Source organism: Hevea brasiliensis, chromosome 16, assembly GCF_030052815.1.
Source record: "Hevea brasiliensis isolate MT/VB/25A 57/8 chromosome 16, ASM3005281v1, whole genome shotgun sequence".
In the NCBI taxonomy this organism is placed as follows: Eukaryota; Viridiplantae; Streptophyta; class Magnoliopsida; order Malpighiales; family Euphorbiaceae; genus Hevea; species Hevea brasiliensis.
In genome coordinates this window covers 62,085,893-62,157,566 of record NC_079508.1, presented here as the reverse complement: position 1 = coordinate 62,157,566, position 71,674 = coordinate 62,085,893, and the positions used below count along the sequence as shown (strand labels likewise).

Genomic DNA, 71,674 nt, shown 5'->3' with positions numbered 1-71,674 from the left:
AACTTACATTTGCTCGTTCACACTTATGATTGATTCAGCCATGATCATTTTTCTATGGTAAAAAAAAGGAAGAGGTATATATATTAATTAGAATTTAAATATTAAAGATTTCTTGTATCATAGAGCATTAAAATTATGATATTCGGAGCACTAACTTTTGAAGTGTGATTGGAAGTGAATGGAGGATGAGATAGGATGATTCAATGGAGGGAATGTTCCTCCACTGACATAGCCAAGTGCTGATAGCATGCAGCCAGGAAGCAAAGAAGAGTCAAAAGGAGGAAGATATGGCCATATGGGCATTATTTATCTGCCCAAAAAAAGTAGAATAAAGCAACCCAATCAATGACCAGAAAGATGCTTCTAAACCTCTCTTTGAAAAATTCTCATTTAGTTCTTATCAATTTTCAAGCACACAGCAATATATAATTAATATACAAATTCACCATTAATTGATTTTATTTTCATTGTATATTTTATTAAAAAAATAAATATAATCATTTCAATTTTGAAATGAATCCAACAGATTAATTCTCACTTGGAACTGGAAATATATATAGGTTTGGAAGGAGTTTGTTGTGCAGTGTAGTTTGTTGTTGAGCTTTAATTTGCTTTCCTACCCAAATAGGAGAAGCATAATTCTGTGTGGAAAAAGAAAGGTTCCCCAAGAGGGATAAGTCTAAGGAATTGGCTGCTGTTTCCAATTTCCATTGCGGGCAAATGGAGAATGATGCTACTTTCCTTTCTCTACATAAAATCCCATTTCACCTATTGGAATTTAGCTTTCTTTAATGACCTTGCTCTGCCCCATTGATGATGTGCTGCCTTCCCAAAATGGGCAAACGACAATGTGGTGCCGTTGAAGACCACGTCAGCCTTTTATATATATTTTTTACAATAGGCTCTTATCACGGCCTGGTACTATGAACTAAATTTTATTGATTTTATAAATAATATTTTATTTATTATGTACATTCATATAGATTTTAAAAAAAGCCAAATACTTGAATTAAATTCACAAATTAAGTGTGTATTTTTGCATTGGATAATTTAAAATTTAGTGAAAATAGAATTCTGGTATAATTAATTATCTTCTTCATCTCTCATCAATTCAAAGAGAATTGCCAACATTCTCTTGAATTAAAATTGCTGGAAATCGTTTCTAGTATCCTGTACACATCTGTAATCTCTCAAAAGGCAAAACCTGAATTTATAATTGATTGGAAAGACTTGAGAAGCTGTTCAAGGGGCTATCATTAGTAACCTTGTTATGGACAAGCTAAAGAAACAACATCTGATGTCCTAGACGCATCCCAAAGATGCAAAACACAACTGCAGTGTATCAAAAGGTTAGTGCACTTGTTATTGATTTAATCTAGGGTTCTAATGAATTAATCTATTAATTCTAAAAATCTTAAATGGTAAATGTAGATCTCAAAATATATTAAAAGTGTTTTAATATGCTGTTTATCATTGAAATCAAATAAATAAAAATGAATCTTGCATGATGTATGTGACTCTAAAAGAAAAAAAATTTTGAATTCAATGATCTAAACTGATGTTTTTCATGCTTCCGCTCCTTCAAGCATCTTTGAAAAAGGAAAAAAAGAAAAGAGGAATGATGAAGAGGCTACGGGGCAAAGCCAGGTGGAAGATTAGGCCTCACCGCCCCAAGCTGTTGAGGGGAAAAATGTCCGGAATGGGGTAGAAAATATTAGATAAGGACTTGGGGATTGGGGATTCTCCAGAACTCTGCTTTCTTCTCCATGCTTCTTGGCAACTTGCACGCATAATGCCTAATCCCTGACGGCTGACGCCATATTCTCTCTCTCTCTCTCATTACCCAACATCGCCATAGATAAGGCAGGGATTATTTTTGGATGAAGACTACTACATATATCAATTACATGATTATTCTCACATTTTTACTTCGTTTTCTTCATGATAAATATACTTCTACACATCATATATACACAAGATACATTCCTCCATTATCCGTTTGGTAACTGTTTTGCAGAGAACAGATTTGGGAACTCTTTAGTCCAAGGGCAAATCTAAAGGCCATGCGCATTGATCAGTTGAAAGGAATATACAGTTTTCAAAAAGCACTATTAAATTATTTTATTATATTGTTTAATTAAATACAAAAATGAAATAGAACTCATATCATCTAAACTTAGTTTATTTAGAAGATGAAGCAGATATGGAGAAGTCAAAGTATAATTAATAGCAGTTCCGGAGTTTTTAGGAATATCTTCATCTTTTACAAAGTAAATTTTACTGTCTAAAATTTAGAATATTGCCCTAAAAATTAAGAACACATGGACCAATATTAGGCTATGCAAATGAGCCCATAAAGTTGAAAAAATTATAAAATATGATAAGTAATTACCTCATTTGCTGCTACTGAGATTGGTATATAATTTGAATGTAAGGGACGATGAATTCCATATATCTTGGTAGCTTTTATTCCATCAAGTATATCATGGAAAAGTAAAAAGTATAGGCACAGCCAATATGCCACGGTTTTCCTGCTATAAATAGAGGTGTTTGGGAGTCAATTTTCTCATCAACAAACCTTCAAAACTCTCACACACAACACACAACAATCTCTTCCCACTCTACTCTTCAGTCTTCCCTCAACAAATTTCAAATCTTTGTCCTCCTAATGCAGGTTTTGGAAGTTCCATAGCCAGCCACCCACAGCTCTCTCTCTCTCTCTCTCTCTCTCTCTCTCTCTCTTTTATATATGATGTTCATCATGATTTATATATATATATGAGGAGGCACTGGTGATGTTGTTGACAGAAGATAGAGAGCACAGATGATGATGAAATGCATAAAGTTTGCATCTCACTCCTTTGTGCTCTCTATTCTTCTGTCATCACCTTCAGCCCCTCACTTCATTTTTAATATTCTTTAATGCAGTTTCTTTCCACTACTTATGTAGCATTGATCAGCTAATTATCTTAGCCTTTCTTCTCGCAACACGAATTTAATGTCCATTTTTTTCATGTCCCTCTTAACAATATATGCAGCTTCTGTCGAAAAAAAAAATTGCAGGTCTGGGGCGGTAGGAATACCATAACATAGCAATTAATTGCTGGGGTTCTTAATTAAGAAGAGGAAAACTTTAACATCAGAGATGTGGACTAATAACCAACTGCTCTCGTTTGATGCTTCAAAATTGAAATGGCATTCATTTGCTCCATTTTATCATCAAATCAATGCATAATTAATTTAATTAACTAGGGGTTTGAGGATCCCAATTTCTTGATATAACAAGAGATAATATTGTGTAATGGGGATGCTAATGCAATACAGGAATAGGGATTAAACTTCTGATTTGCTGCACCCTAACCCTAAGGCAGACGCTTGATTATTGAGTTAATTTGCGGCCAGCCGAATGGCTGCGGTGTATGAAGATGAAATCCCAGATCCATTTTTGAGGCCTGTGAGCATGTATATGTAACAAAGTCCCAGTGATTCATTGTATGTCACATAGCTTCTAATGTGCTGAAGAAATGCTTAATTATATATATGGGTTTAATAATATACATCTCCCCGTTCATCCTTTCTCCAAAAATTTCTTCCCATGACCTCGAAGTGATAGATGCTATGAATCACATTTAAAAGAATAGTGTCTCATTATTATAAAATGAAAATTTATTACTAAAACTTTAATTTAGTGCAATGTTGTTATTTATATATATTTGATTCAATAAGTGATTTTTGTCTAATTACATGATTTTCTTAATGCTTTGGTGGAAAGCTGTTTGATATTGTTCTATGAGATATGCCGTAGAAGCGAGGAATAGTGCAGCCATCCTTGCATGTGAGTGAACTTCTGCAAAAGATTTCGATATGCGCACAACCTAATTTCTTGCAGCTGCTATCTTCTTCCCTCTGGCTGGCTTACATTTAATGGTCTCAAAACTTTAGTATCTGTAGTTAATTACCTATTTTGCAGACCTTGTGCTGGTTTTTGCAATCTGGCCGTGTTGTAATTTTCTTCTGATTTAAAACAAAAAATTAATTTCTTAGATCATGTTTATAGAAATATATTTAAGCCAATGAGAAAGACTATTATTTCTCCCTTTTTTTTAGGATTTTCTATCTGATTATAGTTTATACTTTTGTTTTTCTATAGGCATGTCCAAATTTTAAATGATGAGATGAAAACATTATTTATTATTGGCTTATTAAAAAAAAAAAAAAAAAAAGATTACGCTTTCTATTTTATTTTATTTTCTTGAACCCTTCCATACAAGGGAGAACTGTTTCCGCCCTATATAAAGTAAATTTTCTTTCATAACCAAAAAAGAAAAGAAAATTTTAGATCAAGAAACGATTTAATAATTCCCCTCAAAAAGGAATGATTTAATAATAAGTCAAGTGATTTTAGAATAGCTTTTTTTAAAAAAAAATTTACTCTCTTTAATCACCAAATGTTTCTTACAGTTTATAAAAAAAAGAAAGTTATCTACAAATAAAATTTACTGTGCTAAAAATTAGAATTACTTCCCACCATGCAAGATAGGTAACAATTTGCTAATAAATGACATATAGCACATATGAATTAATGTATTATATATGATATTTCGAGGGTTGATGGTTGTATGTTGTGTTGACACATGACTAAGAGATTTGGAGTCGGTGTAAATGGATGAATTTTCTTTAGCTTAGTACGACTACTTTACTATTGCTTAATTCTACTATGACTTTTCCTAGGAGGAATTTTATTGGGACAGAATGAGGGCCAAGTAAAAATCTTAATCTCATATTAGAGGAGGACCTCTATTTATAGCACTAAATAGCCAATGTTTACTTGACATGTACAAAACTTCTGCAAGTGGACTGTCTCTATTACAAACGTTCATTTGAAAATCTAATCAAGCTATCCTGGAGTAGAAATAACCCTAACATTTTGTGTCAGCTGTTGCCGACTCTTGATCAATTCGTTGTAGTGGATTGTCTATTCGACTGGTTTACTTGAGACAATCTAGTACACTGACCTACACGCTAAAGAGGTTACCACTGATCCAGTTGGCGAGGATTAACTCAGCTCAGGCTTAATTAAGAGAGAGCCCACCAGAGGCTTTAACAAAAGCATATCTTCGATCATAAAGTGAGTGATCTACACAATCATTAATCAGGACACAAGCGAGGGAAAGTTAATGGACTTAAAAATTCCGCCCATATTAGGCTGCATAAATAGTTTTTTTTTTAATTCTAATAAAAAACTAATAATTAATACTATTTTTTTATATAATTAATTTTGAATTCATAATTTTAAAAATAATTTTATTGTTATGAAGCTAAAGTTCATCAATACCGATAATTAATTTTAATTTTCATAATAAAATACTTAATTAGAGAAGTAAATTTTTGGATAGAGTGCCACCGGCCAATATAAAAAGTTCCATAGGGCAAGTGACAATGTGATGGTATATTCAAAAGATAAAGAATCAAAATCACATCCAATTTATGGAGGCTTATGGAATTGTAATGGGTAAGTGGAGAATTCATGAAATCATCCATCGAAATGGTGCATCATGTTTCCTTCTTCCATTCTTTAGAATCTAATTAATAATACAGCACGCCACTTGAATTTCAGTTCGTCACCTCTCTCTCTCCCTCTCATCATATATGCCCATATCTTAATATGTTTCGTATTTAATTGGCAATTATTTCACTTAAAAGTATATTCTATAATTTATAATAAAATACAATAAAGCTCATCACTGTCATCTGTTTATTTAATTATTATGCATATATTAATGTATATTCATTCTTGAATTTAATTAAAATTATTTATTATTTTTTAAATTTAAATTCATCTTAAATTTAATATTCAATTAGGATAGATACTCCAACCATTGCCATCCTTAAAAATATGTTGTGCCTTCCATATTGTTGGGAATAATAGAATGGGACGCTTAAAAGAAGCATTTTCAATGGAACAAATATTCCTTTATACGAATGATTAGATGAACATATAAAAGGAATGGTGTATATGTAGAGAACATTAGTCCACTGGTTCTTCATAGTCATCTCATGTATTTGTTCTATCATTCTCTGCCCTATATAGAATTAACATAAGGACTTCTAGAAGCTCTTATAATTTACACCAGTAGTGCTGCGTTAACAATCCATGACCTGTGAAGGATTTTATTTTTCTTCTTTCTAAATAATCAACTCATGAAGGTCCTGCATTTTTTTTTTTTTTTTGTTAACTTTGGAGGACTTATGCATCATATCGTGTAAATATCCACTCAATATAGAATTTTTTTTTATTAGGTTTTGATTTATAATTGAAGATTAAATTTATAATTTAAAGATAATTTTAATATTATTAAGATAAATATTTTAATATTAAAAATTTTATTACTAATGATAATTTGATAATAATAACATATATAATTAATATATATTTTGTCCAATTGACTCTAATTGAAGTTTAAACTCGAGACTTTACAAGTTTAAACTCTAATATTATTAATTAAAAATTTTTAGTATTCTAATAATTGTTTAGCATTGCACTAGGAGATTTTAACATGAATGGGATATTGTGTGTGTATATATATATATATATATATATATATATATATATATATATATATATTTTTTTTTTTAAAAAAGAAGCGAGTCGAGCAATTCCGGGAAGGCGAATTTAGACCAGGCCTATTCCATTGGGCATGGCTTTAAATTTCTGGAATAATGGGCTTGTATCCTTGGATTGGGTTTTCTTGTTATATAATGCAGCTGCAGGACTGGGATTATTTATCCATTTATTTAGCCTTGTTTTTCATTCACTTTATTTATTTTTATTTAATTATTATCCTTATCTCCTTCTATTATTATTATTATTATTATTAATGTTGAAACCTGCAGTTTGATTGTTATCTTTTTCTCCATCTTTATTATTAATTATTTCTCATTAAATTTCAAATCTAACTAGCATTTTCAATGAAATTCATATGAAATTCATCCATAAATAAAATATAAAATCTTTATATATAAGGGCTATTGCTTAAATATTATAAATACTAATAAATTTTTATGTTAATAATATTAAAGTCGTTAAGCATTGGTTGCAATTAAGATCAAATTTACAAAAGAAAATTTCATGTTGAGGGTTATCAAACTCAATGGTCTATGAGGCCTACACATTGTATATGCTTGCTGTTAAATACGTGTGCTTATGGGGAAGATACTAGGGTCCACATAAATTCTCATTATGATGATTTAATATTATTATGGATTTTGTGACAATTAGATCATTTTGTTTTTAAGAAGCGAAGTTGAAATATCATAACGTGTTATGAAAGGATTAAGTTGGATTGGCAGATAATATATTATGTTTGTTGTGAAATGTGACGCCTTTGAACCACCTTTCCACTTCACAACTACTCGTCCAATGAACCTTGTTTTTTTTCTTTTCCTTCCTTTTTAAGGATGTCCAAACTCCTCATTAAATTCCATTTCAGAGCAACACGATTTCATCTCAAGCCCAATGACACATCACAGGCATCCTCCTCCTCCTCCCGGTCCTCCTCCACCAGGGCCTCCAATGCCACCTCCACCTTTTGCACACCCTCCACCTCCACCCGATCCTTTTGCTCCCCCACCACCAGGTTTGTATCATCCACCTCCACCACCACCTGACCCTTCTGCACCACCGCCGCCTGGTCCTCCACCTCCAGACCCTTTTGCACCACCACCACCAGGTCCTCCTCCACCTTATCATTCGCCTCCGCCTCCTTATTAGTACACAATAAAATATATGTATGTGTTTCTTTAGCTTCTTTTTCGAGTTGTAACTATGTCCACTTGTTACGAAGGTATATTAATTTAGACAGACGTATTGTATGTACTTATTTGAAAACAATAATAGACTTCTTGATTATTATGTACATTTGCATGCTTCAAATTTCCCATTGCAATTTCGAGTTGAATAGCTCAATTCAAGCAAAGCCCATGGCTTTCTATTAATTTATCATGTTGAACCCATAGTTTAAGATTTTTCTTTTACTCGACAAATTTTACAGCTTTTTTTTTTTTTTTTTTTAAATAATAATAAAATTATAATAAGATCAGTAAACTGATAGTCATATTGTAAGTATCGGTAATGGCAGCACATAGATCGGTGTAGAACAGTTGGAATTAAATAAAATTAAAATCGAATTGAAATCAAAGAATTATTATTTAATTTATACACTCATTCAATTTACACATGTACATTATAGTGATCTTATTTAAAATTATGATAAGCTTAAAAAGTTAGGTACAAGAATTTTTAATAATTAAATTCAAATTTGAAATAGGAAATGACTGTACGCAAACGTCATGCAAATTCATTACTCAGTTTTCCTGATTCTCCACAGAACATCTCTGAAAAATCCTCTCCCTTGCCCTGTTTACCTGCAAGAGATACCAAAATTTTCATATAAAGTTGGTTAAAACCTAACATTAACATCCAACAAAGTAAATAATATAACTGCAGAAATCAGAAGAAAGAGAATTTGGAACGAGAACCTGTTTTTTCCAATTTGTAGAGCCAGTAATAAGAGAAAGAAGAGTTGATTGCACCATTGATCCAGCTACTATTCCAATCCAAAGTCCTTTTCCCCTTAAGTGAGCAGCAAAGCCAAGCACAGCACCCACTGGAAGTCCACACAGGTAAAATGCGCCAAGATTAATATAAGCTCCTATATGCTGCCATCCGCACCCTCTAGCAACACCTGAGCCAAAACAAGACAAAACATAGTTTTCTTTTTTTGGAAAAAAATTCATATTCCTACATTTTCCCAAATCCTCCTTAATAAGGATTTGACGTCCTTGTCTGTGGATCAGGTTTCTGACAGCAATTTAAAAGGCAATGAAATAAGTACTTGAACTAACCAGAAAGGACAGCTTGCAAACTGTCCATAATAACAGAGAGGCAAATTAGTGGAGCCATGATTGAGACATAATCCACAACCTGCTTGTCGTTGCTGTAAGCATATCCTAAGAAATGGCGGCAAAAAAACAGACTTGTGCTTACAATAACTGCCTCTGCTCCAGCAAGACAAATTGCCACCACCACAGCCAATCGAGCTGAATGAGGATTTCCAGCGCCTAGTTCATTAGAAACTCGAGTACTACAGACAGAATTGTGCTTTGGTTTTAGCAATCAATGGAATTTCCCAGCAAAGATGAACATAATTCAATGTCCTACCTAGTAAATGGTTATGTTCTTCACCCACACTGCACACCTCCTTTGATCAAGTTTCTCTTTTTTACACAAACATTGATTAAGTTTCTTATGGTTTTCTCATTCCAAATTACTAGTCTTTTTTCATCAAAGATTAGAGTTGATACACATTATGGACCTCATTAATTTACTGCAAAATCAATAAATATGTAGCAAAAATCAGGTTAAGAGGAACACCTTGCTGCAGCTCCAAATCCATATGGTATAGTGAAGTGCAATGTGGAAATTGTAAGGCTGTGAAAAAAAGGGAATCAGAATTAGCATGTTGTTTAAAATTCTCCAATCTGTTAACGCAGATATGATGAAATGCACAAATGAAGCAGACCATATAGAAAGAACAGAAGTCTCCAATTTTGCATTTGGTAAAAGACCAGAAAGCAACGTTAGCAGCTCCATGGACCACCATTTAAGACTACAATGACATTAGAACAAAATTTATGTCAGCAGAAGGAAAAAAAGAAAAAAAAGAAAAAAGGTTCTTGATTTATTATTATTTTTTTCAAAAGGAGAATTACCAAACCATTACAGCAGAAGGGACTCCCAAGCGAAAGAACTCTCCAATACCAAGAAATGCATCTCTCGAAAGTGGCGTTCGAGTTTTCTCGCAGTTTGAAGAGCACTTCACATAAAATCCAAGCAGAAAGACGTTTAGCCAAATCGACAAACCGAAGGCTAAAGCTGCACCCTTGTATCCTAGTTCTAGCTTAAATATGAAAGTCCAACAGGCAGTTGTATGGAAAAATAGAATTAAAAGGGAGCTCAAAAGCATTGGAAGAATCACAGTTTGTGTCTGAAGAAATCGAGTTAAAGGCTTAAGGATTGCACTTCCAAACAGTGCAGGGATTAGCCATATTGAGTATTTGCAAGCTTCATGTGAGATTAAAGGGTCTTGCCCTATGAGAGGAAGTAATTTGTCCATGAAAATCCAGGGCAGGCATATTGGAGGGCAAATCATGATCAGAGAGATTATAGCAGAGTAAGTGTAGGTTCCAAGCTTGTGATATTGTTCAGCTCCATAAGCTTGACCACATAGAGTTTCCAATGCACCTGCCATTCCTGACTGCTTAACAGTTACAGCCTCAGTTTTCAATCAACCAAAAGTAATTGTGTAAAAAGAATAGAAGCTCAAATAGGAAAATTTACCAGGATTGAGACCCATCAATCAATTAAGTGTGCTTTTTATAAATGATAGATTATAATTATCTTAATTGCGGGAGGATTCAATGAGTAATTGAGCTTAATTATACAAGTTCATCACAATCATATGTTTGCATCAACATGGTAGAAATCAAAATCCAATTTTTAAAAAAGAAATCGAAGCAAATGAAAAGTAATCAAGTTTATTTTATTTATTATTTTTTTTTTGGGTACTTGAATATAGAATAAATTGTGTTATAATATTGTAAGCATTGTTAGGACCAAAAACTGAGTCGCTCATGGGATCAAGAGTGAATAACATTGTAAACATTATTTGTTCAAATGCAAGAAGAAAGGCGACTTTTTTTGGATGAATGAACAAAGGACAAGAAGTTCAAGATTGAAAGGACAATCATTAGTCTCAATAAAAGAAACCAAAAGGAAAAGAAGAAAAAAAAGACTCACAAGAAGGCTGAATCCAACAACATTGGTGAGGGAAGTAGCAATGGCAACGCCGGAGAGGGCGAGCTGATCATCAAGATGTCCCACCATCACCACCGACACAACTTGCAGCAGATACTGCAACACCGAAACCGCCACCATGGGTGCAGCTATATAGCTTGACGTCTTTACTTCTTCCATAAATCCATCCCTTGTTATTGCCCATTTCCTCTCTTCTCTACTTCTGCCTGCTGCCTCTTCCATCACAGCATCTCTTATTTTGAAACCCCAAATCGCCTTATAATTTATATATACAATTAAGAAATGTCAAGTTTACGTGGTACCGTACAAAAATTTACTCCTCGTATCTTTCAGAAGTCATAATATTAAAAAATAAATACTTGATAAACGGCATCATTATTGAGCTGATGATTCTTTTGTTCAGTTGTGATTAACATATATGAACACTGGACAATTAATTAGTCCAGTTTGCGATGATTAATTTGTATGAATTCTATTAGTCTTTTTGTTGTTACAACATAACATGATAAGTTTTTATTTTTATTTTTTTAGATTACACGCATTAATTAATTAAATTTAATTTAATTTCTAAACGATTTTAAAATTATATTATTTAATATATTCAGAATTTTTAAATATTTTTTAAATATTTTTTAACATAATTAAATCATAATTAATTAAAAAAACATATCATAAATTTACCTTAAACGATCAATTATATTTTTTTTTATTTAATTAAAAAGCAAAGCTGATCTGATTCCAAACAGATAGTTCAATTGTACGTTCTCCTCTCTAGCTTCCCCTCCTTGGGAACTAGACGCCATATCATTCATAAAATTGGTATGGCTTTGTCTCGTTATCCTCAAATTAAAATATTGTTCGTTAGTTGTGGGATGGGTCGCCAATCACCCTCCACTTTTAGCTTCTCTGTTAGTGCAGGATGGTGCTGTCTTGAATTTCTTTCTGAAAAACTAAAAGAAAGAAAAATGGAAGCTGACTCAATCCCAACAAACAAGCAAACCGCATGCGCGTTTGAAAGTTTAAAATTATTTTTTTAATAAAAGTTTTATTTTAAATGTTATTAAAAATAATAATTAAAAAAATATATATTTTATTATTTAATATTTTTATAATTAAAATTTATTATATTTAATTTTAAATTATTTTTTAATATTTTTTAATTAATATATCTAAAAATAATAATTTTTTAAATAATAATTTCAACGGCAATTCTAAGTAGGCCTTGAGTTTACGACGAAGCTGACTCTTAACACAAGGTTGGCAGAATTTTTGTGGAACCCACAAGCCGTTTTATTTTAGTTTTTAAGATTAGCCTAGGTATGACCAATGGCGGAGGGGCGGCCATGGCCTTCCCCTAGTTTTGGCCCTCAACTAGTTTTAAAAATTTTTTAATCGGTATATTAAATTTTATTTTTTAATTAATTGATTTCTCATCTTTTTATATTAATTTTTCTATATATTTATTAAAAAAATCTTAAATATGTATAATAAATTTTATTTCTCATCTATTACCCTCCTAAATTTTCTATTGAATCTTAATAATTTATAATTTACAACATTAAATTTACTTCTTGTCATTAAATAAATATAAAAATTCAATAACTATTCAAATTTTTATATTTATAAATTAAAATTTAATTAAAAATTATTATTAAAAATTAAATTCAATCCAATCTAATAATTTCTTATCATATAATCTAAATTTTTGGGATAAAGGCTTAGTTGAGTTGAGTTGAGTTGTATATAATCTAAAATAAATTTAGATTTTTCAAATTTTTTTTAATTATTGCCGGCTTTGCCCCAAGTATGATAACTATTTGTGCTTGCATTTTAATATATTTGAGGGGAGATTTCTCTGAGTCCCTGATTTTATGCTTGCACATATGTCCCAGTGGCGTGGAGATAAAGCCGATTCATATACGTGTAGATCATAGAATATGTATTGAAACTATCATAGAATCATATACTGAAACCCGTAAGACAAAGGTTATTCTGTCTAACACTGCTTTATGGGTTGATTTCGGGTGTCTTTTTATAGCAATTTATTAGTCTTCCAACCAACAGAGTTTAATTAATTTGGTTAGCCAGCTTCTTCGTGATTTTGCTCAAGATTCCTGACACTTTTATTAATTTGGCTTGCTAGCTTCTTCAAGTTTGAATTTTATTAATACAATTTATGGAAGTGAGATATCTCCATTATTTCTTAATTGATAACAATAAAATAATCTGATGAGAGCATGAGACCAGCATCTGCACCCATCTTTACAGCGAACGAAAATGTCTTGTAGTGTATTAAAGAGATGCTAAATTTGATCCTATCAAATGGGCATCATTGGAAGGAGTAGTGCTTTATGGACCACATTGATTCATGTTAAATGTGAATCAATTGGGAGATTTTTATAATTTTACATTAAAATTTTTTATATTGTTATTTTATTATCTTTTTACAGATTTAAAAAAAATGTACAAAATTTGAAATTTTTGAAATTTGAATTTCAAATTATTTTTCTTGACGCATTTCATAATTTAAACTCTTAATTAAATAGATATTTTAATCCATCAAAATAACAAGTCATAATTACTTATGCTTATATATACACTCTATAAGTTCAAGATCTTAAGATTTAAGACTCAAAACTCAATTTTCTTTCTCACCCATTATCTATTACTATTCTTCTTTTTCTTTTTTTCATTTTATTTCATAATTCAATTTGATAATTTTATTTATAGGCTCTTTATTAATTTTGATATTTATTATAGATAGACGTAAAATTTGGTGAAAATTTTTATTAAATTATAACAACTTGCGTTTTATGTTGATAATTATATTCATGCATAAATTGTGAATTTATAAAGTAATTACTTTATGGTTTGAATAGTGAATTAATTAAAATTGAAGTTAGTAAAATTAAAAAGTTAAAATCATAAGTAAAAATAAATTTATTAATGTGTATTTAAAAAAAAAATCTTAAAATTTATAAGCTATTTTCTTAATTTCAATTGAAAGTGATTGCTATTTTTTTAAGAGAAAGCAAAATTATAAAATCTTCACCCACTCTCCTAATGTCAATTTATGGTTCATCTACTGGTGCCTCTCTCTTTTCCTATGCTTTACATGTCTCATCTCCCTCTCTTATTTTCTTGTTCTTAATTTTTTTACCTTTTTCATTTATATAGCAATGGAAGATTGATTGTGTCACGACCTAACCTATGGGTCGGACCGGCACTAGGACCTGGGCCAGCCTAAAGCCCCCGAGGCCCGTAGTAAGCCTATCTATTCCTCAACCCATAACCAAGCCCACAATTTAGGCCCAATATGCATATAAAAATAATTTAAATTAAACTGTTATAATTTTATTTCGGGCCATCTTAGCCCAGAAATCATCAGAGACTAAAATTAGGGGAGCCCGGCTCAATCCTATTACCTCATTTTACAAACTATTTAAATACCATACAAATCTTCATTTATTAATCTGAAAAATTTAAATTACACGATTCCTAATAAGGTTCACACTATTACTAACACATGCGAAGTTCTAGATTTTTAATTAGAAAAGATATTAAAACAATTAAGTAATCGACGTTAAACCTGCGAGGAAGAAAACAGGTTGCTCTGTAAAATAACTCCTCCTGTGGCCTGGAAAAATATTGAACAGGAGTGAGCGTTCGACTCAGAGAGTAAAATATCAATTTTAACCATAATCTCTATAACTATCTAAAACTAATGCACCCTGTAGAGTGAAATGCAACATCAAAAACATTTTCACATCATAACATCAAAAAGGTAATTTGGAGCACTCACGCACCCTGTAACATCAATCATAATATATGGGAGCTGATCCCCTATACAGCTCTCTTAAATCCAACCTGGTGCCAGCGAAGAACTCAGCTCGGACTTCCACTTAATAACCAAATCGGGTCCCAATGAAGAACTCAAGCCGTGTCTACCCAAGGACCGGTCCCAAATAAGATCTCAAGCCGTGTCTACCCATCCTATCCATAGTCCACACCACATCACACGCACGCCAATGCACGCACACTGCTCCAAATTACCACAACAACATCCATGGCACGCTAACAGTTATGAATGCAACATAAATCGTGCCTAGAGTTTAACTACATAAATATATGCATATAAGTGATGCATGGGCATACTTGAACATATAATAATATCGAAATTACAATTAAAATTAATATTTTACTCACAGTACACCGATGACTATTGTGGCTGCTGGATGCAGAAAAATAGCTGACATCGATCACCTAATAATTAAATTATAAATTTATTAGTACTAAGTTAAGATAAAACTCTAAAGAAGCAATAGACAGCCTAATTCATGCCGAAAATCCGGCAGAATTTTTCCTATACCTGGGACCTACCCAACCTGCAAAAAGACTCAAATAACACTTCTAAATTCTCAATTTCCATAATCACATCTCATCAACATCACATGGCCCCTCCTGGGCCCTCCAAATCAGATAATACTCAAAATCTTAAAAATTACGTTTTAGTCCCTATAATTGACATTTTGCCAAAATCCACTCAAACAAGCTCTAAAAATTCTAAAATTTCACCTCACGGTCCTTAATAATATTATATGACTATTGCAAAAGGAATTATAATTTTTCGATAATCCACGAATATTTTATGAATTTTATTCTAAATCGATATTAGCCGAAAATGAGCAACTTGGAGTTCGGGTTTACCTATGCCAATTCTGACACCTGGAACGCGTCCAGAACGTCTGAAAATGCTAGGATTGACTGTAATATTGACCACGTTCTGAGATTGGCCGTCGGGCAGCCGAATTTGTTTGAAAATGCAGTCCCGACGCCGATGAGCTATCCTCGATCCAATCGCACCTAAATTAAGTTCAAATTTTGTTAATAATTATCATAAAATTATTTTTAAATTTTAGAAATCGAAAAAGTTCGAAAATCTCACCAAGCGATCTGGACCGTCCGATTATCGCCTTTTTCAAACGGTGTTCGATCGGAGCGGGACCAGTCCTATCCCGAAGATCTCGTCGTCTTGAGTCCATCGGTGGCCTCGGATTTCCAATCCGACGGTCGGATCGCCGGAAAAGTGGTCGGAAATTTGCTGCCATACCCATTTTCCCTCTCTACCTTGATTTGCGTGATTCCAGCTACCACCGGAGCTGCTACTGGTTGAGAAGTGGAGCTGGGATTGTGGGGAACTCAACTCCGAAGGTCTCACGGCTAAAGGCTACTGGACGTGGCTAGTGGTAGTCGGAGAAGGTTCATTCTTCCTTGCGCGTGTCAACCCGAAATCAAGAGCTACCCATCCTCTCTTGCCTCTGTCATCATCAAACTGCAGGTTTTGTTTTGGGGCTGCCGGTGTTCACTGGTCTTGCTGGAGTGCTTCACCATTGATGGGCCTTGAAGTTTGGCCGGCGTTCATGGAGAAATGGGAGGAAGAATGCTCGGGAAAGAAGGGACGTGAGGGATGGGAGTTTCATGTAACCTGATTGGTTGTTTTCAAAACAACTTTATTTGTTAAAATTTATATTATTATTATTATTATTATTATTATTATTATTATTATTATTAATTCGGGTTATTACAGATTGTGCATTTCCATTTTCTTTTGTCTCTTTATTCTTCTTTTCATTATTTTTTCCTCATTCTTTGTTTTTAATATATTTTTCATATCCACTTATTATTCCACCTTGCTTTTATTGACATCCACTTATTTTCGTAGTTTGTAGGGAATCTTCATCTTCATCTAGGGAATCTTCATCTTCATCTTCATACATTGTCATTGCCCCATCTCTTTCCTCGTAATTCAATGTCATTTGTCTTGCCATAGTAATGAGATATATTCTTTCTTTCTTTCTTTCTTCTTGAAGCAATTAAATATCTGAAAATTTGGAGAAGATTTCCTTCAATTGTTCTTTTTCATTGTACTTGACTATCTATCATATTCAAGCCTACGGGAAAGGAAAAAAGTTCAAAAGTATTATGTTATTTTTAAAGGTACTCATCCTAGAATTTACACTTCATGACATGAATGTATAACTAATGTTATTGGAGTGAGCAAGAGCTTGTATAAATCTTATGAAATTGAGACAAATGCTATTAAAGTTTACAATTGTTTTTTTAAGATGAAAAGTAATTTAAGTTTAACTTCAAATGGAGAGGTCACATCATCTTCAAATGGAGAAGCTTCATTATGTAATAACACATCAACATCAAATGTAGAAGTTAGAGTTGAATAGAATGTATTTGATAATTCAAATGTTAATAAATTATTAACTGCTCTCGTTTGGAGATGTATATTGGTTTGTCTTTATCAAAGAAATATTAAATGTTAAATGAAAATGATTATTTTTTACCAAAGCTATTGCTTATTAATTGTTTAAAACTTAATTTTTTACTATCTTTTTGTTACATGGACAAAATTTTGCCTACTAGTGGATAATCCCATTTTGCAAACACGAACTTAAACCATCAATTCTCAATTCTTGCTTTCTTTATAACGTTGTTACCATTTTCTCTAGCCACATACTCACACTTCCAAACCCTTTCCACCAAATTGCAATAAAAATAGAGTGTTTTCCTCATAGCCCTAATATGATTCCTTGCAAAATCTATAGGTATATTATATTTTAACAATTGAAAAACACAAAATTAACTAAATCTTTGTATACATATTATTCAAAATTTATATAATCAACATCCATACTCACCACTTTGTATTTGTAATCATACTTGTCCATTAAGTATACAAATCAAGGATCCTTAAGTGGCGGTGGCAACATTTCCAAATTACTAACTGTTAAAATTACAAACAAAAATTGACGTTAATGATTTTATTTGATATTAAGATTAAACCTCAAAAATGAAAAAACAGAAAAAAAAGGAAGAATAAGCAATACTTAGGCTCTGTTTGTTTCACGAAAAATATTTTTTTATAAAACATTTTCTGCATTTTCTGGTATTTGGGGCACTTAGGAAAATTGGTCAATAGAAAATATTTTCCTAGTCAAAGAAAAAACTAAGTCATTTTTAGGGAAAATGACTTTTATTTTTTAAAAGAGAAAGTTATTTTTTATTTTCTAAATTTTGATAATTTTATTAAAATGTGAACACACTTATACAAATATAAAATAAATATATATCATTATTTTAATATTACAAACAAACAACGAAAAATATTTTTTATAGAAAATATTTTCTATATACAAGTTATTTTCAGTGAAACAAATGAAGCCTTAATTATTTTCCTAAGCCTCATCATCATCACCAGCAATATCTTCATCATCAGATTGAGAAATCTTCACAACAACAGGTGTTGAATGGTCATCAATATCCTCAAAATCAGTAAGAGGTAGAGGTGAAACTCTGTAATTAATCTCAGACCCATTTCTTATTAACATAATTATATGCATAAGTTTATGTAATATTACCTTAAAATAGATTATCAAAAGTGGTTTTAACCAGTACCATTCTATTATTTGCATGATACCTTCACCAAGGTATGTCTTAAGTCTATCATTTAGCATAGTTTCTATCTTAAATTTCACTAACCAATAGTGTTCTTTCATTCCTTGCACATGAAGAATTATATTTTCTGCCAATGGTTGGCCCAATTTTTGTGTGCTGGAATGTATTTGTGGTAGAAATTCCACTGGTCACTAGCCATTTGCGATCATCGTCTCTAATGTAGATGAAAAGAGGGATAATGGTTTTGATTTGGAATGATTGAATATAGAGTAGAGGAAAGAAAGGATATCGGCACTAGAAAATACAAATGGGTAGAAACACAAAGAAGACAATAGGTTTTTTTCTATTACAATGAATGAAGATGGAGGGAGAATAATATTTACCTACAGATTTTGTTTTCCAATGGCTTATCTGTCATTTGGGTTTTCCCAACACTGATTACACTTGTTGGCTTAGTTGAAGAAGAGTCGCTTGGTCATTAAACCCTTGAGAATGAATAAACAATTTTGAAAATGTAACATAATAATAAAGGCCCCATTAAAATTTATCCAACCTTTTTTTTTAGTGAAAAATTTATCCAACCTTATTGTATAGGACGACAACGTATTATTCTATTGTATGTGTGTAACATTATTCACGTGTATATTTAATGTTAATTTTTTTTTTTTTTGTTCTACATTTTTTAAAGTATATTTAATAACTTAAATAATAAACTTATTTTCACTATCTTGTTGTATATGTGTTTAATTATATTAGTTATTTAAGAAAAATCCTCATAAATTAATGACGATTTTATATTACCATGCTTGATATAAAAATCAATATAAATATTTCAAAATATTAGTAAATTAATATTTTATAATATAAATGTTGCATTATGTTAACTTCTTATAACATATTCTGCTTATGATGACAGTGTCATGCATAATTTTATACATATATTTTAATTTACTTTTTAATCCTAGTAATGTGTTATTAGGTGTTAAATATATATTCATAAATTACTATATACTCATTATTTTTTTAAATCGGATATGTTATATATTTTTAAAATAATACATAAGACTTAATTATTTATCCATGAAGTGTTATGTAGGCCTTAATTATCTTATCAATGTATTATTATTTTTTAAATCATATATATTACATAAAATACTATATAAAACTTAATTCTTTTTATGAACATTTTATTATAGTTTAAATCAGTTATACTATATATTTACAAGTAAGCTTATAAGTCTTAATTATTTTATCAATATATCATTATTTATTAAATATGATATATTATATTCTTATAAAATACTATATAATACTAAGTTATACACTTATAAAATATTATGAAAGCTTTAATTATCTTAGCAATGTGTCATTACAGTTTAAATCGATTTTACTATATACTCATAAGTTCTATATAAGCATTAATTATCTTATCAATATATCATTATTTTTTAATTCACATAAATTATAAATATTTAAAATATTGTGTAAGACTTAATTACATACTCATAAAGTACTATATAATCCTTAATTATTAGAAATAGCTATAAATCGAGTATTTGTGAGTACCCGACCTGACCCGACCGAACCTTAATAGGATGGGTTTAGATAATATATAATCAAGTTCAGGTTTAAATAATAATATCCGTGATGAGAACGGGTCGGTTTGGATTTTGCATGTAGGGTATCTGTTATCTGAACTCATTTACATAAATAACTAATTAAATATAAAATATATGTTTTTTTAATAATTTTTATATATTTTATTTAAAAAATAGAATTTAATTATTTTATGGAATTATTAAATTTTAAAATATAAACCATTAATAAAAAAATATTTTTTATGCAGATTATTAATTAAAATATATAAAATTAATAGGTTCGGGTATCTTTTGGATAATAATAGTCAGGTTTGGAACGAGTTAGGGTAATTGAGAATAAATTTTAATCCTATTTAGGACGGGTTCGAGTATTGAAAATATTAATCTGGTTTGGGTTCAGATTCAGGTTTAAATAGAATGATTTTTCATGAATGATGGAGAGTTTATCTTGTCACTCCTAGCCATTGTCACTCCTATTAATTATCTTATCAACGCGTCATTAAATTTCATACTCTTACAAAATATTGTATGAGACTTGTATAGAATATACTATATACCCATAGGTACTATATATATCCTTAATTTTTGGTTTAATGTTAAAATTAAGTACAATTATGTAATTTTAATGTATAAATTAATCAATATTATACTTTATATATAATTAAAGTGTATGAAAACATATTATTCTCCTAACTACTCTGGTATATTCAAGTTTTAAGTATATGAAAACATATTATTCCCTTAAATACTATGGTATATTCAAGTTTTCATTGATGAATGATGGAGAAAGTAGTCTTTCAATATATTAGGAGAAAGCATATTAATATTTTTGTTCAATGTGTGTTTTCTTCGATATGTGCAAAGAAAAAAACTCGTGGAAGAAAGTTTATCTTCAACTTTTTATTTATAACAATTCATTTAAGAGATATTAGAAATGAAAATATAATAATGATCTTATTTTCTCAAAAAATCAAAAATAATAAAAAAAAAACAAGGGAAAGTGTAAAAGGAGGGAAGAGAGTGTAATAGAAGGAAAAACCTCTCACTTTGCCTTTAAAATTAATTGAAAATATTAAAATTATTTCACATTGTTAAAAACCCTTTAATCCACATTAATTATTAGTTATATAAATCGATTTAATTCAAGAAAGTACAAAATTATAATTATGGATCTTATATTAATGCATTAAAAATGGATGGGTAACCTTCATTATTGTTTTCTTGAAAAGTGGTGTAATCCAAACTTGAGCAGCTGAGAATGAATAAATGTTAGTGTTGTCCGATAGAAAATATTCTAGCAACTGTAGTCTAGCATGTTGTTGCAATTATGATCAAACCACTTGAATAAAATGTGGGAAAAATGAAATTAATAAGTTTGTCTAACAAATCTTATCCCTTCCCATATCGAATATAAATACTGAAAACATATCCTAGCAAATCAAATTTTTATATATTTCTAATATCCCCAGTATAATATAAAATTCTTGATTTTTCTATTAAAAATTTTATATTCAAATGCTATTGAGTCTAGTTATAATTTAATTTTATTATTTTTAATTACATTTTGTAATTTTTAGATATTAATATAAAATTGATTTTAAACATATTTAATTAGGCTATTAATATTAATCCTTTCGGGTGTGGATGGAATTAAAAAAAAAAAAATCTGACGGATTGGATAGTGTGCTTTAGTAAAATCCCCTTTGATATTGCTTTTAAAATTATTATTAAGAAAATTATTTTTTTTAATATTTTAATTAAAAAATATTTAAAATAATTTAAAATTAACTTAATAAATTTTAATTATAAAAATAATAAAATAATTTTTTATAAATCATTTTTTTAATAACATATAAAATAATATTTTTATTATAAAAAAATTTTAACTCTATGAATGTAATGACAAACAAGCACCCTATGTTGAAGTGATAAGCCTCAATCATGTGCTCCCCCTTTGTCTTGCAACTATTGGATCCGAAGTCGCCACATTCACGCATCATTTATATTTATAATATATGTATTTTTTTCAGTAATGAGTCAGCATGTATTTTTTAAATTATTCAGAGGAGGGAAGAAATCTGAAAAACCAGAGAGATAAGCGCATCATTCTCACCACTCACCAGTCTAGCCCATGCGAAACCTTGCATATCCTAACCAAAAATCCACATAACCTCGCTTGGAGGACGCTGCATCAACTGCATACCCATTTCAGTTGAAAGCTAATTTGTCTGCAATTATTATTATATTGGTCTCCCTATAACAGTGACAAACAACAACTTCCCCAAAGGTGCTGAATAAGTTGCTGGCAATGGGCAATCAGCCCAAGCATTCCCAAATTAGAACTAGAGTGCTGCTAAATAGCTCAATTTGAGCTGGCTCAAATGGTATTAATGTATGTAATTTTACTATTATACCATTAAAAGAAAGAGAGGAAATAATTTAAAAATGGCTTCAAAGCTTGGAGCTGGTAAGATAGTTCATTTCATGGCTCATGCAAAGGAAAGCGTGCATGCAACAAGCTATTATTGCTTGCAGTCATGCACACCATTCAAGAACTGATGATTCGATGAGTGTGTTTACTGCATTAATGCATGCACATATGAGCTAACACATGCAGCAGTGATGAGCATTCCTTGTTTTTGCCTTCCTTAAAATATTTTCATTCTTTGTTTTTGCCTTCCTTAAAATATTTTCATTCTTTGTTTTTTCTTTTAAAGTTGATTCATTCTCTCAGTTTTTTCAATTTTTTTATGGCGGGGTTAAGTCAGGGAAGGTCATATCGTAGGCAATTGTTTGATGAGATATTTGATTTTAGTGAAGATGATAGTTTGTTCACTGAAGATGTGGAGGAAGATGAATCAGCTGGTGATCAAGATATGAACGAAGGAGGCATTAGAGCAGTAGCAAACACTAATGCTATTGAAGAAGGTCCTCTAACAGGGATGTTATTTCCTTGTATCAGCACTATGTTCAACTTCCATAAAGAACATGCTAGATTGAAAGGTTTTAGTGTTTTCAAAAGATCAGCAGTTAATGTACGGGGTGGATCTCGCAAATATCAAACAATTAGTTGTGATAAAGGAAGGAAAGCAATTGGTGCGAAATCATCAAAAAGGATAAATTGTCCTGCAAAGACTAATGCAATCCTAAGAGAAAATGGAATGTGGCAGATTTCAAAAGTTATTTCAAGTCACAATCACGAATTGGAACCTTCTATGTCTAGATTGATGGTTGCTCACAGGTCACTGAATATGGATATGAAGAGGAGATTGGAGGCAAACGATATAGCTGGCATAAGACCCGCAAAAAGCATTAGGTTGCTTGAAGTTCAAGCAGGTGGACCAGAAAATTTAAGCTGTTTGTCAAAGGATTATCGAAACTTCATTGAGCGAAAGAGGAGGCTACGACTTGGTGATGGTGATGCTGAGGCTATACGTAAGTTGTTTGTGAGAATGCAACGAAACGATCCTGAGTTTTTCTATTCATTTGATCTTGATGATGATTCCAGGCTTTCAAATGTTCTATGGGTTCATCCTCGTAGTCGAGCTGCTTACGAGGAATTCAATGATGTTGTTAGTTTTGACACTACTTACCTTGTTAATCGATACAAGTTGCCATTTGCCACCATTGTTGGAGTAAATCATCATGGGCAATCTATTTTATTAGGATGCGCCTTGATCTCACATGAAGATGTAAACACTTTTAAGTGGTTGTTCATGACGTGGCTTGAAGCAATGGAAGATGTTCATCCTAATTCTATTCTTACAGATCAATGCGAGAGCATGAGGAAAGCCATTAGGGAGGTAATGCCTAATACTAGACACAGATTTTGCTTGTGGCATATATTATGCAAGGTACCTGAGAAGTTTAAGGGTGTTACTGATTATGATAGTGCATGCCTTGAGTTTAAAGCTGTAATATATGATAGCTTAACCATCGAGATGTTTGAGAGAAATTGGAATGAGTTTGTGGTGAAGCATGGGTTGGAAAGAAATGAATGGCTTTCCAAACTATATGTTGATAGGGAGTATTGGGTTCCAATTTATCTCAATCACACATTTTGGGCTGGAATGGTTTCGACTCAAAGGAGTGAGAGCATGCATGCCTATTTTGATGGGTATGTTAACTCAATGAGCACACTAAAGCAATTTGTGGAGCAGTATGAGATTGCTATGTGTTACAAGAATGAAAAGGAGTTCTATGCTGATTTCAAATCAAAAAACACAGTTGTAAATTGCATATCTGTTTTTAAATGGGAACAACAGTTTCAAAAGGCATTTACTAATTCAATATTCAAGCTCGTTCAAGAGGAGATTAAACGAATGTGGTATTGCCATGTCATTCAGCCAACTGAAGAGGGAAGGCGTGAAGCAGATAATGAGCCAGGAATTGAGAGACATAAAATTATGGAGAAATCCATAATCAACAACTGGTTTCGTAGGGAGTTTGTTTATGATGTAGAGTACAGGGAAAATGGCCAATATTTCAGCTGCAATTGTAAGAAATTCGAATCAAAAGGAATATTGTGCTGCCATATCATGAGGTTGATGTCACTCAAAGACATAAAGTTCATCAACGAACGATATTTGCTTAGGCGATGGAGAAAAGATGTTAACCGTGTCCATAGTAAAAAGTTTTTCACGGAGGGTACCCACATATGACAGAGGAGTTTGAGAAATACAGGGAGATGGAGAGGTTATTTCAAGAAGCATCCGATTTGGCTTACGATGACAATAAGATCAAATTTGTGAAACAACGGTTGGCTGAATTGAAGCGGGATTTATTGAGCTGGAATGATGGAATGATTGCTCCTACCAGTAATGCACAGGTTACTATTGACACTAACAATGTTGATGAAAACGAAGAAAATGAAAGAGTTATTCTTAATCCACATGTGACTCGCAGTTGTGGACGGCCACGAATAAACAGGCACAGATCAGTAAGGGAGATCACTCAACTAGCAAATTCTGGTAGGAATAGAAACAGTGGAAGGGGCAGGCGTAGAGGTCGACTAAGAAACAATATTAACTAGAATATTGCTGAGTAGGCATATTTTTTTTTTTTAAATCATTACTAATGTTATTTATTTCTTTTTTTTTTTTAGATATTTCATGGAACTTGTGTCCTTTTACATGTAAAGGTTGGGCCGCATAATAGCCAAACACTAGGCAGCCAAACACAAGGCAATGTTGTCGATGTCAGAATTAATTCGATTGTCAGTGGAACTATACCAAGCCATCATAGTATTAGGCATTAAGGAACCCATTATACTACTAAGCATTACAATGGAACTGGTTAAGAAATTAGAATAGTATCATCAATGTAATAGCAATTTTTTTAAATTTTATTACAACTTATCTTATGAAATAGTCAGAGTTGCGTTTATAACTTATCAAAATTAGTTAGCTAATTTTAGTCTGCTTCTGCTTCTTATGTAAGCAAGACGTAGCATATTATATAATTTATTATAACTCGTGTAAGATCATTTTTCTTGTTAAGTTGAGATTACATTTCTGGATTATAATCATAGCCATGGTCGGACAGTGCTAAATGGCACAAATGTTGTGGCACAAATAGCACAAATGCTTATAAAATGACATAACTATCCTTATTAAAATTTTGAATGGAAGAGATGTCAAGAGATAGAGTATAATTTGAATTTTCATTATCTCTCTTCTATCTAACAACTACTTAAGTAAATAGGATGAGAGTTCCCATGCTTTCCTTGAGCTACCCAACATAATTAATATTATGTGAGTTCCAATTATCTTTTTGAAAAAGTTTAAAGAAGTATACTATTGTTTTATTGAACAAACCCTTATTTGTATCTATCTTCATCTTCTTTCTAAGAAACTCTTTATTGTAAAGCATTGTATCTATCTTTATCACCTTAGTAGATGGGACGGTAAAACAATAAATAAGCCTCAAGCTACAAAATGTCGAGAGGGGGGTGCTAGAGATCAAGCTGGAGTGCTTTCCTCTTACTCAATAGTTAATGCATATACACCAATTCTGTCAACCAGAAGATGCATAATTGGAACAAATGTTTAGCCTGCTGTTATTTATATATAACATCCTATGTATTCTTATAAGGACTTAATTTTCACAAATGAGGAAAAGCATTCCATCAGAATTTTAATATATTGCAGATATGCAATAACTTGAGTTTGAAAAGCAAAGGCTTGGTAACATGCGCAATTCATATACAATAGCAGTCCCCAAGCCAATGAAAATAGTACTGCAATAAAAAAAAAAATCCAGCTTCCAAACTTGGTAAGGATAAAAATTATGGCAAAACATTCGACACACATAGAGGATAGCATAGCATATTGTCTCATGAAACATAAACTTAGCATACTATATACATAAGACAACACCAAAAAGGACCCTATCCAAACTGTAGCTACTGCCCAGCCCTTGTAATTTCAGTTTGAAACTCAATCCTATAGTCATCAGCCACTGTCAAAGTGAATTCCACCTCATCATCCTCTCCCAATTGGTTTTCCTGCACAAATGCATGCCATCCTTTTTCAAACCTTGCTTTCTTGAAGACTCCCTCTTGACTAAACCGAGTCACATACTGAACTTGAAATTGTTTACGCACACCAGGTACTTGTATGTGAACCAACCTCCCATTCAAGCCAAGAAACGTCTTCGCAAATTCAATTGGAATATTCTAGTAAATAACACAAGATACATTTTATACATGTCAATAACTATTTGAAAAATAATTTACATAATCAATAAAGTTTTCAACATAATTCGTAAATGGCTAGTTTACCACTTTGTATTTCCAATCAGCGGTGTTCATCACAGACACAAAGTTTGACTGAGTAGGAAGGGGTTCTCGGGATCGATTATCACAGCTCTATAAAAACATGGAATTTAATAATAATAAAGAGAAAAACAAAGCAAGTTCTTATTATTTTATTGGTTGCATGAAAGAAATAAAAAAAAAAAAAACTCATAATGCGAAAGTCAGCACATTCACCTATTACATCATCATCATCTGAAGATATTTGAATTACTTCCGGTAATGGTGGAAATCCATAATCAATCTCAACTCCTTTTTTATCGAACATTAACATCTCAACTGCATTGTAATCGATGATGTAAAATATGATACATAACCTGTTTCAACTTGTAGTATTTGATAAGTTCATCAACACCATCTCAGAAATATAAATTCCCATCTTTCTCATCCACTACAACCGCAACCTGCCATGAGTGACCTTCCAAACCTTTGACAAAAAGTGTTATGGTATCAAAATTTAAATCGCCCAGCAGATGAGTAACATGATTTGGAATCCTCTGTATATGTCGAAAAAAATGGATGAGAAACAAATATCATATCAGCATCAGTAAATTATCACTTATTTCTATTTTATATTGACTAAAGAAAAAAAAATTAGATAAAAGGATATAAAGAGCTTACGATCCTGCTAGTGTTGCGTTCAACAATGAAATAGAACCTATCCTTTTCTCCCATGGTGCTCTTAAGAGAGGATTCTTTCTCTTTCAGTTAAAAAGGAACGAGGACGTCGACCGTTTATTAATGTTTGAAAGGAAAGATCTCACCATTTTCGATTCTCTCTCTCAATCTCTACGTTAGGTAGATCTTTGACCGTTTATTAATGTTTGAAGGGAACTTAATGGCAGTCAACAAACCCCCTCAACACTCATCTGGATATTAATTGCCCATTTAATAAACGAAAATGTAGTGGGAATAGTGATATTAAAAAGGAAAAAAAATATGACACAGGGAGGGTTCGAACCCTTGACCATGCTGGGAAGCATGCGCCAGTGCCAGTCGGGCTATTAGCCCTCATCCAATAATTTCTTCAATGGAAATGACTTTATCTTGTTAAGGTGTGTTTTAAAGGGGAAAAAGAATCGACATCGATTAACCATGCTGGGAAGCATGCGCCAATGCCAGTCGGGCTATTAGCCCTCATCCGATAATCTTTTGTATGAAAAATATATATACACACACAAGAGTTATTAAAAAATGAACACATATATTGATTTATATATTTCTATATCTCTCTCTCCACATGTTTATCTCTCTCTCCCTTTATTTATCTTTATATATGTGATAATCTTAATATCTCTGCCTATAACTCTTTTTATTTCTATCATTCTCTAAATATCTTTGACTATCTCACTCTATATTTATCTTGTTAAGGTGTGTTTTAAAAGGAAAAAAAAAAAAGAATCTATATTTATCTTGTTAAGGTGTGTTTTAAAAGGAAAAAAAAAAAAGAATCTGACACTGGGAGGGTTCGAACCCTTAACCATGCTGGGAAGCATGTGCCAGTACCAGTCGGGCTATTAGCCCTCATCCGATAATCTTTTGTATGAAAAATATATATACACACACAAGAGTTATTAAAAAATGAACACATATATTGATTTATATATTTCTATATCTCTCTCTCCACATGTTTATCTCTCTCTCCCTTTATTTATCTTTATATATGTGATAATCTTAATATCTCTGCCTATAACTCTTTTTATTTCTATCATTCTCTAAATATCTTTGACTATCTCCCTCTATATTTAAATTAAAAACAATGATTTAATGATGATAATGGTGGCAATATTGTACACATGGTGATTATAGCAGTGGTGTTGATTTAACTATTGGTGGTCGTATTGGTGATTATTCTAATAGTAGTGAAGTGGTGTTAATAATATAATTCAATCATTTTTTATGACTTATTAGCATTTGATTTTCTTCCCCTATCACAAATGATACAATAATATTTCTGGCACTTCAAACATGATTTTTTTACAACACTAATACCTTGTAATATCGTGTGCGCTTGGTAAAACATCCATTTGTGATTTTTTTACCATTTTCCCTCCCAATATTCCCTCCATTCATGTGGAGGGTGAGTTAGACAATTTACATCCATTTGTGCCATTTGTGACATTTTTTTTTGCGCCAAAAAACATTTCCTTTTAATTAATAGAGAGCTACCATATCAACAAAATTAAAAAGGATATTTCATTGTTTTTAACAAAATAACACGCTTAAACTGCTCAATAATAATCCGAAAGAAAAAAACCATTGGCACTGGATATCAATGCAAGTTTAAAACAACATCCATCAAATGAACCATTAAAATTTGAAATAGTAACAATTTAAATATGATGACCCATGCGGATGACAGAAATGAAGAAGCTTGATTTTTCCATAACTGATTGGATGAAGGTGCACTCATCGCCTTTCTCTAGTCCATAGAATCTAACAAACCGAACCCATCCCTTTGCAATTCTTGCTTTCAGTTTTGGCTTCTTTCCACGTCTGGATGTCTCCTCTGTACAAACATACCCAAGTTTAAATGGCATGGGATGATCTAATCTTCGTCCAGGTTTAGGCAGCTTCCACACAATGATTGTGGTTCTGTCTCGTCCAATAAATTGCACAGCTTCAAGTGCAGGGATATCCTTTCCAAATAAAGTTGACACCATTAGAAGTAATAAAAAAAAATCCAATTGAAATTGTGTATACAGAAAATTAATGTACTACAAATGATAGTAAAGCATACCACTTTATATTTCCAATCGTAATTCTTGCAAACAAATTTAAATGACCATTGAGAAGGATTGACATGGTTCTGTGATACCAAATGATCTACACGGTAGTATAAATCATTTAAGCAATTGCGTATCAATTCATTCTCATGAACATCTACATGGCAGTACAAATAATTAAACAATTGCGTAACAATTCATTCTTATGAATAGCATATAATTTGGTAATAAAAAAATTGAAATTTCTCACCTGTATTTAGATTTGCATGCATTGTATTTTGATAAACATTGGTTAGCCCTATGTTCTGCTCTTGCATCCTCTTAGGGTAGTAAATCTCTCTACCACCAGAATTGATTATGACCACTTTAAATTCATATGGAGGATTGAAAGTGAAGATCAATTTGTAGTTCAGTTCTACTTTGTGGTAATCCATGAATTCTGATAATCCCTTGTCAATTATAGATACTCCTAGTCCTGCTTTGACTAGCACTTCCCAGGTTTCATTTGATGGTGTGCGCAAATGAAATGTCGCTTGAAATTGTTCCATTCTCTCTCTTAAAAACCTTGACGGGATTAACTTGGAAGAACACAAACACAAAACAGATGATAGATGATAGATGAAAGAGGTACGTGAATCATACATAACAGATGATAGATGAAGGTTTCACTTACCATGGATTGGAATTTGATTACATCCTCAGTTATACGAACCTCAAATGTGTCTGACATTATTGCTTCGATTGATAGGATAAAGATTTGAGAGAGGAGGGTATGATACTCGTTTGTCAGCTAACAACTACGGATAGATATGTGAATCAGATGTGTTTTTGGGTGGTAGATATGTTTTAGGGTGATACTTGAATAATGAGCATGGGAAAGGGATGAGCATGCCATTGAAAATTGGAGATGGCAATTACTTTTGACGGCTCAAAGATCTTTATTGGTCAAACAGATATGTCCAACATTGTCATTGGAAATATGCAATGGAATTAATAACCCCTTCTTGTTGAATATGAATGGCTCCACACTAAGTAAATGTTGGCGTTAAGGGCAATTTTTTTTTGAATCAATATGGGTCGGTTTGGTTTCTGAAGAAAAAAAAAAACTTGTGTTCAATTCAGATCGAACCAATACACATAAATTCGAATGCTCCGCCCAATTATGCATTTAATTATGTCATTTTTTAATTAAATGTTAATATTATGTTTGTAACAAAATTACTTTTATATAAATTTGAAATTTAAAGTTAAGTAAAGTAATTACCATATTAAATTTTATATTAATTTTTATAATAATAACTCTATATATTAAAGTATAGTAGTGGTGGTGGTGATGGTGTGATGGTGGTGGTGGTGGTGGTGGTGTTAGAGTTATATGCTATAAGTTATATAATATGCTATGTTATACTATTTTAAGTAAAGTTATATTATATAAAATTGAAATATAAATTTAAGTAAAATAAATAGAATATTAAAATTGATAGCAGTGGTGTAATGGTGGTGGTGGTAGGGGTGGTGGTGGTGCTAGTGGAGTGGTGATGTTGGAGTGGTGGTGGTGGTGGTGATTTAATAGCGGTGGGGGTGGTGGTGGAGTGGTGGGGGTGGTGGTGGTGATGGAGTAGTAGGGGTGGTGATAGGGTGTTGGTGGTGGTGGAGTGGTGGGGGTAGTGGTGGTGGTGGTGGAGTGGTGGGGGTTGTGGTGGTGGTGCTGGTGGTAGTGGAGTGATAGTGGAAGTGGTGGTGGTGTTGGAGTTATATGCTATAAGTTATATAATATGCTATGTTATACTATTTTAAGTAAAGTTATATTATATAAAATTGAAATATAAATTTAACTAAAATAAATAGAATATTAAAATTGATATTAAAATTGATTGCAGTGGTGTAATGGTGGTGGTGGTGCTGGTGGAGTGGTGATGTTGGAGTCGTGGTGGTGGTGTAATAGTGGTGGCAGTGGTGGTGGTGGCGGCGATGGAGTAGGGGTGAGCAATCGGTTCAAACCGAACCGAACCGAACCGAACCGAACCGAATTAAATTATCAAAACCGAACCGCTAATTTTAGAAATCGAATCGAACCGAAATTAGTGAAAAATCGAATCAAACCGAACCGCTTTAATTCGGTTCGGTTCGGTTTAAACCGATCAGTTTGATTTTTGATTGATTTTTTAATTTAGACTTAATTTTCAAGTTATTTGGTCTAATTTTAACTTTGGTTTGAACCTAATAACTATTAATCAATGAAATTAAATAATTAATATATATAAAATTAAATATAATTCATAAATTTTCCATAAAAATAAATTAATTCAAAAATCGATTCGGTTCGATTTAGTTCGATTTGACTATATAAATCACTATTCGGTTCGGTTCGGTTTTTTCTCTTCAAAACCGAACCGAACCGAAATAACCGAAATTTTTATAAATTAAAACCGAACCGAACCGATTAACTTTTAAAACCGAACCGATTGAACCGAATTGAATCGGTTCGGTTCGGTTTTTCGATTTGGACCGTATAGTGCTCAGCCCTACGATGGAGTAGTAGGGGTGGTGATAGGGTATTGGTGGTGGTGGTATTGGTGGAGGTGGTAGTGATAGGGTGATGGTGGTGGTGGAGTGGTGGGGGTAGTGGTGGCGATGGAGTAGTAGGGGTGGTGATAGGGTATTGGTGGTGGTGGTATTGGTGGAGGTGGTAGTGATAGGGTAATGGTGGTGGTGGAGTGGTGGGGGTAGTGGTGGTGGGGGTTGTGGTGGTGGTGGTGGGGGGGGGGGGTGGGGGAGGGGTGGGGGGGGGTGTGGTGGTGGTGCCACCACCACCACCACTATCACTCCACTACCGCCACCACCACCACCACCACCACCACTTTACCACTACTACCACCACTATCACTCTACTACTACCACCACCACTACTACTATCACTCTACCACCACTCCATCACCACCACCACCACCTCTGTTCCCACCACTATCACAGTACCACCACCACCACCACCCACCACCACCACTATCACTCCACCACTGCCACCACCACCACTATCACTCTACCACCACCACCACCACCACCACCACTTTACCACTACTACCACCACTATCACTCTACTACTACCACCACCATCACTCTACTACTACCACCACCACTACTACTATCACTCTACCACCACTCCATCACCACCACCACCACCACCTTTGTTCCCACCACTATCACACTACCACCACCACCACCACCACCACCCACCACCACCACTATCACTCCACCACTGCCACCACCACCACTATCACTCTACCACCACCACCACCACCACCACCACCACCACTCTACCACTACTACCACCACTATCACTCTACTACTACCACCACCATCACTCTACTACTACCACCACCACTACTACTATCACTCTACCACCACTCCATCACCACCACCACCACCACCACCACTCCATCACCACCACCATTATCATTATACCACCACTATCACTCCACCACCACTACCACTCTACCACCACCACTATCACTCCACCATCGCCACCGCCACTATCGCTCTACCACCACCATCACCACCACTACCACCATCACTTCACCACTACCACCACCACCACCACCACTATCACACCACAACTATCACTGCACCATTGCTACCACTCTATCACCACCACCACCACCAATACCCTATCACCACCACCACCACCTCCGTTGCTGCCACTATCACACTACCACCACTACTTCAACAACACCACTCCACCACCGCCGCTATCACTCCTCCACCACTATTAAATAATTTAATATATATTCTTAAATTGATATATATAATTTATATATTGAAATTTATATCATATTTCAATATTTTATATATTGAAAAAATATAAATATAACTAGTTTAACCGTCACCCTACCCACACTAATCTAGCACCTCCATCATTATCACTCCACCACCACTATTAAATTTCAAACCAATTTTAATATGATAATTACTTTAATATCAATATTTATTGTTATAATATTTAATTTCATTTTTGAAATGCTATTTACTTCACTCAAATTAATATATATCAAATTTATATCATATTTCAAGTTAAAAAAAAATAAATATAACTTATAGTATAACTTAACATTAAAAATCAATATCTCTTATCTTATAACAAACATATTGTATGTCATAACTTATAGTGTATAATATCTCTATATTTGCATATTTCCTATAGCATTAAATCAAAGATATTAATCGGATTGAATAACGCAATTCCCTTGCTTTTGGAGATAGAACCACCATAACTCATCTCTTATCTCTACTCTCTCCCTATTATCATTCTACGCTCCCTATTATCATTCTACGGTTTCTCAATTCCAACAGAGCAGATAGTATTAATTATTATATCTTTATTTATTAAAATAATATTTTTAATTTATTTAAAATATAAAATAAAATAATTAAAAATTTAAAGAAAATTTGGACGCTACTATAAGTAGCGTCCAACTTTTCTTAAATATTTTTAATTATTTATTTTTTTTAATTTTAATTTTTTATTTTATTAAATTTTAATTTAATTTTAAATTAAAAAATAATATTTATAATAAAAATATTATAATATATAATATTATATATTATAATTTTATTTATTAAAATAATATTTATATTTTATTTAAAATATAAAATAAAATAATTAAAAATTAAAAAAAAAGGTTGGACGCTACTATAGGTAGCGTCCAACCTTTAAATTTTTTTTTAATTTATTTTTTATTATTTAAAGGAAAGCTAGCGTCCAGCTTTCCTTTAAAAATTTTGATGCGGACGCTATTATAAATAGCGTCCGAACCTTAAAAACGCTATTATAATTAGCGTCCCGCACTCATCTCGTCCAAATTTCGGATAACTCACCCATTTTTGGTAATTATCTTCGAACGCACCTTTTTTTGGTATTATTTTGTTTTCGATTACACATTTTTTGTCAAAAGCCCCTTATTTCGGCCTTGTGTGTTTTCTTTGTTTGGCTAAGGGACAATAGGGTTATTTTAGTTGGATGTGATGGGTTTTTAAACTATCTTTCATAAGACAATATGCTCTGTTTTCCTTTGTTTTTTAATGTCAATGTCAAACATTATAAATAACCATTGTTGTCACTTCTAATGTTCTTCCTTTTCTTTTATAACCAGATAATCCTTGCTTATGTTAGTAAAGCATAATAATTGAAAAACTATAATTTTTCTACTTGTTTGCTATAAAGCACTAAGAGCACCATCTGCTTATCGGGCATTTTATCAGCATTTCTTTATCTAATTTGAAAGTGGTGTTAAATATCTCTTGAAGCAAAGATTGTAGAAGAATATTGAACTAAAGCCTAGCATAAAAGGCACATAAAACAACAACCATAACCAGGTAAACCACCATAATTTTAAAACAACCCAATAAAGCACACCAAATGCAACCAATAATAACAGAGACTCGACCAAATTTGAAGAAGCAAGTACACACCAACAAGCTGACAGGATGAGAAAAGCAAACAAGTGGATGACAAACAACCTAAGGACACTGGACAAAAAATAGATAAAACAATCTCATAACCATAGAATGAATAAGCCAACACAATCAACAAAATAATTTTTCGTGATCTGTTTCTCATAAGCATAATCATTAAAATAGAATCAGTATATCCACCACAATGAATGTCCATTGCATGTCTATCATGCATGCACGTTAAACTAAGCTAAGAACCCTATATGAGAGCTTCTTTACTCCAGCCACCAACATGTCTTATTAAGTCTCACGTTAAACAATGAAACATTCATTCCCAGTGTAAAAGTCTCCACGTTCAACATATATATATGGAGATTAATTGAGTTTAGTGGTATCAATCTAATTACATTCATTAGCTCAATTCTTTCCCATGGATACAACACCACAGAGAAGGATTAGGAGGTCCATTAACTTGCCTGCATCTCCGGTAACGCTAGAAACAATGTACAATAGACTAAGCAACAGTTGGAAGAGCTAAAAACCGAAGTGAATCAGCTACTGAAAAGATTGGTTTGTTGATATGGGTAAGGAATACATCACTGCTACCTTATTGGATGAGCCACCACTCTTGAAGTCTTATGATATCTTCCTTCAGTTGCCTCAAACAAATGGAAATTCAACAAACAATGACAACAATGTTATTATCATCTCTGATACCTCAGCATCTGCTCAATCATTACCCGGTGTTGAGTCATTACCTCATGCTGAATGAAGAATGTGTCAAGTTGGCGTCTTGTGTGAAGCTATGGAAAGGATTTGTTTTCTAATTCTATGTTTCGTGGATATGTTTTGTTATCTATGGTTATGTTTCAAAAATTAGCTTGTTATCTTGTTTATCTTATTCCCTTGTCATGTTTCTCTATTATCATATTTCATTTGTGTTGTTTTTGTGTTAACTTTTTTGTTAATGAAGAGCTATGTTCCATATTGTGTTAAATAATGTCTTATTTTGCTCAAACATGAAAAATGATTATGTTTTATAAAGATAAAGATTTGAAACTCTAAATGTTATATGTAAATATAAAACTAAGACCTTAAAATCTAAAAGCTATAGCCCTCCATGATTCAACAAGAAAGATTAGTAAGGTGATCCTTCAAACGTGGCTATCATATTTTTTTTTACAATTGTTTTCCTTGTAACTTGCTTCATTTTATGCAAGCAATTTTGAATTGTCTTATAATCTCCTATGCTTCTTTGGCATTGTAATTCAAATCATTTTGATTGTAAAAAAAAATAAAGAAACACAATTTGCAAAATTTTTGCAGATATTTTAAATTTAAGGAAGTCATACCACAATTAAATATTTCTAGAAAATGAGAAAAATATCATGACAAAATCTTTAATCCACCAAAACAATTTCATAATTTAAATCTACTAATATATACATTAGGCTTTAAGATAACACATCAAAAGGGTAATCACTTCATTTTTTTCCAGTCACTATAAACTACATCAAGTAACATCCGAATAAAACCCCCAAAATGATCCCAGCAACAAATCCGTAGAAAAAAGCACTATAATCCAATTTTTTGGACTCCATATTTCTTAACTGCAAATTACTTATTGAAGGAGATTCTTCACGTGGGTCTTCCTTTCCAAACATTAAGGATTTCTTTGACTCCATATTGATTGTCGAAAGATATTGTTGACATGGCTCTTCATTACCCAAAGTTGTTGAGATTCCAGATGAAGCAACAAGAGACATTCCATCACCACCACGATATGAATTCATAGGCAGATTGTTAGCATGATTGAATGCATGCAAGGCCTCCTCCATTGTGTCATATGATTTGTACAAGCTCCTGCTTACACCAATAACATGTGGGGCGCATTCTTGCCATGAGGTGTAAATCCCAGGTTGAAGACCATGGAAGACAACATAAAATTTTTCTTTTCTTCTATTGCTTGTGACCCTCATATTTTGAGAGTACAGTAGGATATGAACGTTAGATGAATGGAAGAAGGAAGGTTATTCATCTCCATAAGTCATGAAGTAGGTATAGTCATAAAGAGTTTTCATGGAAGCTTTCAATTTTTAGAGTTCCAACAGCTGCAAATGTATTAATTTCACATTGAAAAATGTTGTAGTTAAGTGGCTTATAAATGTTGTAGGTAAGTAGATATTAAATGAACAGACTTTATAGTTAAGTGGCTTATAAATGAGCTAAATGGCTTATAAATGAGCTAAATGGCTCACAGTCACCTTAAATGGCTTATATCTTTAAAGGGTAAAACGGTAATAAATTTTAATATAATTACCAATATGCCATTTTGAACTGGCTCAATTTGAGTCGTTTAGCATTTTTGTTAGAACTATTATATCCATTAACCAGCTTTACAGACATTTGGAAGTCTAAAACAACAGTGACCTTGCGATACACCAATTCCAACGCTAACTTAAGGCCAGCTATCAGACATTCAGACCATCAGAGCATGTAGCTCTGCTTGCTTGGAAGTAAATTACAAACCTTCCAGCTTCCAGAAGCCCAAGTGATCTCGCATACGAAACCTATGATCGATTGTTATCTCATTGTTTTCACTATAATAATTTCTTTTATGTTTTAAAATATTTAGTTTATTATTTAAAAAATACAGGACAGAGATTTATTTTCCTCTTTCAAACATGAATGCTGATTGGATCTGAGTGGACGGAGATATTTTCAAAAGTGGGAAAGCCATTTTCCCTGTCATTTTCCTCAAAATCGCTGATTTTATTGTGGCATTGTAATTCAACAATTAACATGAATGCTGATTGGATCTGAGTGGAAGGAGATATTTTCAAAACGTGGGAAAGCCACTATGCCTTTTTTTTTTTCCTCAAAATCCGACAAGAAACAAGAAAGATAAGGCGTCAGGCAAGACTCTACATTGGTAGATGGTTGATTATATTTTGCTGAACCAAATGATAAAATCATTTTGACAGGAAAAGTTGAAATTCATAAATTAAATTATAAAATTATATATATTTATATATAATTTTCACATTAAATAAATTGTGTTTAATTTTATGATTTTTACTTTTTTGTAATACTCTTTATGTTTTTATATTCAATTTTTATTAAGTCTTTTATATATACATATTATTATCTATTAATTAAAAATAAATATTAATTTAAAATATATTATTTAATATAAATAAATAATAAAAAAATTAAATAAGATTTGAATTAAACTTTTATTATATTAACCCAAAACTCAATTAAAAATTTTGATTTATAATTATATTCAAATCAAAATTAATATTTAAATGTATAAACCATTAATTTTAATTTGAATTCATTTGGATTATTTCTTTGCACACCTCTAGCAGCAGGTTCTCCGTATGATATCACCTATTTTGCACCCCGAAGATCTGTATCTTTTGACTTGTCATCTTATTCCCTTTCCGTATCTGCAACAGGCAGCCGTTGCAGCCACCAAACTCTCTCCAAAAAGGACGAGGAGAGAAAGAGAGAGAGAGAGAGAGAGACTGTGTGCTTAACAATAACAACAATCGAAATGACTCTTGGTTTGGTTTCCAGTAATGCAAAGCAAATCATATATTGCCACCATTCTTGTGCTCAGCAATTCAAGAAAGCATGACCCTAACAAAGAGTAAGCTGAAGGGAATTGAGGAGCAATTCACAAGGTATCCCCTTCGTAAATTAATAATTGTTCATCATTCCCGTGAGACGAGAGAGTATCCATAAAATTATCAAGTATACGAGTGTTTCTACATAATCTTGGAAAATCAATGAACATGTTGTGGTTCATATATGGGGTACAACATATTTCTTAACAGAAACTTTCACCCAAATAAGTTAAAATAAATAAATAAATTAGAAAGGGAGAAACAGCAAGTCCAATAATTATTCAAATTTTGTCCGCAAAGAAACAGGAAAGATGCTCCTCTTGTTACATCACAAGAAGCTGCTATACTAAAAAGACTGGTACGTGTTTTCGTTTTAGATGCATTTTAGCAGTGCTTTCAACAGAACAAAATGAAAAGCTAACTTTGTAAAGAAATTGAATTACCTTCCAAGGTGCACAGTCAATTTACACAAGCATTTATCAAATTTATGTTATTTATCCAGAACTTATAGCTTTACTTTCACGAAATTCCATTACGGTATTATGACTTTATGTCAAGAAGCTAAAAATACAAAGTGGCTCACCCTATTATGAATGACAACATGCAACTTCTATATGCATGCCAGTAGAACATCCGAACTAATAACAAAGCACGCATGCCTTTGTTTTTAGCAAGCAGTAATAGTTCCACGTAGCAGCTTGTTCACATCAAATGATGAACAGATTAACACAGACGGGTGTAGTATACCTTAATTCTTATGCTGCAGCCTCCCACTTTCTGCACCGGCATAGGGATCAATGGTAACATTTATTACAGTTGGCTTTCTTGCAGAAAAAGATTCAGCAAGGGCAGACTTAAGTTCATCAGGTGTCCCAACTAGATAACCTTTGCCCCCAAAAGCTTCAATAACAATGTGATAAGCAGCGCCAGGGACAAAAGAAGTGGGTGCTGGATCATCTTTGAAAGGCCCTGTTATTTCTTCAGGGCTCCTTCGATCACCGCCATATACACCACCATTATTAAAAACTATCACAACCACAGGTAGCTGATATCGAACCAATGTCTATAAAAATTTCAAAATCATCAGAAAATTTCCCATAATTTTGTTTAATGATCAGATTGCTAGGAAAAACGAAAGTAAGGGGATTATTCAAAACTTCAACACATAAATGATCATTATCAAAAGAATCACATAAAAGTTAAAACTTGAAAAAGAAAAGAACTATAAACTATAGAATATTATTGAAGAGACGTGGTTCATAGAAAAGAAAAAGAAACAGCAACTGCTATGAACCCCAGCCTGCGCCCTCCTACCACACTTCTGAACTGGTAGCTTTAATTTCATGAAGAGAGCCAACAATAAAAAGAAAGAGAGAAAATGTTTCTGCAGATTAATTAATCTATTGCCTTAATTAAACATTTGCATGTCCAAAGGTAAAATTATAAATCAAGTAATAGTATCCAAAGAATCAAAACAGAGAATAACTCATCTTCCTCTAAGCAGACTGTCAAGAAACCACTTAAACATCCAAGTTTAGCCTCTTCTTTGCAGCAACAAAAAAATGAAGCAGGTTTTACATAACTTTGAAAAAGTTTCACAAGATAGGATCAAACTTTATTGCTATAGATTATACGTGATAGGTTATTATCATCATGAATATATGAAAGTGGTGAAGAGAAAATCAAATGAAACAACAGAGGTTGACAAACTGAACATAATGGAGAGTAATTTATCCATGAAGCATGCTGTTGAAGAAAGACAGCACAAATAAGCAATTGTTTAAAAAAAAGGGTAAAATAAAAAATAAATTAAAGAGTTGGTGTTCATATAAAATCTAAAGAAAAACAGCAATATATAATCGGAACATTCCTGCCTTGACCTCTGCTCACAAGGTCACACTTCTAAAAAACAGCTCAATTGAACCTGCTTCTAAAATCACACTTGAATTTATAATAATGCAGTGTAAAAAATGCTTGTAAGAGCTTAAGCATGTATTGCAGCCTAAGTCACCAGATTAAGATAGATGAATAATTGGAAAGATATCTCTATATATCAATAATCAAGTCAGAGACTACTAACATGGCCAAAAACAGGTTGTTTAGCCTTCTGAATTATTTATTTATAGAAACCACACATTGAAATGGTGATATTTTAGATATCTTATTTTCTGTACACGTTATTATCGCTCCAGCATGAACTGTTGAAGCACATCTTTGTAGGCATTAAATCATTTCGATATAACACTCACCTGGAAAGTAACCAAGAAAAAACACCAAAAAAGATAATAGCTTGGACAATATTATTAAACAAAGATAATATTACCCCAAAGAGAGTCACAAGTGACTATCACTATTAGTTTAAATAGACATTGCTAATTGTAGGAAAAGTTCGGATTTTTTGTCATTCATTAACCCGAACAGAAAAGTAAACAGAACATCAAATGAGAATGCTAAAGCAATGAAGAAGCATAAAGAAATTATAATAGTGCATACCTCAACTTCCATGGCACTGAACCCAAATCCAGAGTCACCTTCAACTGCAACTACAAGTCGATTAGGCTCAGCTACTGCAGCTGCAATGCAATAACCCAACCCAATCCCCATTGTCCCCCAAGTGCCAGCATCCAACCTAGTCCTAGGCTCTGTCTGTACCAACACAGCTCTCCCAACATCCATCGTGTTAGCCCCCTCTGACACCACTATTGGAGCAGGGCTCCCCACTCCCAAAATGGCATCTCTAATAATCCTCATAGGCGTCAAGAAATTAAATGGCACAACATCCTTCGCCAACTGAGCCTCCATTCTCGACACATTCTCCTTTGCTTTCTTGGAAATTGCCTCCGCCCATGGATGACTCTTCGCCAAACAAAAAGGGTCGTCCTTGATCTCCTTATTGATCAATTCCAAAACCTTTTTTGCGTCCCCGATCAAACCCAAATGTGGTTTCCTTAGCTCAATCTCATCCTTACAGACATCCACCAATATAAATTTCACGTCCTTAGACCACTTGGGAGGCTCTCCAAAGTGCAACAGCCAATTAAGCCTAGCGCCAACCACAAGTGCGACATCACATTTACCAATAGCAAGCGACCTTGCTGCACCTGCTGCAAGTTCATGGGTATCAGGCAACAAGCCTTTTCCCATTGGTGTAGGCAAGAATGGGACTCCAGTGGTTTCAATTAACTTCCTCAGTTCATTCTCTGTTCGTGCATATGATGCCCCTTTTCCAAACACAATAAGAGGCCTCTCTGCTTTCCTGAGCAACTCCACGGCTCGCTCAATTTCTGAGGTTGGAACCTCACTCCCATTTGCAATTGGTTTCGATTCTGAAGAATTCAAGGCAGCAGTTACCAAACTCTCCGCCTCAGATTCCGTTACAGTTTGATGCAAAACATCAGATGGAAGATCCAAATAGCATCCACCGGGGCGGCCAGCAACGGCCCGATCAAGAACCTGAACAACGCAATTAGGTATATCCTTAACATCTTTAGCTTTCACCGAAAATTTGGAAAATGGTTCCACTGCCTCTATCTGATCAAGCTCTTGAAAGTCACCACGACCGGCGTCTTTTTGGTCACAGGAGCCGGATATCATCACCATCGGCCAAGTATTGACCATAGCATTAGACAATCCAGCAAGGCCATGGACACAACCGGGGCCGGAAACAGTAAGAAGCAAGCCAGGTCGGCCAGTGAGGTAACCGTAGGCGGAGGCGGCATAGCCAGCGGACTGCTCATTGTGGAAGGCCAAAAAACGGATTCCAAGGGAGACAGCACGGTTGGCGAGGGACGTGACGGGTATGCCGACAACGCCAAACATGTGGGTGACGCCGCAGCTTGCGAAAGATTTGGCGGCGAGAACGTTGCCGTCAATAAGGGTTTGGGGGGCACTAGGGGAATTGGAGTCCGCCATTGAAGTAAGTGATTAGAGCACAAAGAGTATACTGATATGAATTTGATTTAGCGTGCGTTGGTGAATGTAAACAGCTGGGCAAGCCTAGTAATTTTTAAAGTCCATGCGGTGGCGGCCTTACTTGGGGAAGGGAACGCTACGGCGGTTTACACGTCAAATACAATGCTGGTCCAATAAGAATTTGATTATATATATACAATATGGTTTTTTAAAATTATAGTTACCAAATAATTAATTTGCTATTTAGATTTACTTATATATTGATTTAATTGTTAGGTATAATTAATAATTGTTAGTTGGTAATTATAATCGATGATAATTAGTTATATTAAATATTTAATAAAATAATATTTAATTATTATTTTAAAATATAAATTAATTAATAAGAATATAAATTATATTATTTATTTTATTATTAAATAAATATAAATTATCAATTTATTATATTATATTATATTATTTTATTATTAAAATATCTGTATAATTATTAATTAATTATATTATATTACTTATTTTATTATTAAGATAAGAAAATAATTAAATTTTTAAAAAATAATTAAATAACTTTAAAAATATTATTATAAAATGATGAAGTAATTATTATTATTGATAAAAAATTTTATAGCTAATTCTAAGTTATTAGATGTAAGAAATGTATTATTTCAAAAGAAATAAGTATTTTATATTATTAATAAAAAATATTTTTAATAAAATTATAATATATTAATTAAGATGTTAAGATTATAAATAAAAAAATAAAAATATTAATAAAATTAATTTTTAAATTACATAAAAAAGTATAATATAATAAAAATAAATAAAAAATCAAATCAATTATTAACTGATGTAAAATAACTCTAAAAGCTAATATAAATTATAACTGAATATCAAATTTATTACCTATTATTTATTAATTTTATTTTTAAAAATTTATAAAATATTTTAATTTATTTATTTAAATATCTATTAATTATCAATTATATTCAAAAATTGTATCAAATACTCCCCATGGTACCACTGTGTAAAGATATAAAAGCTGCAAGATTTTTTATATTCATTTTTTCCAAAAGTTTGATTGATGGAAATGAAGATTAGTGAGTCAAAAATTCAATTAATTAAATTGAATTGAAATCTATTTCGAAAAAATAATACTAATTGAAATTAATATTTTAAAATTTTGTAATTTAATTTTAAATCGAACCTTCATACAGGGGCCGAAAAGTAGGTGATGACGGCGTCGGGTTGACCTTTGTTTGAGCCAATTTTATTTTGAATTCTCAAAATCAGTGCTGCTGAAGGTAGGCTGGGTTCCCGAAAAGAAGGCGCCCGAGCCAATTCTAAGCCCTCGTAAATGGGCTTCACCAACGGTAGGCCGGGTTTCCACCATACCCGAACTCAACTTCTTGACTTGTCTCCCTCAGTTTGCATCCCGTAAACAGTAAACCCAAAACCCTCTCTCTCTCTCTCTCTCTCTCTCTCTCTCTCTCTCTCCCGTAAACCGTCGGCTATCCTCCAATTGGAAATCCGGGTAAGCTTTCCCACCTTATTCTCTTCTATAAGCTTTCTTTTTATTCAATTTGATCAACTGAAATGGGGAGCCCTTTTCCTCTATTGATTCTCTCAACTCTACTAATAATAGATGCTAAAGAGCTTTTCTATTTGGGGGTCACTTTACACGTTGCTTAGGCTCATTTCTTTTCGCTTCTGACATATTTTTATGATAGACATTCAGATTTAATAGATGCAGACATATGCATACTTGCATATGGGTAGGTTTCCCCTGTTAATGATCGTTGTTTCCATGGGTAGGTTTCCCCTGTTAATGATCGTTGTTTCTTTTTCAATACTTGAAATAGACTGTTAAGAAGATGATAAAGAGGCGATTCTATAGGGAAGAACACGGGGATAGAGATGCACCTTCCCTGGATTCATCTTCTTCTGATTCTTCTTCTTCTTCTTCTGACTCTGAAGTTGAAGCAGAAGCTACAAAGGAATCAGAGGATCATGCTGTAGTTGCTGAGCCGAAAGAAAATGACGAGTCCTGCTCCTCATCGTCCGGTTGGTTCCACAATCCGCATTGTATTTTTTTTTTCTCAATAATAATTAGGGGGTCAACCCAAATTCTTGGGATAAAGAGTTGAGTTGAGTTGAGTTGAGTTAATAATTAGTGTGTCTCCATGGTCTTACTGCTATAGGTGAGCACAAGTGCTCTATGGTTACTTTTACAAATGAAGTTTTTGATTTCTGTTAAAGGGGAAAATTTGGATACCGTTGTTCTTATGGTAATTTGCAAAAACTGTGTGCTTTCATTATATTAAAAAAAAAAAAGAAAAATAACAAGGATAAGTATCCTAATTTTTTTTATTGGGTAAGTTATTTCAGTGGTGCTTTGGGTACATAGGTTTGATCAGCAGACTTTATTTTATCCTGAATTACTAAAATTTATTTCCATTGTTACATATAACTGTTCTCTTTTGCAAGCTAAGTTAGTCTGCTTTTCTCTCCCTTTTCTAGTTAATGAAACTGAAAATATGCCCATTGCAATCTAATTAAACTTTTAGCACTATTTCTGATTGGTGTACATCTTTTCTTTCATATTTCATATAAATCAGTATACGAGAGTAAGGATATCTCAGCTGATGATATTGATGTTGACTCAGCAGGTAGGATTTTCTTGTCCATTCAGAGCTTTTAGATTAATCACCTTTTTTCTTGGAGGTGCACATGTATTTTGGATGATATTTATAATATTGCTTCCATGCTCTTTGCAATGCTTACATGGAATAATGATTGGGATTAATGTTGGGAATCTAAGTCTCACATCGGGAATAAACAAAAATTAAAGGGTAAATACAAGTAGTTCGATTGCAACATTGACTTGGCTAATCATTTTGATATTTTAAGTAACTCAATCATTTATATAAACTCTAATTAAAATGAATTAATGCATAATCTGATCAGCACTCTATCCGAATTTAACAATTAAACTATTGATAACATTTAACTTTTGATATGGGGCCTTATAAATTGTTTGATTTTTTCCATTTAAACATTCATCTAAAATGTATTACTTCTTGTGCTTGGATATCAGTTGTTATTATTTGTTTTATTGACCTCCTTTCAGCACAATTTCTTGAATTTTTTAATGAAAAACTAACTTTAGGTGATAACACAATGCATTTGGCTAAGCATTTAAATAGCTATGGAGTTTGTTTGAACCAAAGTTCAGTTAATTTTGTGGATGGAATTATCCAGCCCATTTTTGTATTTAGAGGATTTATCAACGTTCCATTATTGTTTCTGCTTAAGCATCGTTTGAAATAATATTCTTGATTGAAGCTAATGCAAGCAAAATGATGATTTCACAGGGAATTCACTTCATGTTATCATGTACATCTTAAAATATTTTTTTTCATTTTTCTCTTTATGATGGGAATCTGCTCTTGATCATAACTATCACATTGTTTTGGTCCCTCCTTTGCGGTATTAAGAGGTTGCCTGGGTTGCAGTGTTGCAATCATTAATGTGCTTTGTAATGTGGTTTTATATATGGTGATTCTGGTGCTTGCTATTTTCATTAGTCAATGCAATGGTAAAAAGTCTTGAGTTTGTATCTCTATTTTTGAATTCTACCTTAAAGAAATTATAATGGGGTAATTGCCCTTTTGGTGTAATTTAATCATGGCATTTATTGTCTCGGTCAATAATGCATGATGTCTGTAATATGTGTTTTGTTTCAAATACTGTTATTCCACTTGAGTACAGCATCTTATTTTTACCAGTTTGTCTGCTGTTTCTTACCCATTTTGCAAGTGTGAGATGTTTACCAGTTATGGGAGGATGCAAGGCCAACTTGTCCTGTTTGATTTGCCAAAATCCCATAAATAACTTAATAATTTAAGATCAAAATGCATGCCTTTAATTGCTTCTATATTGGGTTGTGTGATGTCACGATGACTCAATATTAGGTTTTACAAATGAAGATGATGGAACTGGAAATGAAAAGCAAATCCCTGTTGGCCCTCGGTTATCTAGTAAACATGGTGCTGGTATACTCAAGAAAGAGTTTAATGGTGAGGCCCAAAAGGAATCAGAACCAGCTGATATGCCAGATTTTGTATTAAAATTCAAATCAGTTTATAGGTGTCGGATTTGCCCCCGAATTGTCTGTTTGACAGAACAGACTATGATGACTCACCTCAATTCTAAGGTAAGACAGGCATGCTTCTATCTATGTCCTCTTAAAATTGAATTTTTGTCCACATTTTGATATCTCTTCTGCTAGGCATCAGCCAATTAAATCTTTATTGACATATATATGCAGGGGCGGATTTACCATGGGGCACTTGCCCCCACTGCCCCCTGGATATCCTTTGTATGATTAGGTTATTTCTAATGTTGCCTCCACTAATTTATCAATTTTTTGCCCCATAGTTCACTTAATCTTTTAAATTATTTATTTATTGCACATAGACAAAATATAAATCATTATCTTAAATTTAGTTAGAATACCACTAAAAATTAAAAACGAAATAGAAGTGCCATTAAATTAGATTAACTTATTATTGCAATATATATTTTTGCCAGATTCAATCTCATTATTAACAATTCCCGTCGCCAAACTAGGAAAAAAAAAATCTATTCATATTATAGAACCTTTATATTTATTACATTTTTTTCCTCAATTATCTTTTTAACAGAAGATCTTTCTCTAAAGAAAATGCATTACCAAAGACATTGAACGGCTTTTTAGGTAACATGTATACATGCATGATGGAATCAAAGTATCAAAAAACAACAACAACAAAGTCTTATGTTAAGTATCAGTCTAGAGACAATCCCTAGATCAGAGATTGCTCAGAAAGAACAGATTGAGATGAGATGAGAAGAGAATAGACTTGATAAGAAGAGAAATAGAAACTAGAGGGAAGAGAAAGTATTCTGTTATTGATTCACAGAAGGAATGAATCTGTTACAGCTAAGGATCTCTACTTATACAGAGTAGAGTAACTGTTATTCAACTAATTCTGTTACACTAAACAGCCTTCAGTTATCCTAACTTCCTCGCACAATATTTCCCTCCAAAATACATCCTACCCCGACTCTCTACCCATTTCTCTTCCTTCTCCTATAGTATGTAACATCTTAATTCCAAAATAGTTGAAGTCGGCTATATGGATCCTTTTTTGGATTCGGTCATGTTTTAAACCACTTCCACATCCATAAGTTTTATTACTTTTACTCTTACATTTTTCATATTTATTTTTGTTTAAACACATGTATATAGTGTCTCTCCTTATATATGATTATGTGTACATAAAACATATTGCCCCACTAACAAAATTTTCTGTATTCTCCCATATATATGGCTAATTTTCAATCAAAGTAAAAGTTTATTTTTGTCCTTTTTATCATCTCTCTTATGTGTAAATTGGCTCCTTGCTCCCTTTCATCATTGCATATTCCCTATTCAGTAAAAATTTAGTGGTTTGCATTATAATTTAGGATGGAGATGAAAGTATTTGAACTAGTATTAGCCTTTTTCACCTTCTGGTAGTTGCGTAATGGAAGTTTTTTAATTGCTGTAGAGACATGCACGATCTGAGAAGCTACTGAAGGAAAATAGGTTGAAGGCCATGCTCAACAGTGATGGGGAAATAGAGAACCAGGAAACCCCAACAGAGATGCATAATCGAATTGTGGCTCTTGCAGAGGTTAGTTCTTAAATGGGGATTGCCAAATTGAATGGTGGATTGGATATTAGACACTAATTTAGCTAAAATAATTCAACTTTTTTTACAGAATAAGTCAAAAAAGAAGAATAAAGGGCGCCAACGACAAAAGAAGCGGTCAAGAACGAAGGTATGAATGGTCATTTGTTGACAGTCAATTGTTTTATGGGGTTTTAATATTGTATGAAGTTGTTTTCATCCCTTAATGTCAAATGCAGAAAGGGAGAGAGATCTTAAATATGGAGAAAACGAGGGGTTCAACAAAAGCACCAGCCAAGAAAAGGCATAAAAGTGAGAACTGAAGAATGCTATATTCCTGTTTACTGTACTGTGAGGAGTGGAAGGAAAAATCAAAAGTAATTGCTCAGTAGTTTCTGCAAAGTAACTATGATGGGGGCATCAAGTGTGGTTTTTGAAGTGGCCGCTCTCTTTTTCTATTTTTCTGTTAAAATTTCTTACCTGCAGGAAATTTTGGTTTGTAGGACATGTATTTGTGGCAGGCTTTCAGTTTTTCAAGAGCACTGACTGTATTTTTGCTCAACTAATTATGGGTTGATCCAGAGAATTAATTGCGTTTCTTCTAATTTACATCAGTTATGTTAAACATTTCTGAGTAAAGAATCCTTCCTTTCTTCTGATTTGCAAGAATAAAGCCCAAAGAATTGAGATTGAGTTAGAGCCCATTCTTCACCCTCTGAAATGCCTTTCCAAATAATTGTTATCGGGCGGCCTGTGGATTTTTTAATAAAATTTTTATGTATTATATAATTTTAATATTAAATTATTATTATTATTATTAGAAGAAGAATAGATTTTATTTATTTTTTTATAACCAAATTATTTCTTTATTTTTTTTTACTGTTTTATTATTTTATTTCTATTAACATAGAATAAACTTGTTAACAAATTAAAATATATTAAAAATAATAAAATACAAATTAATTTGAAAAGTTTCTCAGGGAAGATCGTCATATAATTATCTACTTTGTTCTTATTTTTGATAAATTTCTTTTAATGAGAGTCCTCTTAAATAAATTTCATATTAATCATATTGCTTTTATATAATAATAATAATAATCTCATCAACTCAAATCACATAGGTAGTTAAGATAAAAATTAAAATATTATATGCGGATATAAATCCAACAGTATTTAATTTAGTGTTATCCATTTCCTCTTATTTAAAGAAATGTCTCATGAATATCCATTATGCCGTTAAATAATTCAAAGGCTTCCCTCATGGGTTATAAATTAATACAAATTTAAACATTATTATATTATACTAAAATACACAATAATTTTACTATTTATAAATAACAGTAAAAAATCTATTTTATTCTTTTTATTTATTTTTTCTCCCATAAAATCTCCTCTTTTATTGTGCTAATTTTCTACCATGTTCTTTTAATCCATTCTACACTCTTCTTCCATCATCATTATTGAACAAGGAGCATTCTTCATCTACTTTTATTAGAATGCAAGTGCTGAAAAAAAAAAAAAAAAAAAAAAAAAATCTCTTCCACATCAACTACTTTTATTAAAGCTCTCATTAAGGTATTTTTTTCTTCTTTTTTTTTTTTAACTTTCTTTATTTATCATCAAGTAAATTAATGGCTCATTATTTATATTTTAATTTATCTCTCATTTGAAATAAATTTCAAATGTTTTTTTTTAAGATGATTGATTATTAATTTCTTGATTGTTTAAATGTTTCTGAATTAGTTTTGCCTTTCTTTTGCATTGGAATTTATTGAAAAATTATTTTAATGTCTAAATTGAGATTGAGATTTTTCTAATATGTGTTTGATGAGATTTTAAATAGTCAATAATTTTACTATTATTTAAAATAATAATAAAAAAATATTATTCACTTTAAACTGATCTTTGAAATCGTCTAGTTAGCTAAACAATATATTTTAATTTTTTGTATTAATAAATTTAAATAGTTATCAATGTATTATGTTAAAAAATTATAAATAAATATAAATTATTATAGAAGATAATAATAATCTTAAGAATTACTTTAATTGATAGTCATAGATTGTGATTAAAATTTAAAAGTTCAAAAAAAAATTTTTCTTTTGGAATGATTGCTGTAAATATATAAATTATGAAAATTTAAAAACTCTTCATATTTTATATAATATACATTTTGGTATTTATTATTTTAAAACTATGAATGATCCAACCATCTATTCTTTTATTACTAAATTCTAAATTTGTATTTTTATTTTTAAAATTTTATAAGATTTTAGTTTATTAATAAGGTAAAATATTATAATTTTAAAAAATTTTATACTTTTCCTAATGATAATATAAAAATAAAATTTGTTACTTTTAAAAATAATAAATATATATTATAATATATTTTAAAATATCAAAATAGTATTATGTAATTATTCTTTTTATTTTAAATAAATAAATAAGTCATTATATGTGAAATTTTTAATCTATCATAATATAAAATAATAAATAAAATTATAAACATATAGTGTGTTGACTTTATATAAAAAAAAAAGTTTAATCGAGAGAAAATATTATTCTAATTTGAATTTGGATAATTCAAAAATTAATATCTCTCTGAATAATACAGGGTCTAGCGTGCACATCCAGTTATCTCATGACTTTAAAGTATAAAATATAAATAAAGATACAATTTTTGAAATGTTGATTTACTAATTCCACGTCCGTCTTCTTAAGTAAAATTAATAAAGTGTGCTTCATTAATTGATTTATATTTAATTTTATATATTTTAAAGTAGTAGTATATTCTACTTCAGCTTATATTATAATAGTGACATTAACGCTTTTATATTTTGTTGATATCAACCTTTATTTATTCTTTCATAATAAGTTAAATTACAATTTTTTTTCCAAGGAAGAAGATGAATCATCTGCTTCACCGTCAAAAACCATTTTCAAAGTAAAAACAATAAGACAACTTAATAGGTATATATCTATTTCTTATATCCTTCAAACATAAAAAGATTATTAACTATTGTTATTCAAATTATATCATTTGATATTAGAAAAATATTTGTATTAGCTTTGGAAATTGAAGAATAAGATTTAAATAATCTTTTACTATTTCATGATTGTTTGATTTTGAAATTGATTTAAAATCTTAAGACTATAGTAGTTTTACATGTGATAATAAATTTATAAATTTCAATGACATAGCAGTAGATAAAAAGAAGTTCGAGATTCAAGTTCAACTAACTTGAATAATATTATATGCTTAATATTATAATATAGATAATTATAATTTCTTGATATTATAAGAGTTTTATGTGTCCAAAATACCTATAAGAACATCTATATCAAATGAAACCTTGTCAAGTTGTCAAATGGTATTTAAGTCTTTATCCTCTTGCCTTAATTGGCAAAGTTACACTTTTGACTTACAATTTTGCTTGAAATTACTTTTTAAGAATTATTGTAATGGTATATGATATGCTTATATCTTCTCATTTTATTTTATCGTAGCCTTTTATAATTAATATTATATATGATATAAAATTATAATACACCTAATATTATATTTGTTCTCAATTGTCTATTAATTTTATTCATTATTTTTTTTACGTTAGCACACAATTAGAGGAGAAGAAGCTCAAACTAGCCTGAAAATGATTTCAACAATCTTATTTTACAGGATTATAAAAGAAATATTAGTTTTTTTTTGCTAACAAATGCATTGACTGCCTAATTATATATAATATATATATGTCACCTCATTTTGCCTTCATTTTGTACAAGTGAGATAGCACAAACATTATTAAATCAATATGTATTTATGTATATACTTACATAGATCATTTTGTTTGTATATTAAAAATGACTTAAGACCTGCAAAATAGATAAACCTTAATAAAACAGACATTTCACTAATTTTGTCAATATCATTATATGGCATTAATATATATAAAATGTGTTTGTGTATCCAATTATTAAAAATATTGGGTAGAAAAATATTGTGCCAATCTGCAACAAGCTACAGGTAATCGTGTTTGTATATTACTAAAACAACACCATTTTTACTATTCCTAAGGAATAGTAAAAAAATCAATTTTGTCCCTCTCATTTTTTCCCCTCTCATAAAATTTCCTCTTTTCTACACTATTATTGTTATTTAAATTTTAAATCACATAAGTGTTCATATACTAATTCAAATTATTTTTTTATTATTTTTTGTGTTATTTTATTTTTAATTATTTTTTCAATTATTTAATTATGAAATTTGCTTTGATCATTATTATCCTTATTTAACTAATGTTAAGATGATTTATTTTATGATAAAATAAATTTTATTTTCTAATTCAAGGTTACGTTAAGTAAATATAAGACCTTCACATCAATATAGGAAAGTATGATGATAATAAATTATTTATTTATTTTAATAATATTTATTATGTTTTTTTAGTTTTTTTTTTCTCTATAAACACTACTTGAAAATAGCAAGATTTTGATTGATATTATTATTATTATCATCTAAAAATTATTTAAAAAAATGTCTCTAGACTTTTTTTTATAACATCTATTTAGAGTCTTTTTTTTTTTTTTTATAGAATAGCATCTATTTAGAGTTGTTAATCTATTAAATTGTGTAAATTTAATTCACAAGTAATAAATATTTAAATTTACTTTGCTCTTAAAATTTAATTTAATCGTAATACATTTAATTTAATTTTTAATAACTAAAAATCTTTAAAAACAATGTGAATATACTTTACTTTTAAATACTGGATCAATTATCATAAGAATAATGTTATATTATTTTTAGATGGATTAATCAATTCACTTTTTTAACGAGTGTTATTATTATCTTCTTTTATTACTAGACTCTATGATTAAATATTTTCTATTATCAAACTACACTTTGTTCAATTTATTATAATAAGTAAATAATAAATAATATATTTTTAATATTAATTAGCCTTAAATTACAATATACATAATTAACCAATACCTAATATATGTAATGATTAAATTTTAATTTTATTTAAATTTATATTAAATATTATTAACTATTAATAGATAATAATTTTGTTTACAAGATATAAATATAATATTTTATATTATTATATTTATTTATTAATTATATTAATATAATAAAATTAAAAAAAAATATTTGCAGCATCACGCGAAGGGGTTTTAATGCTTGTATACTCTAATTTAGAAGTCCAGCTTGAGCTTCTTGATTGGATCTAAAGAAAATAATCTCAAGATAATATCCTTTCCGCATCGCAGAGCCAGAGATCATTTTTGCTGCTATAAACCTACATCCATAAAAGTACAACTTAAAAGAATTTACTACAGCTTTCTAAATAAATGGTTTCATCAAGCATTGAAATTAAGAAATCAAGATAACAAGATAATGAATTTGAAATGTATCTATTCATATGATCACAAACTTAAGCAATCCAATCAGAATACAAAGGTGTAAATGGAGTGATACAGTGGGTTAAAGACAAAAAAGTAGCCTGTTAGAGCCCCAGGGCATCCGCCATTGCTTCCTCTCAACATTTCGTAAAGTTGAAAACTAGTTGCCCAGATGCCGTTTATCCAAATATCTGGCTACGGCATCACTTGTATTGATTGTCATGATATGAACTTGAAAGGGAAACTTGCAATGCCACCAGTTGGTAAAATGGTCATTAGATTCAAGGTCCCTCTTTATCTGAAAAATGGTCCTGAGTAGGAGGTAACTGTTCTTCATTTCCATCAGTTTCAGCGGGTTGATCATGTGAAGGAGGCTCCTCAGCACCTTCAGTGTTCTCAGGATAAAAATTGATGGGGAACTTCGTGACCCTTGGCTTGTCAGACAGAATGTTTCTTTGAATCTTATCAATTAAAACTTTCGGGGGAGGTTCCTCTCTCAGCTGCTCATCTTCATAATCATTGTTAACATAGTAGCCAACTCTAACAAATTCTTGACCCAGATAGGAGCAGGTCAACAAAAGCACTGTCACACCAATGATATCTTCTTCACGAATCTTTGAGGGATCTGGTGGGTCTGCCTGGAAGGCATTCAACCAAAAGCATAAATCAGAATTCCTTCAACTCACACAACATAAACAGGAGTCCAACATAAAAAGTTAACACAAGGGCTTAACAAACAATTGCCTGCAAAACAAAACGATAGTTTCCAACGTTAACAGGCCCAACAAGTACACTCTCCAAAAGTTGATCATACATCTCATCCTCAGCTGACCCCACATAAATCAGTTTCCACTCCAAATCTGCATTTAGATGGCAAAATGAATATTAGTTAATATATGCAATAAAATCAAATCCATAAGACATGAATGAGATATGGGCCTGGTAAGCATGCTGTTCTGCCAATCCACACCATGTTACTTGTTTTTGATACTTTTAATCTATATTTTCTTGAGAATTTCAATGGCACACATTTGCACACTGAAGTTCACTTAAATTAAATGGGAATCATAACTCATAATATACTCTAGAAATTCAAGTAAAAATCTATTAAAACCTGAATTTGAGGTTCTCTAAGACTCTAACTCAGTTGCTTCCATTGCAAGAGCAAGTATCCATTTCAATTCTTTCTTATCATGCTTGCAGCAGTTCAAGATTTGCTTAGGGTGGATTTAACTAGGTGTCAGATTTAGCAAAGTTAGTCATATGCATGGATAAAGGGAAGAAGGTTTATAAGAGGCTGATGGCAATTAAAATCAGTTACACCATTATGACTAGATCCTGAAGGCAAATAGTTTGGAAACAAAGTTCAGTCAAGCTATGCATATTTGTTGTTGCTTCTTTAACTGACTATTCACTTGATGTCTTGATGGCAAGCTCCAGAATGAAAATTTTGATGCATAAATGCACAGCATAAAGCAATGAGGCAGCAATACAAATTCAACAAAATATCTAAAGTTGAAGATTACATCTACCTGAAGATGGTTCCAACCCCACTAAACCTTAATCTCAATCTAGTTGAGATTGGATATAATGATCACAAAATATTTAAGAAAGAAATATGCAATAATAACTCGCAATCAAGAGGAATATCATGAATTCCATGAAATTTTGATACTGTGCAGATAGATAGAGTTTGGCATCTAAAGCGAGAAAAAAAAAAAAAAAAAGAACTGCTGTTCTAGTACTAATGTGAAAACCAAATGGCCTTAAGTTTTGGTTGGCATGCTTGCTTATTTGGTCACAACTTTGTTGGCAGTATTGTTTTAATAATATTTATTAAGAACCTTTAAATTTTGATTTTATGTTAAATTTGACATATTTTAGTAATAAGAACTTCAAAGTTCAATCAAAGGCGCTGGGTCAAGAACTTCCATTGAATCTTCTTGGTAAAGATAATGATGGAAGGTCAGAAGGCCCGAATGGCAGTTAATTTTTTATGGGCAGCTTAAACCCTGGACAGAAGCACAACAAGAACAAGCTTCCTAACCAACCAACAAATCCCTTGCTGTTCAGAGTTGGATTATAGTACGTGTCTAAGTGAGACAAGCTAAGAAAACACATTTTACCCACTTGATTAAATTACAATGGTTCTATTGCTCTTGACACTCAAGAAGAAAACCTACGGCATCAATCAAAATATTTCTATGGACCTTTCTTGCTGTTTGAATAATTAAATCTCAGATTTAACTTGTTATATCATAAAATAAGAGTGTATATTCAGAAGCAATGAATTCCTCATAATGTCAGTAATCATCATCACCCATTATAAAACGTAGTAGATATTTATTAAATTTTCTCTTCAAGATGTTTTCAGTTTTTCTCATTCAGTTAACCCGTAAATGCATGTAAACCAATACTTTCCTTCCCCTCCACCAATTTTCCTCACCAACCAAACGGACTCAGTAACAGCCAACGTTGATTAAGAAAACAAACTCATAAGTGATATTCAACCAAAGTAAAATAATTATTTAAAGAGAAAAACAATCTACAAATTTAAATAAACGGGAATAAAGAGGGTAAAAGCCAAAAAGAAATACCATCTTTAAGAGGAGTCAAGCACTCATAAGAGATCTCGAATTGAAAGGGGGACAAAAACGGCGCTGGATTATCCAGTACAGTAACGTTGGTGATATTGACAGCACTCATTCTGAAGAAAAATCAAATTGAAACCCTAGATTGGAGAAGTTTCATCTAAAGGAGAAACAGAATCCAGGAAAAAAAAGAAACAAGTAAAAGGTGTTTGAGGGAATTAAAAAATGTCCTAGCTAGGGAAAGGCAAAGGCAATCTCAGGAACTTGAAGAAGAGCAGAAAACAGAAGAAAAGGAATAACAAAGGAATTAGATTTTGGAGCAAACTGAAATGGAAATTGTTATATGGGAATTGAAGAAGGAGAAAACTGAAGGTAAAGGGTATGGGAGAATTGCAAATGGCGGGAGATAGGTTTTGGGTATGAAAAGAGGGAGCGGGAATGGAATTTCAGAATTCAGACTAGGGCTGACGTGGAAAATTTTTTGTGTAGAACTTATAAAAGGCCGGCCAACACAAGTACAAACTTCTAATCGCATTAGAGATGGATTGAGGTTTACTCTCTCTCTCTCTCTCTCCTCTCTATATATATACATATATATATATATATATATATTAATTAATTTATTTAATATAAACATATAAATAAGAAAATTTATAATTTGATATTAAATTTTATCATATATCACACTTTTATATTATAATGTAGTATTTAAAAATTAAATAATAATTTTTTTTTTTAAATTTAAAAACTAAAATATAATATACGGCACGGCCTGGCCTTGCCTTGGTTGCATTCATAACTTTCATCTTAGGTGTAGTGGGTGTTCGGCTAAGATCGCCATAAAGACCTACCCTAATATGTGAGCATTGATCTAATTATTAAGTTTACAGCATTGCAGCAAAAGGAGACGCGTTTGAAAGAAGAGGATGAAGCAAAACCAAGGCCAATAGTTATTGGAAGAAAACAAAATTTTCTTGAAAGGATATGGCGCTTTGAGACATCGTTAAAGAGGAGAAAGCGTTCAATATAAGTAGAAATATATATAAAAATTTTGTACCTCGTTATATAGCATTGTTTATCGCATTATGGTCATGGTGTTTCAATTAAAAAGTCAGTCCCTAAAACAACCATGTGGAACTAGACCGTCCTTTTTTCACACTTCTACAAATTTTCAAACTATTTACATAATTGCTAAAAAGTCAAGAGTTAATTGGTAGCTGTGCCTGTTACATTCATCTTCCGCGTTTGAGAATTAAACATTTCTGCAATATCTGCAGCTGTGCTACATTCCTCTGCATTTCTATCTGACACAGAGCAGATAAATCTTGGAAATCTCATTGAGATGCCACGGGATGGATGAACTAAACCTATAGCAGCATGGTGAACTGGAGAAACTGTCAAGTCTGCACCACGTATTGCCCAAACAAGTTCTGGAGAAAACCACAAATCTGGCACCTCGGAAGTTTGGTAGTAAGACGGCTTTTTCAACAAAATCTTATCTTCAGAAAAGAACTCTTTCACCTGCAACTCAAGTTTGAAACCAATAATCATGATGGAGGATTCCACAAGCAAAATACAGAGTAAACGAGATGGGCCTCAAAAGGCACCAAAATCAAATTAGTCATGTCCCTTTGCAGTCATAAAATTGCAATAAGGTGAAGCTAGGCTTGCCATATAGTTATCGTGCGACTATTTTCATAGTAACGAAACTAACAGGAGTTGTAGAGATATCCTCTCATAACAAAAGCAACAAGCTCAATTGGCTACTAGGATTAACATACCAAGTATGCTGCTAAAGGGCACCTAGGTGAACTGCAACCCTTCTCTAATTCATAATAAAATATTGGGGAAAAAGAATTTTTATGGCACTTGGAATTTCACAAATTTAAAAGCTCAAACTAGGGGGTTTAAATCTTAAACAAATCACCTTCAAATAAAAAAAAGATCTTAAACAAACCCTGAATAACTTTATTTCAGATCAGGAGGTACTTCCACAATGCTAAAAACTAATTTTCTTTTAATCAGAAAATGAAAAAAAAAATGGTTTGAATATGTAAAACTATGTCCAAACAAATAAGGGTAAGTATAATTCAGTTATAATTGAAAAATGAACTGATGAAATTAAATTAATTTGGTATTGATTTTTTTTTTTCAGTTCAGTTAAACATTTTATACAAATTTTTATTTATTTATTTTTTTTATATAAGTTCATTCAGCAAAAAAATTGTAACCCCAATAACTAATTTTCTATTAGTTATATGTAAATTATTGAAATTTTTTATTATTATATAAATTATAATTATTTTAGAAATTAACAATATATATATATATATATATATATATATATATATATATATATATATATAGTTCAGTTAACTAATGCAAACCCTTGAAACAAATAGACTTCCTACAGTACCATGAAAACTATCAAATCTAATAACTTCAGTGCAAAAAGAATTTGAGAACCCATACATGACATGCCATCTGCTTTGCACCAAAATGCAGGAACTAACTAAATTACCATAAGATAAGACTATCAAATCCAATTACCTTAGTGTAAAATGCATCTGAGAACCCAGACATGACACGGCAAACACTCTGAAAGTCCTCAGTCTCAGGGTTGTAACATGCCATGAGAAATGGACTATACCTGCAAAATAATAAAAGTTGAATCAAATCGTACATAGCGGTGCTGCTATGATATGACCATGGATTGACACACAATGCAATCACGGAGCACATGAAATCAAAATGCCTTGATGCCTTAGTATTTCTTAGTTCTCATTATTTTTTAGTGGATATTATAATGCTGACATGTGCCTTGAAAGAGAGGGGTGTGCACTATCTTGGCCTCAATTTTCCAGTCTCCAACTAATTGACCAATCATTTTAATTATTTTGAAATGACCATAGTCTTTAAAGGCATGCTTTAGGTTTAAAGTTCACCAGGCTCCAACCCTAGCGCCTTTACAAGACAGGAGAAAGGCGGGCGACATTCACCAGACCCTCGCCTTATGTGCCTAGACATGCGCCTTGTTCCAAGTGCAAGGCTCTAGAAAGACGCGCTTTCTTTATTTCCACCTTCGGTAAGCACTTCTAGTGACAAAAAAACACTACAACTCAAACCGAAATTCGTCAATCTCACAAAATCCAATATAAAAGCACTAGGAAGTTTTCGAAATTAGTATCACTAGTGATAACGAGTTGCCAAAATCTCATCAAACCACCATACCCAGGATCACAAACCTCCTATATTTCCATTTTCAACACTATCACTCTCTTATTATCTTATTCCAAAAAAAAAAAAAGTTGCATCTACACCAATTTCAAGATCTATGCCAAAAGAAAAAAGAAAAACATCATCCACTAACTTGAGAACTATCTAAATAATACTCCTTTAGTTCTTAAATATAAGGAAGATGATGAAAATATTAATTTTGAAAACGAGTATCAAGAGGATGAAGGTATAGACGAAGAAGAAGATGATGAAGATTATGATGCAACAGTAGTTATTTCATAATTGCTTGACTCTAGTATTAACACATTAAAAGACTATTCAAATTTTAATATATTAGCACTTGAATGCTTATTAGTTATTATTATTTTTATTTTATATCATTTGAAATTTGATGGAATATTCACATTTGTTTGACTTTTAGCGTTTTGCGCCTAGGCTCTAGGACTACTTGGCACCTTAGTGCGCCTTGAGCCTTAATAACTATGGAAATGACTTAATAACTGTTACAACAGTTCATTAACTAGTCTGAACTGAAGTGGGCTTTTGTGCCATTATATTATAAGGTAGAGAAAAGGAGAGAAAAGAAGAAGCAACTACAAGACAAAGCAATTTCCAGTCAACCCAAGAAAATTCAAAAGGGAGATTTTTCTGTTGTTACCATCCTGCTTTTCTCCCATTCCCATGCCAAGCACCAATAGGGACTAAATCAAGCGAGTCATTCAGTCCTTCCACATAATCTCGCTTGACCTGCAAAGGAGACCATCCATGAAAAATCATATTCATTTTGTTCCTTAGGTAGTATAATAATAAAATAATACTCTGTATGTGAAAAACCTTCAGCCATGTGTCGGTACGTTTTGATGGAGAATATTCCGCATGAACATCTAAAGATTTCACCATAATTCCTTCACATGAGGAATGCAATGCATCTTCAAGGAAAGAGTTTATCTTGGTTATTGTTACGTTATTGGTCAAACAAGAATCATGTGCTTCAACCTACAAAACAAAAACTAGTATAAACAAATGAGAGAAGATAACTCACTGGGTGAACTGGTAATTTTAAAGCAATTACCGTCATTTCCTTTGCATACTCAAAATAGCCCATCCTCTCATCACAAAACAAATCCTTTAGGCCTGTGGTATTGTAATGTAAAAGCAAAACAATAAATGAGAAAAGCTAGGATTTAAAACCAGCAAAAGTGAAAGAAATAAGAGTTATTACCCAGTAAAAACTAAAAATGAATTCATCAAGAGTATGAGAAAAAGTGTACATTTCCTTCTTTGGCGAAGAGGGAGCCCCAGCAGGCTGCAAAATAAGAGCGATCATCATAATAATCAACCATCCTTTCTTTTTTTTTTTTTTTGCCCTTCTTATTCTTTTTTTAAAAGGAAAGGAAAAAAAAATTGCAACAGTTAGGTTTGCACATTATATAAAGTAGCTACTGATTCAAGATCTAAACAGTATAGAACCATGATGTTTAAACTTTATGAAGAGTGATTTTCAAACGCAAAACTCTCAAGTGATCAACTTTGAGACCATCAGCCAACTCTTGAGGGTAGATATTGCTACTGGGTTAACAATGGAGGCCTAGCCTTAGCCCCATTCACCATTTAGGAGTTCAAATGGTTGGTCAGGCCTATTCAGGTTGAAACTTGGTTTGGCAGGGTTGTCTGGGCCCAACCCTGCCAAACCAAAATGTTAGCGCCCCAGTTCTTTGACCAAGCCCAGCCCAGGTAAATTTAAAACATATAATAATATATTTATTTTATTATTTGGCAAGTGGAAAAATCTTTGCCCTAGCCTCATGTTTTTGTGGGTTGCGTAGGGTGTGTTTTCAAGCTTGTAAACATGCATATTCAAAGTTTAAAAAAATCTAATATTTGAATGACAACACAAAAAACAAAAAGAAAATGTGGGATGAAAAGAACTAGGGTGTTCTAAAATTTTGGCTACTCCCATTTGCTATTCATATACAGCCTTGCCCATATACATACATATTGCAAGCAGCAGAAAAAAATTAATCTGACAATTACACAGGTCAATACAACTAAAACAAGTAATCTCAAAGAAACCGCCATAAGAATTTCAATGGTCAAGCTATTGTCTAAAGTTGACATTTGCTGTACATCATTATTCCTAGAACATATATGTCACGAAAAAAAAAAATCCAAGGGAAGGTTTAAGGTAATTACTGTTCTCCATTAGCAAACATGATGTCAAAGACAAATACACAAATCTCGATCTGCACATGGTGGAAACACCAGAGAAAAGCCAAAAGATCAGAATAGTATCACAGGAAAAAACAATTGACTTTATATCACTTTAATAATAAAACATAGAGGTAATACCCATGTTACATCAAACAAAATAATCAACAATTGCAAAGACAACAAGTAATTACTGTGTCAGGCATTTCCTCATGAAAACAAACCTAAGTGTATTGGTCAGCCTGTCCCCAAGTATTGCCTTGCAATCTTCCAATGCAATGATGGGGAGGGAAAAAAATGATTAGATATAACAAAATTCCAATGATTAAATTGCATGTAAAATAACTTGGAATATCTTCTTTCATGTACCTAGATCATGCATGTAAACTAAATTGCATCTCTCTTTAAAAGCACAAGTTTCATGCACAAAGATCAGATGATAATCTTACCCATTCTTTGTTTTCCACAAGCTATAACCCCATGCACTTTACAAGGACTAATTTCCATTTGTTTTCATATGTTCGCCAAAATTGCTACTCATGGTTGTCTACAAATTACCTAATGCATCCTACATCGGTTCTGCAGGGAGGCTTTGGGTGATATATATATAGGTTTGCAAAACTTCCCTTGTGAGCTAGCTTTTGAGGTGGAGTTAGGTGGGTCCACATCAATTTGGTATCAGAGCTTCACTGTGCATGGGTTGAGAGGCCATGTACAAAGGTTCTCTGACGTTCTTTGGCAGAGGTCGGGTGAATTAATCACGACCCCGGTTGTTTCACGAGGAACTTCAGCCTAAAGGGATAGATAATGATGCATCCGGTCGATGGGCCCTATACAAACGTTCCCTGATGTTCTTTCTGAACCAGGAAAGGTCGGAGTGAATGAGTCATTACCCCGGTTGCTTCACGAGGACGTTTAGTCTAAAGGGGTCGGGAATAATGCGTCTCAAGTCGATTCTACGAGGAGGCCTTAGGTGTTATATATATGGATTTGCAGACCTGAGCTAACTTTTGAGGTAGAATTAAGTGGGTTCATATCATTACCTAAATCCAAGATTAAAAATTTCTAAAAATATGTTCTTATATTAGTTTAGGATGTATCTAAAAGAGCTTGCTCATCATTCCAATCTTTGAACTTGGATTTGGGAGGAGGGCAGTCGGAAATAGAAGTCTTTTCCAAATCTGATCATGATACCTAAAAAATCTATATATTTTCAAGGAATTAGGGCAATAGAGTTGCTTCAATCGGTAATGCAAGAATTCCACACCAACTTTTCCTGAGGGTAAGCTCACCAGGAAAATACAAGATGTCCTTCTCCTAATCTATTTGACATAAATACAAACACTGCTAAACACACAAACACGCACACGCACACACGCACACACACATAGATATATATAAATCTACACATCCAAGACACTGGAGCACAATGCTGCATAAGCACCAGTACTGCAATAGTTTCAGAATGCCTCAACTACTTATCCATTACAGCATCTCTACAGGAACAATATACATCACCAGCACCATAAAACTTTCAACGCTTACATTTGCACTAACAACAATTTAAAGAGAATTTTGAATTTGTTCCCAGGAACAGATACTCTTAACAGCATTTTCAATTCACCTCTTATCTCAATGATTAAACTTTTCATGCATTTCTACATGTTGGACCACATTATGATTGACAAAAGATCAAACCTTTATATCATTCATTGCGATAAAGGAATCTTTGCTCCCTCTCTCCCTTGATGATAGTTCTTGGAACGACATGAGCTTGCAGCCATTTTTTCTATCAACTGCAACTACCTGAAACCCAAAAGCACCAGCAACATAAATAAAAGAATCTTATCCACTTCACAAACACCTTATGCCCTAAGAAAATCTAACCTCTGCATCCACTATGAAAGTCACTGCAGCAGATTTACAAGATTCCTTCATTATATTGATCAAATCCGGAAATCTTGATGTTGTTTCATCCCCGTTTCGTGAAAATACACGCAAAGTGCCATTTGGTAGTTTGTGAATTTGGGCACGCTGACCATCGTATCTGAAATTACAAAGAGAAACCATCTAAGTAAGGACCCCAAGAGTAATGTAAAAAGGGGGACAGGGGAAGAATCAGAAAATGCATATGTAAAGTTTTCAATCCAATTATTGAAAAGAACAACAAAATACCAGACACTTCTTGTCAAAAAACCTCAACCACATTACTGAATAAAAACATATAGCAAAGAGATGATATTAATAATTGTCTGAGATGCTGTTATAAGCACTTTCTCATGTAATAGTTACAAATGTTTCTAATCAATTTATAGTTTTCAAAATTTTTGTGTTTCCCCTTACATGAATGAGATGTCTTATTGATACAACATAACCATAAAACAAAAATTCAAATGAGCAAACATGTAAACAATGACATGGCTACATTTATTCATTAAACTTGCCCCCAAATCTATACTGTCATCCTTGACCAATGATTTCCAAATTCATAATGTTGTCATTCTTGTCCAATAATTTCCATGTTCATTTTTCATACCTCTTATGATGCATATGCTTTTAGAAATAAACAATGGAACTAGCGTTTAATCAATTGGAAACTGAAGAATGGAATCAATTGGCAATGACGAGAATTACAGTAAGAATTTGAGAGGATGTTACGTGTTAACAATCAAATTTGTAACTCCCTATCAAAAAATCATCTCAGATAATCCAATGAAACATATAAAAAAGAAGAAGAAAAAGAAGAAGAAGAAGAAGAAGAAGACATAATAAAGCATCTTAAAGAATGGCCTAAACTTGATGAAAGCAGGGCATACTTGTATTCACATGTAAAAGCTTTATCTTGAAAGAGTTTCAGTGCTTGGGAAACTCCGTTTGTAATTCTACCATAAGAAAACATGTACAATTAGCCAATACATCATTAGATTGAATATGTAACCTGAATGACAACAAGTTCTAAGTGATTGCAAGAGTCTTTACTTTGCAAGCATGGGTTTAATAGGTACGCCTGGCACCATTGACAAAGTTGATGATGAAAATTCAATGCCTTTACTTATGAGAGAGGGAACGATCAAATCCTGTTAGCATATGGCATTGAAAAGATAAATCTTTGAAGCATGCAGAAAACTAAGCAAAAAACGCTCAGGAGTCAGGATTCAAATACATGCAACTCACCAAATCTGGAAGTATATTATACACTTCAACAACTGCCGTGGATAGGTACTAGAGAGTACCATAAAGACAGGATCAGCAACATAAATAGATAAGAAAATTATGGACAAAGAAGTAACTAACAATAATGCACACAGGTTGAAATTTTCACATGAATGAAAAAGAGTTGATTTTCCATCACTATAATAAAAATACTCAACCCAACTTCTTTGCATAACACATTAATGAAGTATGGAAAGATTGAAAAAAATCAAGTCACGGAGTCAACGAAAATTGATGATACTATTGAGTTAAAGACCCTTTCAACTATTATTCTAATTGATTTTATCTGTCCAAATATTTCAAGGAATACAAAAGAGAGCACAAACTTCTTCAAGTTAATTTTGTTGCAACCATCTAAGAAGATCGTACTGTGTGTGGTCTTTACTTGGTTCTTGATCTTTCAACAATTCAAAACTCAAGGACGAGTTTTTTCCAACCAGGGGAGAATAATGCAGTATGGGAAGATAGAATTTAGGAATTATTCTCATTGTAAAATTAGGAAATTTAAGAGTTTTTTATTTAAGAATTTTATTCTTATTAGCTCTATTATTTAGGCACTTTATTATTTCCTAGTTTGTTTTGGCTTAATTTAGCATTCCTAATTAGGATTGAATTAGGGTTCTAAAATTCTAATGTTATTAGGATTCTTAATTCTATAAATAAGACCTAGGGTTTCCATTATTATTAGAGAAGCTTTGTTATGACAATTTTTATGAGATCAATAATATCTTGAGAATTAGTTCTCTCTTTCAAGGATTGGTCCTTGATATTCCCCAATTCTTTATTCTTTTTTTATTTGTTATACATCACGCATACAAATGGTATCAAATTCAATCATTATGAACAGATGCAAAACTGAGAGGATCAAAAATCATCATGCAACCTAAGTAAGAATAGAAATCAAACCTGGAGTTTCTCCTTCAAACTTTCAGCTTTTTGTTCATCAGAAGAATTAACCAAGGAATTCATAGCAACAGCTTGAGCCAATGCAGGTAGAACAGTTCTCATCATTGCTCCAATCCGTAAGTTTCTTACCTATTCAGGAATTACTTTAGATAGAATATGTCTTCTCTAACATACTATACTTTGAAGATCATTTCAAGATTTAATTTCATGTCATCGATGTTTACTAGCAGTGACTGAGAAATTCTGGAATAACTTGCATTGAAGATAGATTTGTTTTTTCTCTGATTTATTTTTCCTTGAATTGTTGCTGAGTCCAAACTATATTGGCATTCAACCACCTAGAACTAAAAGGCCACACTTTGTCATTTTAACGAGCCAAAAGATGGCTAAAGGAAATTGAGATCTCAAATATGTGATGCATATGGTCAATCAAATAACCCTTTCATGATAATCCTTAAGCATAACAAAGTCCCAAGTGAAAAAGAAAAACATGAAGGACAAAAAAATTAATGATAGTTTTAGATTTGTCCCTACAAATCATGCATCCAATGGGGAGTAATTTATCAACATTTGATGGCTAATTGCAAGTACATTTGCATAAGTTACCATGCATGGGAAAAAGATTACTTGAGTACAATAAAATATTTACGTCTGCCTCTTTTTTTAAAAGATGTAGTCAATTAATAATCTAATTAGTTACAGTAAACAATTAGCAAGCCCCAAAAATAATTTGCTGCTAATATTACTCAATAGGGGCAGAAAATATCATTAATGCTGTTTCAGAAAACGTAAACGTTCATATAAATAATATATAATATATATAGTAATAGAACTGAAGACTTCAGCAAAAATTATTACCAAAGTTCTGACAATAAACTTCATCTCCTTCTCCCTGCATGAACGCATGAGATTTACAATGAGGCTCTTCTTTCGAACAGTGCTTCCAGTACCTGTCTGCACACTGATGGATATTATGTGACAAAAGTATGAGAAACACATGACAATAAATTTACCTTTAAATTACCCCCAAATATTGATATATACAAAAATCCAGAAATATTAGAAGGTGTTAGAGAGAATTCTAGCATAATTTCCTAAGAAGCAGCCACTCTTGTCTAGCCACTAAATATTTTTAGGCTTTTAGCTAAAGAAGCAATAAACATAATTGGATCCTTCAAGTCAATAGGTATCAATTTTCCAAGAAATTCTCTTTGTGTTCAGAATGAGACATCAATCTAGTGGACATCCCTTGCCTAGCATCCACAAATTGCACAGTAAAGTTTTGCATCTGCATTGTAAGTGGCATTGGCACTTGGCGTCAATCTCTAATTAATACAGCTGTACAGAGATAGTTGATCTCTGCTAAATAGCATAAATGTTTACAATGGAGGGATTTTTTATTAAAAAAATGGGGAAAGGAAGCACACTTAGTTATGTAAACCCCAAATAACTTTAAATGTCCAACACTACAACTCAACATCAAACAGCAGCAAACGACCTAAATTCTCACAGCCTACACCAGGGACTACAGTCATTTGTATGAGTATCATTAACTCAAAAGTTCTGCACGCTTTGGAAAACAATTTTTATAAAATTATAGCAACGATAATACCATAAAATTTGCCATTCTATCAAAAAAAGACCAAATTGGATTACTCATACCTTATCTTTTGGAGAACAGAAAAAACATCTTTTATAAGAAGGTGAGGAGGAGGAGCAAGTAATGTCTGTGTTTGTCGGCACACTTGAGCAACATCACCTTTTACCCATAAACAGATAATCATTGTTTAGCAGATTCCCCAAACAAGTCAGGAAAAAAGAAAACCAATGATAGTGGAGGAACAATTAGAAAAACACTCATTTAGTTATTTGTTCCTACCAAGATCCCCAAAACTATTGTACATATCCCTTATTTTAGACCGCTTTGCCCCACATGCCTCTTCTAATGATGAAGTGACTAAGCCTCCACCAATATTGAGCTCCTGCATCATTAGCACAACATGGTATTCATTACTTTCTTGTGCTCCAGAGATCAGAAACAATTCTTCAATCCTGAAGATATGAAAGCATGTCAATATTTCAGTTTTCTTTATGGATATGCCAATTCCAGCCAGGTAAACTTAATTACAAATCATCATATTATAGAAGTTCAGTCTGAATATATAACCCAGAAAAGCTGAAGTGAAGCATCTAAAACCAGGAATAATGTCGCACAGGTTAGTGGGGAATAATTGCAACTGCCATTTGCATAATTAAATGTTTGAGGGCTAGAAGATCACCAAATGATGCCTGCACAGGCACATGATAAATAAATACGAACAAAAAGGGAAAGTGCATTAACTATGTTTTCATGGTCAGCAGCAATCTTGTTTGTGCACAGATACACAGTGGGTAGCACATCCTCAGGAGACAACGCTAGCAAACTGCCAGATGCAAAAAGATTGCAAGCAACATATATCCATCAGTTAATTAGCACTACATTCAAACTTCTTATTTCAAAAGAATGAAAGTAACACGGAAAAAAAATTGAAATAAAGGTGGGCAACTGTCAGCAGGAAACCTTCTGAACATGTTGCACAACATGGAAGTAGCTTTGATCTTTCCTTTTTCAGCCTCAACCAGGTCAAATGTTCGTGCAAGATGGATATATGGAGCAGGCTCTCCAACACTCCAGCATGCTGTGTATGCATATCAGGGTTTAGCTTCAGAGGTTAACACTATATACAGAGAGAGTAAGAATATCCACAAGCCAATCAACTGCAAAATGAAGACAAACCATGTTGCACAGGATTGTATTTTTCTACTGGTAGTGCAACATGAGCTACAGCCACATTTTCTGTCAATGATCTCTGTGTGGAAGGATCAACCATATTCTTTCCCTCTTCTGATACAGTTTTTTCCTGGGCACAAGAGCACTCATTAATATCGTACTGAGGCTGAACCAAATTGTCTGATGCTACCAAGTTCTCTACACTGTCATCAAAGTTACCCTCCGGATTACTATAATGCATATCTAATGCCTTGTTAATGTCTCCTTTGGTCCTCTTCAGGATAGTGGCAGCATAGCCTCTTGATGATTCATTAAGGTCGGTTATCTGAATAAACCGATCTATCTCCCCTTTGTATGATTTTGTACCATCATTCTGCGTTGAATTTTCTTCTGTAGATTGATCAGGTATGAACCGGACCACACTACATTGAGCATCAGGAGCAAGTTTACTGAAGAACCTTGTAATACTAGACTGCTTTGGCCCACCAGATTCCAGTTTGGAATTCGTTTTTGCTTTCTTGCCAACGTTCCTCTTCCTTTTTCCAGGAGTCAAGCTACTCTTGCTTGAAGGCTTTAAGCTTGATGACACATAGTTTTGATTTAAAGGTGTAATACCTGAACTCTCTTGACTGCTCTTGATAGAAACTGGATTTGAAGGCGATTCAGATTCATGGAGTGAATCAGTCTGAGAAGAAGACGCAGATGTCTTATAAGGAAAGACTTGTTGATGAAATTCTGTTTCACGTTCATAAAAATTTGAAACTGCATCAACAAAATTCCCCCCTGAGCTTCTAATCAAATCTAACATTTGGTCCCGAGTAACCCATGAGGGCAAAGAATCACCAAGTTCTTGCATTAGTTTTTCTGTTTCTTCATCATTTAGTATAGTTAAATTTTGAGAACCAGGTTCTTGCAGAGTAGATGAAGAGTTTAAAACAACATCTGCATCCTCGTCTTCAAGGGCTTTCACTTCAGATGACTTCACCTCTTTCTCCTGATCCAGGCCCTCCTTCAACTCTAAGACATCTTCCATTCTAGTGTTTTCATCATTCTCACATGACCCACTATGAAAGCCCATCAAAAACTCTTTCTTGTTAGCCATTTCATCAACTAAACCAGCAAAATGTTTCTGCATTTTAATAGCATGCCTGCTATCAATTTTTTCAATATCCACACCAACTGTAGGAATGACACGCTTAGGTCTCAAGAACTTCACATACTCTCTAAGCTCATCATAATTTGAATGCTCACTATATGGCACAAGATGGATCTCAAATGAATCCTTTGACCTGACTGAGAATTTATTATGCTTCACTTCATAAGTCCATCCAGTTGGCACAAATCCCACAACCTTAGAATACCCTCTTTCCACCATTATCTCATTCATTCTAACAAAATTTGGCCGAAAGTAAGGCCACGTCTCTCCCAACACGTTCCACCCAACAACATGAACATCACTTTCACTCCCATCCTCTGTAAATATCCCACTCTCCCCATACCCCAAAACCCGCAAAACCTCCATTTTCCTCCCATCCACATGCACCTTTCTTTTACACCTTTGCGCAATAAACAACACTTTCTTTTCTTGGCTCGTAAACTCCCCACCTATTCTCTTGATAACACTAACCATATGATCAATAGACTCCCCTTGCGAGGGAAAAACGTATTTAGGATGACAATAAGTAGTATCCAAGAAAATCGCATCACAACCAACAAATTGGCCCAATAGGCTATTCTCTTTCATCGAACCACTGTATCTAAAATCACCAGTGTGAATATACATTTCAAAACTTTCTTGATTCTTACCGGGAACCTTAAACAAGAACTGTACCGCCCCCGGGCAGTGATTAGCATCAACTAATGCAACTTCAGAGCCATCGATAATCACGGGCTTGAGCAGAGGCAATGGAAAGACGAACTGCGAGGGAATTTTGAGGACTAGGGTGAGGAGATTGGCTGTAGTGGGAGAGCAGAAAATGAGGCCTTGGGACCAATTAGACGAAAGACCCGTGTAATGGTCGGAGTGGAAATGGGAAAGGAAGTAGGTAACGGAGGAGGTGGTGGAGAAGCGAAATGCGTCGACGAGGAAGCGGGTATTGGGTATGAGCTTGGAGAGGGGGAGAGAGGAGGGGAGAGGGAGAGAGACGGGTTGGTCATGTGGAGGGATTGGGAGGGAACGGGAAGCAAGAGAGGTGTGGTAAAGGTGGAGAGAATCTAGGGTTTTGGGTTTTTCCTTGGTGGATTTGCAGGCTTCCATTAGAATTTGGGGGGCTTTGAGGAAAGAAGCATTTTTGATAAAAATTGATGCGAGTGGAACTAATTTGAAGTATTGGGGCTTGTGGGTTGTTTTTATATGGAGAATTTCGGCGCCAAAAGCAGAGTTGGGGACTAGTGATGGTTAGATTTCAAGTGTGTTTGGTATCCGAGAAACTTTATGTGAAAAGTAAAATCGATCATTATAAAGGAAAATTTTTATTATTACAAATATCAAATTAAAATTAAAGAGATAAAAGTTATTAAATTTCACCTAGCAAATCAATTTAATTAATATATCCCCTGTTTTTCTAATTAAATCTATCCAATCAATTTCGCATTTATGTGACCATAAAATAATTACTTAGATCATATGGATATAATTTGAAAAATGAAATACCAAATTGTGTTTTAAGTGAAAACATTAAGATTTGCTTATCAATGTAATCCTTTCTTTCGAATGCTTACTTTAAAAAATTAAAGTTAAATATTTTTTTTGTAATTTAGAAAATAATTTTTAAAAAAATTAAATAATACATTGTTTAATAATATAATTGAAAAAAAATAATTATAAATTATCAACACAATATAATGATAAAAAAAAAACTAAACATTATAACTAACTCAAAATTATAATTAGTCCATCATTTTATAAAATTTTCTTTTTTTTTTATTGTTTGCATTGTCTTTTTTTTTGGTATGAATATTTTTAATGGGAGATATTGATTTCTCTCACTATTATGAAAATAATAAACCCTTTTTGTTTGGTATGTATCAATTTATATTAATTTAATTAAATTTTTATTAATATTTTTACTTGAAATAAAAATTTAAAATTAAACAAATTATTTATAAAAATATTAAATATAATTATATGAAAATTTAATCAAAATAAAATTTTATAAAAGA

General features: G+C 32.4%; 7 protein-coding genes across 14 annotated transcripts; 2 read left to right on the top strand and 5 right to left on the bottom strand.

Moving 5' to 3' along the window:
* Nucleotides 1-8,171: 8,171 nt before the first annotated feature.
* LOC110659003 (protein DETOXIFICATION 2) lies at nt 8,172-11,125 on the bottom strand. The gene is made up of 7 exons (XM_021816821.2): nt 10,859-11,125; nt 9,772-10,316; nt 9,582-9,668; nt 9,434-9,490; nt 8,905-9,143; nt 8,539-8,744; nt 8,172-8,424 (listed from the first exon to the last, which is right to left on the bottom strand). The coding sequence occupies exons 1-7, from the start codon at nt 11,096-11,098 to the stop codon at nt 8,365-8,367; spliced, it is 1,434 nt and encodes a 477-aa protein (XP_021672513.2). The 5' UTR covers nt 11,099-11,125; the 3' UTR covers nt 8,172-8,364.
* A 3,759-nt stretch (nt 11,126-14,884) lies between these two features.
* LOC131174574 (uncharacterized) lies at nt 14,885-16,341 on the bottom strand. 2 transcript variants are annotated; one of them, XM_058138286.1, is made up of 3 exons: nt 15,822-16,341; nt 15,584-15,739; nt 14,885-15,139 (listed from the first exon to the last, which is right to left on the bottom strand). In XM_058138286.1, the coding sequence occupies exons 1-3, from the start codon at nt 15,988-15,990 to the stop codon at nt 15,096-15,098; spliced, it is 369 nt and encodes a 122-aa protein (XP_057994269.1). In that variant the 5' UTR covers nt 15,991-16,341; the 3' UTR covers nt 14,885-15,095. The 2 variants fall into 2 exon arrangements, with proteins under 2 accessions (XP_057994269.1, XP_057994268.1); XM_058138285.1 differs by lacking the exon at nt 14,885-15,139 and having other exon boundaries at nt 15,456-15,739.
* A 6,350-nt stretch (nt 16,342-22,691) lies between these two features.
* On the top strand, nt 22,692-24,602 carry LOC110668545 (protein FAR-RED IMPAIRED RESPONSE 1-like). Its single transcript, XM_021829848.2, has one exon. The coding sequence runs from the start codon at nt 22,692-22,694 to the stop codon at nt 24,600-24,602; it is 1,911 nt and encodes a 636-aa protein (XP_021685540.2).
* A 14,422-nt stretch (nt 24,603-39,024) lies between these two features.
* On the bottom strand, nt 39,025-42,583 carry LOC110659002 (2-hydroxyacyl-CoA lyase). Its single transcript, XM_021816820.2, has 2 exons — nt 41,055-42,583; nt 39,025-39,624 (listed from the first exon to the last, which is right to left on the bottom strand). The coding sequence occupies exons 1-2, from the start codon at nt 42,471-42,473 to the stop codon at nt 39,310-39,312; spliced, it is 1,734 nt and encodes a 577-aa protein (XP_021672512.2). The 5' UTR covers nt 42,474-42,583; the 3' UTR covers nt 39,025-39,309.
* A 1,150-nt stretch (nt 42,584-43,733) lies between these two features.
* Nucleotides 43,734-48,809, top strand: LOC110659001 (uncharacterized). Of its 3 annotated transcripts, none has more exons than XM_058138765.1 (7): nt 43,773-44,001; nt 44,330-44,531; nt 45,086-45,136; nt 46,442-46,683; nt 48,062-48,187; nt 48,276-48,335; nt 48,424-48,809. In XM_058138765.1, the coding sequence occupies exons 2-7, from the start codon at nt 44,342-44,344 to the stop codon at nt 48,505-48,507; spliced, it is 753 nt and encodes a 250-aa protein (XP_057994748.1). In that variant the 5' UTR covers nt 43,773-44,001; nt 44,330-44,341; the 3' UTR covers nt 48,508-48,809. The 3 variants fall into 3 exon arrangements, with proteins under 3 accessions (XP_057994750.1, XP_057994748.1, XP_057994749.1); XM_058138766.1 differs by lacking the exon at nt 43,773-44,001 and adding an exon at nt 44,081-44,246 and having other exon boundaries at nt 44,283-44,531; XM_058138767.1 differs by lacking the exon at nt 45,086-45,136 and having other exon boundaries at nt 43,734-44,001.
* A 4,716-nt stretch (nt 48,810-53,525) lies between these two features.
* LOC110659000 (histone chaperone ASF1B) lies at nt 53,526-56,712 on the bottom strand. Its single transcript, XM_058138307.1, has 3 exons — nt 56,185-56,712; nt 54,332-54,447; nt 53,526-54,225 (listed from the first exon to the last, which is right to left on the bottom strand). The coding sequence occupies exons 1-3, from the start codon at nt 56,291-56,293 to the stop codon at nt 53,869-53,871; spliced, it is 582 nt and encodes a 193-aa protein (XP_057994290.1). The 5' UTR covers nt 56,294-56,712; the 3' UTR covers nt 53,526-53,868.
* Nucleotides 56,713-57,217: 505 nt separating this feature from the next.
* On the bottom strand, nt 57,218-70,943 carry LOC110658998 (DNA ligase 6). 5 transcript variants are annotated; one of them, XM_058138643.1, is made up of 19 exons: nt 68,519-70,940; nt 68,303-68,420; nt 68,084-68,165; nt 67,622-67,724; nt 67,405-67,501; nt 66,601-66,703; nt 65,743-65,871; nt 64,798-64,845; nt 64,603-64,700; nt 64,440-64,505; nt 63,511-63,670; nt 63,322-63,429; nt 61,609-61,658; nt 60,687-60,721; nt 60,488-60,549; nt 60,250-60,411; nt 60,074-60,162; nt 58,729-58,828; nt 57,218-57,699 (listed from the first exon to the last, which is right to left on the bottom strand). In XM_058138643.1, exons 1-19 carry the CDS (start codon nt 70,767-70,769, stop codon nt 57,385-57,387), a joined length of 4,176 nt encoding a protein of 1,391 aa, XP_057994626.1. In that variant the 5' UTR covers nt 70,770-70,940; the 3' UTR covers nt 57,218-57,384. The 5 variants fall into 5 exon arrangements, 3 of the variants coding, with proteins under 3 accessions (XP_057994626.1, XP_057994627.1, XP_057994628.1); XM_058138644.1 differs by lacking the exon at nt 64,798-64,845 and having other exon boundaries at nt 68,519-70,941; XR_009144984.1 differs by lacking the exon at nt 57,218-57,699 and having other exon boundaries at nt 58,752-58,828; nt 60,250-60,344; nt 60,458-60,549; nt 68,519-70,943.
* Nucleotides 70,944-71,674: the final 731 nt, after the last annotated feature.

Bases quoted from the DNA above. Each gene is read 5' to 3' on its own strand.
- LOC110659003 (XM_021816821.2), bottom strand. From the start codon at position 11,098: ATGGAAGAGGCAGCAGGCAGAAGTAGAGAAGAGAGGAAATGGGCAATA. The intron at 10,317-10,858 runs GTGAGTCTTTTT...ACTGTTAAGCAG, and splicing joins TTGTTGGATTCAGCCTTCTT to TCAGGAATGGCAGGTGCATT. The intron at 9,144-9,433 runs GTGTTCCTCTTA...TTCTGTCTGTAG, and splicing joins GGATTTGGAGCTGCAGCAAG to TACTCGAGTTTCTAATGAAC.
- LOC110659000 (XM_058138307.1), bottom strand. From the start codon at position 56,293: ATGAGTGCTGTCAATATCACCAACGTTACTGTACTGGATAATCCAGCG. The intron at 54,448-56,184 runs GTATTTCTTTTT...ATCTAAATGCAG, and splicing joins CTTGACTCCTCTTAAAGATG to ATTTGGAGTGGAAACTGATT. The intron at 54,226-54,331 runs GCAATTGTTTGT...AATGCCTTCCAG, and splicing joins ACTATCGTTTTGTTTTGCAG to GCAGACCCACCAGATCCCTC.
- LOC131174574 (XM_058138285.1), bottom strand. From the start codon at position 15,990: ATGGGTATGGCAGCAAATTTCCGACCACTTTTCCGGCGATCCGACCGT. The intron at 15,740-15,821 runs GTGAGATTTTCG...AACTTAATTTAG, and splicing joins CGGACGGTCCAGATCGCTTG to GTGCGATTGGATCGAGGATA.
- LOC110659002 (XM_021816820.2), bottom strand. From the start codon at position 42,473: ATGGCGGACTCCAATTCCCCTAGTGCCCCCCAAACCCTTATTGACGGC. The intron at 39,625-41,054 runs GTATGCACTATT...AAATTTTTATAG, and splicing joins TCAGTGCCATGGAAGTTGAG to ACATTGGTTCGATATCAGCT.
- LOC110658998 (XM_058138643.1), bottom strand. From the start codon at position 70,769: ATGGAAGCCTGCAAATCCACCAAGGAAAAACCCAAAACCCTAGATTCT. The intron at 60,163-60,249 runs GTTTTTCACATA...TCTCCTTTGCAG, and splicing joins GTACCGACACATGGCTGAAG to GTCAAGCGAGATTATGTGGA. The intron at 57,700-58,728 runs GTAATTGGATTT...CTTGAGTTGCAG, and splicing joins CAGATGCATTTTACACTAAG to GTGAAAGAGTTCTTTTCTGA.
- LOC110659001 (XM_058138765.1), top strand. From the start codon at position 44,342: ATGATAAAGAGGCGATTCTATAGGGAAGAACACGGGGATAGAGATGCA. The intron at 45,137-46,441 runs GTAGGATTTTCT...ACTCAATATTAG, and splicing joins TATTGATGTTGACTCAGCAG to GTTTTACAAATGAAGATGAT. The intron at 48,188-48,275 runs GTTAGTTCTTAA...CTTTTTTTACAG, and splicing joins GAATTGTGGCTCTTGCAGAG to AATAAGTCAAAAAAGAAGAA.
- LOC110668545 (XM_021829848.2), top strand. From the start codon at position 22,692: ATGGCGGGGTTAAGTCAGGGAAGGTCATATCGTAGGCAATTGTTTGAT.